Source organism: Malania oleifera, chromosome 2 (genome assembly GCF_029873635.1).
Source record: "Malania oleifera isolate guangnan ecotype guangnan chromosome 2, ASM2987363v1, whole genome shotgun sequence".
Lineage (NCBI taxonomy): Eukaryota > Viridiplantae > Streptophyta > Magnoliopsida > Santalales > Ximeniaceae > Malania > Malania oleifera.
In genome coordinates, this window is record NC_080418.1 from 17,206,380 (window position 1) to 17,278,468 (window position 72,089).

General features: G+C 35.8%; 2 protein-coding genes and 1 long non-coding RNA gene across 3 annotated transcripts; 1 reads left to right on the forward strand and 2 right to left on the reverse strand.

The window, feature by feature from the left end:
• The first annotated feature begins 5,562 nt into the window (after positions 1-5,562).
• On the forward strand, positions 5,563-6,999 carry LOC131149650 (transcription factor MYB59). The gene is made up of 3 exons (XM_058100290.1): positions 5,563-5,736; positions 5,841-5,970; positions 6,190-6,999. Exons 1-3 carry the CDS (start codon positions 5,658-5,660, stop codon positions 6,686-6,688), a joined length of 708 nt encoding a protein of 235 aa, XP_057956273.1. The 5' UTR covers positions 5,563-5,657; the 3' UTR covers positions 6,689-6,999.
• A 7,190-nt stretch (positions 7,000-14,189) lies between these two features.
• On the reverse strand, positions 14,190-41,943 carry LOC131149651 (uncharacterized). Its single transcript, XR_009135278.1, has 3 exons — positions 41,790-41,943; positions 41,547-41,654; positions 14,190-14,502 (listed from the first exon to the last, which is right to left on the reverse strand). It is a non-coding gene; the product is annotated as an uncharacterized LOC131149651 (long non-coding RNA).
• Positions 41,944-45,791: 3,848 nt separating this feature from the next.
• On the reverse strand, positions 45,792-46,998 carry LOC131148979 (ethylene-responsive transcription factor ERF021). The gene has a single exon (XM_058098975.1). The coding sequence runs from the start codon at positions 46,928-46,930 to the stop codon at positions 46,388-46,390; it is 543 nt and encodes a 180-aa protein (XP_057954958.1). The 5' UTR covers positions 46,931-46,998; the 3' UTR covers positions 45,792-46,387.
• Between the last annotated feature and the right edge of the window lie 25,091 nt (positions 46,999-72,089).

Below are 72,089 nucleotides of genomic sequence, written 5' to 3' on the forward strand. Positions count from 1 at the left end.
CACTACCTCAATCCGGCCAAATTGCATCCACTCCTAGGCTCGGGGCTTGCTACTACCTCGTCAAACCGGTCCCCTCCACCCAACGAACTGAGGAGCTACATACTCTCCGAGCACGGTCGACAGTACCCACACACTATCTAAGATATGTGGTTGCACTCTATCTGTATCTAGCAACGATACCGTGCTTTGTATTCTTTATCTGTATCTGTCTGTATTCTTTCCTCAGGGATCTGATACTATATACATATACATATATACTCTTTTACTGTTTTCATCATATTTCCAAAATTACCATAACGCTATTTTTCAGTACTGTAAATACTGTAATTTTTGTATACTGTATCTGTAGCATCTTGATGCTATCTCTGTATATCTGTCTGTATACTCTATCTATATACTCTATCTGTATACTCTGTATGTTATGGTAATAGGAAACATGGCATACTATAAACATTGTATATACTGTTCTTGTATAAAGTTGTAATATATACTGATCAGATACTCAGATCTATATAAAACTATAACATGCTGATCTGAGTAAAATTGTATACATGTATATGTATATATACATATATATATATATATATATATATATATATATATGTTTTATGAAACTATTTGTATAAAAGTTGTATATGCAAACATATCTTTCTGTATAATCTCTGTGAATATATAACTATATCTATATATTTTGTATAACTCCATATACTGGAAAAACTATATAAGTTTTTCATCACATAAATATCTACTCAGGCCACACAAGCATTTAAAACTCATATTCTGTAAAACTGGTAATAAGCTATTATATACATATGTGTGAAATCTCTGATAATATTATAAAAATTCCTAGCATAGCATATTTCTCTTACCTTAACTCTGAAAAGCTCCTACTAAATTCTGGTCCTATACCCGCAGAGTTCTCCACTCAACACCCTGAAAATCAAATCCCCCAAAACAAAACATCAGTATTTTTTCGTGTATTGTATTTCTTATAACTGAGGGAAAGACAAATACTGAATAAAATATCTTACCCTGAGATTGGGACAAAATCAAAACCAACTTCACCAACGATCAGCTCCAGCAAACTTGTAGAGAACTTCGCCAGGAGCGTCGTAGTGGCTTCGGATCGTCGATCTGGCGCAAAACGGGCCCGGAATCGAAGAGAGAATGGGAGGGAGTCGTAGGAGAGAGAAGTTTCTTGCGCCAATTCTCGTTAAAAAACTTTTGGCAATTTATAGCCCTGGGTTCGTCGATGAGACACGTCATCTCGTCGATGAGTCTTTAAGGAATTTCATCGATGAACTTCCTGTCAACGAATTTCAGGCTGCCCCAAAACCTCTCTCGGTATTTTCTCGTCGACAAGACGTGGCTTCGTTGATGAGGTCCCTTATGCGCTTATCGACGAATCCCCTGTATTCGTCGACGAGATCCTGTGCAAAAATCCCAGGTTGTTACAATTGGTCTGTCCAAATGATAAATAAAGACAAGTTAAGTATTTTTTTGTCAAAGAGAATTGCTTATGCTCGGAAGCATTCCTTGTTAAGGATGACTGGCTTTGTGGAAGGAGGGTTCCCTGCTACATACTTGGGTGTTCCTTTGGTATCGAGTCATCTTACGGCCCATATTTTAGAGCCTCTTGTTGCTAAATTGAAGAAAAAGATAGCAAGTTGGAAATTTAAGTTTTTATCTCAAGGGGGGCGCTTAGTTTTAATTAAGCATGTATTATCATCAATGGCGGTTCATCAATTGGCGATAATTGACATTCCTAATATTGTCTTCACAAAGTTAAATTCTATGTTATCGAATTGTTTTTGAAGTGGAGTAAATAATAAAAGAAAAAGGAAATGGTGTTCCTGACCTAATATATGTAAGTCTGTTTGTGAGGGTGGTTTGGGTATTAGGGATTTTGAAGAAGTAAAAAAAACATTACATATGAAGTTTGTGTGGAGATTGTTAACTATGGATAATCTGTGGACTCAATTCTTTAAAGTCAAGTATTTGAATAATAGACACCACTTAAGAGAAATAAAGTCAGATAAAGGAACCAGATTTTTGAAGATCGATTGCTCGTGTGATACCTAAAGTATTAGAGCATGTTCATGTTCAAATTAAAGAAGGGTCAACCTCTTTCTGGTTTGATCGATGGTTAGCCTCCGATCCCCTTTGTGCTAAGGTTTAGGAAATCAGAAACTATAAGCTATGAACACAAGATTTTTGGGATAGAGATGGGTGGAATGTTGATTTATTAGTGGATCTGTTAGGTGAAGAACAAGCTGAGGAAGTAATGAACTCTACTATTTCTTGCAAGGAGGATCCAGATACAGTAATTTGGGAACCTTCAACAAATGGAAAATTTACCACGGCAAGTGCTTGGGAAATTATACAGGAGCGTAAAGAGGAATTCTTAGTTTCAAAATGGATCTGGCATCCTATGTTGCCAAAACGGGTGTCAATTTGTATGTGAAAGTCTTGGTTCGCTTGTCTTCCGGTTGATACTCGTATTTAAGAAGTAGGTGTTTAGATGGCCTCTCGGTGTGATTGTTGTTCAAATGCCAAGATTGAATCTCTAGACCATGTGTTTTGCACTAGATCTTTTGCTCAGGAGGTATGGAAACAAGCAATAGTGGTGTTAGGTGTTAGTTGTATGGCAACGAATACATGGAAAGCCAGAGTTAATTTCTGCTTTTGTTGTACTAGACAGGCCTCACAATTAGGCATTTTGGTAGGTCTCATACCTAGTCTCATCATTTGGAGACTTTGGACTCGTCGATGTAGAGTTAGAATGGAATAAATTCATGATTCGGTGAGAACTGTGTGGCTTGATATTAAATATTAGCTGAGATCCATTTCGGACAAGTTAACTAAATGTGCACCTACTTCTTGCATTGATATTGCAGTCCTTCGTGCTTTAGATATTCAAGTAAAAAATGTGAGGGTTCGTCTTCCTCGTGTAGTCAGATGATGTAAACCTGGGATAGGTTGGGTTAAGTTGAATGTGGATGGAAGCTGTAGAGGCAACTTAGGTAATTATGGTGGTGGAGGCGTGATAAGAGATGAAAGAGAATTATTTAAAACAGCTTTTTCCTCATTACTGGGTTATGGAACCAATAATATAGCTGAATTGAAAGCGATTATTATAGGGATTAATCTGTACAAAGATCTCAGATTTGATCAAATGGAGATTGCCTGTGACTCTACTTTGTTGGTTCAGTGGATTAATTTTGGGAAGTGTTCGGCTTGGAACTTATGGGAATTGTGGGAAGAGCTTGTGTTAACATTGAGAGGCATACATTACAAAGTGAAACATGTTTACAGGGAGGTGAATCAAAGTGCGGATTTCTTTGCCAAGTAGAGTAAATTTGGTATATCTCAATCATATAGTTGTCAAGATGAGCGTCCACAGCAAGTCAAGGGAATGATTCGATTAGATTTGTTAGAATTTCCTTCCTTACGCTTTTGATGTTTTGTGCTGGTGTTTGTGAAGGTTGTAGTGGTTGGTTTATTCCTCGAGATCTTCCGGAATTTTGTTTGTTTTCCACTTATAGTTGTTTAGTTCTTATTTATTTGTTTGGTTATTGGTTATTGGTTTATTGGTTTTTAATAAGTTGGTTAAGTTAGTTTTATATTCTTGGGGTTTAATGTTGTTTTCCCCAAATCTCAAGGTTGGAACCACGGTATTCTTCCGCCATAAGTGAGGGATTTTCTAATAAAGATAGGAGGTGTCGCCCTCTTTTTCTAAAAAAAAATAATAATTTTGCTACCTACAAATATTTTCTATTTTCATAGGTGATATGAAATCTCATGATTTGTTGGAATTAGTAGTTTTTTCACTCTCAGTAAATTCTATCAAATCATGGAATTTTACATCAGACATGAAAACGAATAGAACTCTAAAAATACCATGCTTGCTGAATTTCATTGACAGAATAATAAAAATAATTTGAAAACATTTACATATTAACTTGATACAATGCAGAAGTTTAACTATTTTGGTGATCTTATAAATATAAGATGCAATGTTAAAATAAATAAATAAAGTAAAGGGCAGTCAAATGCATAAAGCTCCCACTTATGCGGAGTCTAGGGAAGGGACGGACCACAATGGATCTATAGTACGCAGCCTTATCTTACATTTTTACAAGAGATAGTTTCCACGCCTCGAACCCGTGACCAATCACACAAGGACAACCTTACCGTTGCGCCTGAACTCCTCTTCAAATGTAACATACAATGTTGCCTCACAAAAATAATAAATAAATATATATATATTATATTTGATAAAAAAATTATCATTGAAGGTTAGAAAAATTAAGAAGCAGTGCAATTTCAAACACGATTCATTTATTTGTAAGAGAGAAACTGACAAGACCGGAAGAGATAAGATAAAATGACCATGATTTCTATAGGGATGAAAGTAATTGGAAGTTTGTTAGTCAGAATTTTTGCTTCATGGTTAAAACAACTCTTGTTAATAGTCAGTTGGTCATAATTTCCAAGCACATCAGTGCCACCAGCTATTCATAAATCAAAGTTCAAAGGCTTAATAAGGAACCTTACAATGAATCAACTTCATAAGAATCATCTATACAATACGTATGGATTATTTTGAATGCAACTAAAATAAAATGTGAACTTATATACTTGATCAACTCATTTATACGCATCTCAAAACAGGCAACTTTCTGGCAGCTACTAATCAAAATAAATCTGCCCTGCAAACTTTATACTTTTGAAATGAGACAAATATAAGAATAGTCCAGCATGATTCACTCAAAAGGGAAGTACCACCATCTATTCAGCTTCCCAAGTAAGGGATTTAGTTTATTTAGTAGCTGAGAATCTTTAAGATTTAAGAATTATGTCTCATTTATCTTTCTCTGCTTTATCATATAGAAGATCACTTGCACCCCAACAAAAAATTCTTTCCCATATTCCCATCTTTTCAGGTTCTTGTCCCCTAGTCCTTTCCCTTTTCCTTTCAGTACACTGCATCTTTGGCCTTTGTCACGGCACACTCATCATTACCTTAATTTGGGTGTAATGAGAATAAGATTTTTTTTAATTATTATTAATTTCGCTAGCCACATATAGCCACTTTAATAAAGGAGTTATACTATGTTTTATACTGGAAAAATAAAATGACATCTTAAAAAATCAAGCATAAGAGCCATGCAGCAAGACAGTATTCGAGATCTCCACAGCCAATTTTCCTTTGATCTGTTCCCAAATTAACAAAAAAAAAAAAAAAAAAGTATCAAAATTACATGTACTCCGGGTTATCAGAAGCCCAATTTGCAGAACATATTTTCCATGAATTACTAAACATTGTATCTTATACTGTTAAAGAGGAGAGCTAATTATATAAGGTACATCAACGTATCAATCTATTGCGTAGATTATTTTGATATAATGGCTTAGATCACATGCACGAGGTGCTTATCACAAAATGAGCACGCCTACACCACGTGCATATTATAATAATATAGAGTTTGTCACACAGTTTCTCAACAGCAAAAGTTGGATTGTATAAATATTAGCATGTACCGAGGCCCTTACAAGCAAGGAGGAAGTCATTTGCTTTTCTGCAGGAATTGGAGACAGAACAGGGAAAAGACGAAGGAAAGAAAAATGGTGCAAGAAGAAATCCGAAAGGGTCCATGGACAGAACAGGAAGACCTTCAACTCGTCTGCTTTGTGGGCTTGTTTGGAGATCGACGATGGGATTTCATCGCAAAGGTATCAGGTTTGAAGGTGGCGGGAGACAGTAATAATAGGTATGCTTACCTCGGACATGATGGGTTTTGGAAGGAACCACTTCTAACCACCTAATTCTGTTGCAGGCTTGAAAAGAACAGGGAAGAGTTGCAGGTTACGGTGGGTTAATTACCTGCACCCTGGTCTCAAACGAGGAAAGATGACACCCCATGAAGAGCGACTCATACTTGAACTTCATGCTAAATGGGGAAATAGGTTTGAAAAATATGTGGAAATCTAGTAGTTCATCATTTCCCCCCTCATCACTCCTAGCCTTCCCCCAATCTATCTCTCTCTCTCTCACACACACACACACACAGACAGGCACAAACACACACATAAATTTCAAAAGGAATAAAATTTGCTTGGATTATTTTCTTTAGTTTTTCGTTCATCTAGTTGTGCCCCCCTAATAAGTTACATGATCAAACGCAGATGGTCAAGAATTGCTCGGAAATTACCTGGAAGAACAGACAATGAAATAAAGAACTATTGGAGAACACATATGAGGAAAAAAGCTCAAGAGAGGAAACGAGCTACATCTCCATCATCATCTTCCAATTGTTGCTCTTCACCACCAAATAATCCAACCAAGGATTCTGTACCCTTCTCTGAGACTGGAGGACCAAGCTTTTACGATACAGGAGGTCTGGAGACATCAGATTTGAATGGAAAAAAGAATGATCAGGAGGAAGAAGGTGAAAAGGGGTCTTCCATGGATGAAATATGGAAAGAAATTGCTTCATTAGGAGATGATCCTATAAAACCATTTTATGAGGGACATAGCTTCTCTTGTCCTCCAATGGCTTCTCCAATGTGGGACTATTGTCCAGACTCATTATGGAGGATGGATGAAGACAGTAAGATGTTTCTTCCCATAAGCGATCAGGTCTTCTCCTGCTATGACCATGACCAAGCATATTTAACAGGCTAATCAGAATTTTCTTCATTCAAAATTTGTTTAATATCTGTAATAATATCTTAAGGAAGCTCCAACCTGTACAGCGTAGGGTTTCCCTACTTAAAACTTCATCTTTATGTCAGTCCTAGCATCCAGACATCATTGTAATATCATTCATGCATAGTTGTAGTCCATGTCTCTGTATTCTGTATACTTCCCGCTCTTGTAAAAGGGAGGAAAAGCTTCCATGAGGATGTTGGCCTGCTCATGGATGTAATGTATGTTACATGTATAAGTTTGGTCATAAATCAAGCTGGTCCTGCATAACATTAAAGATTCTCACTTACCATGTGTGTTCGCACATGCGTGCATGCATGCCTAAACATCACAAGACTTGCAGCAGCAATTCAATTTCAATTAGCTACTCTTAACTCTTCAGATCAACTGCCCCTACGCTTTTATATTTTCAATAATGTTTTACAAGAATGTAAGCGTCCAACCATGAAAAGCTTGCTGCAGTACAAATAATAGTTGATAATATTTTCAAAAACCCCAAGTACTAAGTTGATTCTATCCTTCATAGGGTAAAAACAATCAGTTACTGCAAACAGAGTTTACAATGTATATATGTTGGAGATGGAAAGAGAACATTGCCGTTCGTTTTTGGCTATAGGTAAGGTCAAAGAGGCAGATTTGAATACACTTATCTGTTCAAGATTACTTGTAGCCAAACCCACCTAGTGGGAAGCAAGGCTTGATTTGTTTGTTGTATCTGTTCATGATCACTTAAAAAGATGGCAGGATGGATTAACTTGAGGCAAACATATCTGTCAGTCTCTCTTTATATATGTCTGCCTGTGTGTGATATATTACATATATATTGAGACATGTAGTACTTGTAGTATTTGCGAAAAGACAATACTTTCTCCAACCCATGAACTCCTTCCTCATTTTTCATTTTTTCTTCCCTCTCTCCTCTATCATAAAAAGTCAAGCAGCCGACTCCTACAATGCCCTTGCGTCTTTTTGTCTTGGGGTCTTCTAACACTTCAACTTTTCTCCCTTAATCGTTTTTCCTTTACTATGGAATCAACTACCACTCCAACAATTCATTAGCCAATTCACTCTTTGAAGCTTTTCCTTCTATTTTCCCTCTTTCCCCTTGCCTGCTTGTTTCCCTCTTTCTCTATCTTACTCTCCCGTCTCCCTTATCAAATACCCAATTGCTGACATATGTTAGATTATCACTTTACCTAAAAGCTTAAACTGTTAGGTTGTGGGCTAACAATGTATATCAAGTTTTAACACTCCCCCACACGTGCAGCCCGACAGCATGTGGAGAGAAAAACACACGATAGATAGCACCCATTACAGGGAATACAATATTTTTTTTAAACACGAAACAATAAATGCAGGCAACGGGACTAAAACCCAAAACCTCCTAGTACTAGCTCTGATACCATGTTAAATTACCACTTTACCTAAAAGCTTAAGCTGTTAGGTTGTGGGCCAACAATGCATGTCAAGTTTTGACAACAACAATATATGCAAACACAATTAATATAAAAACATGCATTGCTATTGTTTAATAAGAACAAAGTGTAGGCTTCAGATGAAGTATAAAGAACTGCCCTTCTAGGCTGTCTAAAATGTCGTAATTTATCCTAAAATAAAATAATTTAGTGGTTAGCACTACGCAACCCGATTCCATTTATCATTTTTATTTTGTCATTTTGTCTGACTAATGGTCAATCAAGAATGACTCACAAACTATTTTGAAGGAAAATAGACAGACGTCAGCATAAACTTTTGACATGCAGATCTTCTCAGATTAGCCCATCATCTGCACAAGGCCAGTAATGCCAGTCCTGCCTCACCAAGACCTTTCAATACTTGAGGAAAAAATGTTGCGCTAAGGATATGACACCTCTACAGAATCAGCTCAGAAATCCTACTGTCTATTCCAAATGGCCCTCAGGAACCATAATGGGAGAAGGGATTTTGAATTAACAGTGTTTGATGCCTTGAAAGAGTCGGCCAACAAAGGCATCACCCCAAAACAGACTTGGAGGGTATTTTTTTTGCTCCGTCAGAATTTTCTCTTATGCTTCACATTTTTTTCTCTTTTAAACTAGATCTCAATTGTCACTGAAATTATGCCTGTGGTATCGCCAATAAGATACCAGCATTACAGGAAAGCTCAAGAATAAATCAATGTTTCGAATAAAGCAGATCATATCTAGCGTGACCAGACCCCAAACACTGGCACAGAAAGCTCTTGAATTGTTTTCCTTCACAGGATTAAAGAACATAGTTCTTGCTTTCTCTGCATATCTTCGCTGTATTATAATAACTGACACCAGTCTACCCCTAAATTACCATTTTCCAAACAGTACCTGATATAATACATTGCTTGCCTCAAATTCCAATAACTACCATAGCAATAAACAGGACCTTAAGACATTCACAGTGGAGGAAATAGCATATTGAAGATGTCACTTGCCCACGAATCATGAAAGTAGTTATTTACCAATCAGAAAAAACAAATCTTGAAAATGGTTCACCTGTAATCAAAGATCATAATACACATCAATCCTGAAATGCATAAACTTGTATTCAAAGATCATAATATGCATCAATAGCAAACAATTTGAAATTGATTTAGCATTTAAGAATTGTCCTGTAGAATACACTCATAACAAAGTTAATGCCAAAATGGGCCCAAGATCACCACTGGCGCCAAATCATTTGAGCTTCATGTCCATGCAGACACATCATTGGACCATAGTTCAATTTAAACCAAGTCCATAAAACTCAAATCTTCATTTTACACCCAATATATAACCATCCATCCACTGCAAATGATAAGTGGCACATCTTGTCACCAAGACTCCCAATGGTAGATTGGTCTCACTAGAACAGTTTATCATGTAGGGTACCAGTTGGTCTCATTTAAAAGAGCAAAGCTATCAATTTTACAATCAACAACTTCATTCATCTAGTTATTAGTGGTGCCAGTATCTTAGTTGTCGTAACTCTTACGCTTCAATCATAATCAGATGATGAGATGAAGGAACAGTTTCAGTTACAAATTAAGTATTACAAATGAGACTATTTATCTCTCTTAATGTTTCAAAAGGCTCAATTAAGGCTTGCCTCAAGGCAAGGCAGACCTAAAATGCCTTGAGGCTCAATTCAAAATGCCAAATCCCAAAAAAACTAGCGCATTCCACGCTAAGGCTTACGCATTAGTACAAAAGGCACGCCTTTTGCGCCTTTCTAGTTGAGGCTTATGCAGTTTGGGCATGTAAATCTCAAGTTAGATTTGGTTAGAAAAATTTAACTTTGTGTATATATAAAAGGAATTTCATAATATGAACTGATTTCAAGAACTTTTGAACCTCTACCTTTCCAAAATAACTGAGAGTTGTATCTTACATCTTGAAAATAATTTGAACATTGTAATGTTATAGCTATTTGTTGTCATGATTTATATAATGAAATAAAGTTAGCAATATTTGAATGCCCAACAAGGAGTTTACAAATTATATTTTAATTTTAAAACTTTTTATTTGTGATTTTGTTAATTTTTCTTTATTTGTGAAATATATGTAATTTATTTACATATTTTTATAAAATAAAAAAAAAAAATCTCAAAAGACTTGCGCCCCAACGCCTTAAGGCTTATACCTCGCCTCTTATAGGTTAGAACGCTTCCCCTTATGCCCTCGCCTTTTAAAACATTGATCCCTCTTAATACTAAAAGAAAGCAAAATGAGCACCTGCACAGGAAGAAATCAATCCAGAAGAGTTTTTCTTCTTTCATTAAACAAGACTACTTTTCTGATCAATCCACTTTCCTTTTCATTCAACTGCTCAAACCTACAAACACAACATCAGAATAGAGTTCAGATATAGAATAAGGTCAGTTCTCCAGATACTGAGGTCATCATTTTGTTTTTCTCTAAAGGAACAGATATTGTTGTCATTACTGTGCATAAATACAAATCATGGCCCACTTCTCAACGAATGAATTCTGCTACTTGAAAGAAGAAAAAAATACAACATGCACCCCCCCCCCCCCTCTCCCAACTCTTAGTGCCACCCACAGAAGATTAAGAAAGTAAAAATAATCAGTAAACACACATAGCCTTGTTGAATCAACAACTAAAAGAATTTAGTTTCAAAAAAAGGGAGGGGGGAAGGGGAAGGTTTAGTGCCTCTTTATATATATATATATATTGGTAAAAGAGGGCGGCACCTTCTTTCTTTATTAGAAAACCCCTCACTTATGGCGGAGGAATATCGTGGTTCCAACCTTAAAACTTGTGGAAAACAAAATCAAACCCCAAGAAACTAAAACTGACTTAACCAACTTATTCAAAACCAATAAACCAATTACCAACAACTAAACAAATAAATAAGAACTAAACAACTATAAGTGGAAAACAAACAAAACTCCGGAAGATCTCGAGAAATAAACCATCCACTACAATCTTCACAAACACCAGCACAAAACATCACGAGCGCAAGAAAGGAAATCCCAACAAATCCAATTGAATCATTCCCCTGACTTGTTGTGAAAGATCATCCTGGCAACTATATAATCGAGATATACCAGATTCACCCTGCTTGGCAAAGAAATCCGAACTTTGATTCGCCTCTCTGTAAACATGTTCCACTTTGTAATGTATGCCTCTCAATGCTAACACAAGCTCTTCCCATGATTTCCATAAGTTCCAAGCCGAACACTTCCCAGAATTAATCCACTGAACCAACAAAGTAGAGTCACGGGCAATCTCCACTTGATCACATCCGAGATCTTTGCACAGATTAATCCCTATAATAATCGCTTTCAATTCAGCCATATTATTGGTTCCATAACCCAGTAATGAGGAAAAAGCTACTTTAAATAATCCTCTTTCTTCTCTTATCACGCCTCTACCACCACAATTACCTGGGTTACCTCTACAGCTTCCAACCATATTCAACTTAACCCAACCTATCCCAAGTTTACACCATCTGACTACGCGAGGAAGACGAACCCTCACATTTTTTACTTGAATATCCAAAGCACGAAAGATTGCAATATCCGTGCCAGAAGCAGGTGCACATTTAGTTAACTTGTCCGAAATGGATCTCATCCAATATTTAATATCAAGCCACACAGTTCTCACCGAATCATGAATTGATTCCATCCTGGCTCTACATCAACCAGTCCAAAGTCTCCAAATGATGAGACTAGGTATGAGACTTACCAAAATGCCTAACTGTGAGGCCTGTCTTGCACAACTAAACCAGAAATTAACTCTAGCTTTTCATGTATTCGTTGTCATACAACTAACACCCAATGCCACTGCTGCTTGTCTCCATACCTCTTGAGCAAAAGATCCCGTGCTTGTTTAGTTTTGGAAAACATTTTCCATTTTCCAACTTTTAGCTAGAATTATAAAAGTTTAACTTATTTTTTAATTTTTCAAGATTCATATTGAAAAGGTAGAAAATACAGCCTGTATCAAATTTTCCAAAATTTATAGAAGGTAATATTTAGAATCATAGATTTTAGGGATTGAATATGGACTCCTGTAGATTTAAAAGAAACTTTATACATAATCTGTACAAATTAAAGTCCAAGATCCAAATTCCAAGTGCACATGTGCACAGTAGGAATTGGAAATCTAGAAAAATAATGAAAAAATGTTTTCCAAATTTTCTATATAAAGTTGGAATTGGAAAACAAGGTAGCGTTTTTGTAATTATTTGAAAATTAGAAATGAAAAAGAAAACTATTTCACAAGCAAATAGTGTCATAACTGTTTATTGTTGTTCATTTATTTCATACAAATGTTGTAAAAAAGAAAAATTACCTAACATTTTTGTAATTTTCTAAAAAATGAAAATTATTTTCCACAACTAAACAGACCCTAAATCACTCCCAGGTTGTGTTCCTATTTCATCCAATGCCTTAGGCGCATTTATAATCAAAACAACTAAAATTAACAAAAAAATAGTTTTCCCAGCAACTACTGAAAGAATTTTGTGGGTTAAATCCCAACCAGAACAGATCATCAAAACATTAAAACATAGAGAAAGAGAAACCCTACAGCTCTCCTTTCTTCTGCTCTTTAGTCCTTCCTCTCTTTCTTTTGGGATGAAAGAAGACATTTTAGTAATATCCAAAAAACAGAATACAAGTCTTGGAGGACAAGGATTCCTCCCCATAGATCCAGACATTCAGAGATCATAGAAACAAAAACACAGAAAAAAATACATGTATTTAGTTACGGAGTGCTGGCTTCCAATCTATTTTGAGATCGGACAGCAATAATCCCCAAAAAAAAACTGAGAGATTGCTTCAAAAAGGAGGCAAGGGATATCACTCTATCCCATAATAGCTGTGAACAGGTTGTGCAACCTTTAAAAGTTCTAGCATTACCTTCAATCTACAAGGTCCAAAGAATGGCGAAAACTGACGCACTCCAAAGAGCTCTACCACTTCTGTTTTTAACAAACCCCAAAAGTTAACCAATAATAGCTCTCCCATCTTTCCCAGTTCCACCCACTCTTCCCCCAACATAAGAAAAGAGGGTGTTCCAAAGCTGCATTGCCACAGTGCACAAAGAGATGAGCATTCATTTCATTGCATTCACAACACATGACACACATGTCAAGACTAAGAGCCTTATGGGATCTTCTTCCTTGATGCAGACTGCGTGTTAATCCTTTCCAAAATCATTCATATACACGCCGAATGTATTTACTTTAACCAATGTAAAAAGTAAACGGAACCTAATGAAAATGTAATGTAAAACTCAACATGTAGGTTTGATTTCCAATGGATGTTCAGAAGTGCAAATGTCATAAGCTGAAAGAAAGCCCAACTCTTCATGAAAAATTCGACTGTTCAATAAACCTGATTGGGCAATTCTATCATCCTCTACTTTCACAAATTTTTTATGGTGCCAAAAATGGAATATTATCATCAAATCAATTTTGAAATAGAAAGCCTGGAATTTAAGAACGATCACTGCACATGTTAGTGTATGAAAGGAACTGAGAGATGATAAGTGGAATCATCGGTTATCAGTATCTATTGATATATAATGCTTATGCTCTATAAAATTTCAATTGACTCTTTCATTGCAGCAAATTGGGTTCCTTGATATTTTAAAAAAGATATTTTCATCTCAGTAAAAAGAAATACCATGCTCGCTCAAGCTTAGTAATGAATTTCAATGACAAAATTAAAATAACTTAGAACATGCATATGTACTTTACGCAAGTTAGATATCAACACAAAAGTCCAAACATTTTAGTCTTAGAATACAGTATATGTTATCCCTCAAAAAAAAAAAAAAATATTATAAACTGCATTGATATATAATCCATGGTTTTAAATTGCAGTAGCGGGTAGCATAACGTAACAATAACGGGTGTAACGGGAAGCGGGAGTAGCGGATGTTACATAACGGGAAGCGGATGTAACGGCCGTGAATTTTTTTGAAGCACGCACTGTAACGCCCCAAAATCTCACTTAACATAATAACAATAATACATTTATTCACATATAATAACACAATATCTCTGATACCACAATGGTGACAACTCGAACCCAAAAGGGGGTCCCGGGTACATTCTTTCCATAACATAATTTAAATGCATACAATAGAAGCAAAAAGACCATCCATTCCATATGTACCAAAGTACTACCTCACAACCATTACATCTACCATACTCAAAATTCATATTACCTAATTATAAACAGAACAGTGTCCCACCAACACTCACCCTCAGCGAGATCGTCTAAGTCCCGCTCTGGAGCTCCTAAGCTTGATTTCCTATAAGCCCTGAAAAATTGATATATTTATTGGGGTGAGACACTTCTCAGTAAGGCGGAATAGATTATTATCAATGTGTGGCTAACATGAGTTTCAGACACATTCATTAATTTACTTTATCTGACCAACATGGCATTTGTAAAATATAACTCACACATATACAGTTGAAAATACATATTTTCCTTCACAATATAGTTCGGCCCAGTAAATAACACCATTTACATAAATTCACATATATGCGTAGAAGAACCACCCTTTTAGACTAACAACATCATGATGTATAACCCCCATGATCTGGTTGTGCAATCCGAAGATTGGACTTAGCCTTGGCTGAACAACCACCAAGCTAAGTCAAAATGCCTCGTCTACAAGTCCGATTTGCCTACCGCAACCTGGTCCGGACTCTAAGAGGGTACACAACCCTTCCATGGCCAAATCGACTTTTCATTACCAACACTTCTCAGAACAGTATGGCTACACTAACTCATTTACTAGCTACGGTACCGTGCTCTCATTACATCTGGTCCTCAGGGTTCTTAAACCATATAATGCAATTTAAGTAATAAAAACAGTATCATGATCTCATTTTCTCAACATACATCTCACATTAGTATTTCCAACCATTCACAACCCAGTATAAAACCGTCATTTCACATTTCACCGCTCAGTATAAAACCGTCATTTTACAAGTCCACCGCATTCCCAATATTTCCATAAATCAATATAAAACCACATTCTCATTGTATAATACCATAAAAATCCTCAGATTCAATTATGCAATAAAAATAAATAATTTTCATGCCACACGATTTGAACGTTAATTCGTAATACGATAATTGCCTGGGAAAAATATCTTTTAACTAAAAATTAGGTCTGATCATCTCCATGATTTTATTTAACTCAAAATATATATTCTTTTCGGGAAACAGGGATGATTAACCTACTCACTTTGGTTTTCCCCAAATAAGTATAATAATCAAAACCGTTAATTTCATATTCCTGAATCATTCAGAAAATCATATACAACATTCACAAGTCCATATACTCAAGTTTAACCGATTCAAATTCGAGAAAAAGTTGACATAATCTATTCCCCTTGCCTGTTCCTGAAAAATACGCCTACCATGCTCGCTGGAACGAACCCCAGGTTCCTTGTCGTGACAAGAAGAAGACCATTGGCAAGCCGAGAAAAACGAGAGAGATGATCGGAGGCTGTGCCGGAGCCACGTGAGACCTTAGAAGGGAGTGAGACGCGCAGGGAGAGAGAGAGGTGACCGGGAGAGTGGAACCCTAGCAGAGAGAGACGGTAGGAGAGGAGAGAAATGAAATGAAATGAATTTAAAATGACTTAAGTTCTATTTCTCAGCCCAGGATGAAACCGTCGACGATTTTCCTGAAACCTACCCCTTGGTAGTTTGAAACTATCGACAGTTTTCTTGAGATTTCTAAAACTGTCGACAGTTTGGTCTCAAACCAAACCATTACCGACAAAACTATAGACGATTTGCCTAAGTCATATGAAATCTTCGACAGTTTGGTATTGTACCAAACCGGGTTCTTATATCCTCCCCTACTTATAAAAATTTCGTCCTCAAAATTTGTTAAATTATACTTATCATTGCTCCTGGAATTACTGAATCGATCATCCGACTCTAGGAAAAGCCGGCAGCCACCCACATAGCAGTCCCGTCTCAAATTTATTAATAATTCTCACTTATGGCGGAGGAATACCGTGGTTACAATAACGGTCATTGGGAGATTACAAGTAGTCAAATAAAATTTTCCCAAAACCACTCAAAACACAAAACCTAAAGCATATAGATTTACAATCACTCAAACTTAACTAGACAACCTGCACAAAACAAATTACATTCACAATCAAAGTCTTACCTAAACAGTTTCACTTACCTGATTAGCGTTGGGCCTCGTCGAATAACTGCGGGTACCTCTGACGTATTTCCTCTTCTAATTCCCATGAGGATTCCTCAACCGCATGATTAGACCAGAGTACTTTCACCAACGGTATCTTCTTGGCATGCAATTCTTACTCCTTCCAATCTAGGATCTGAACTGGCACTTCATCATATGATAAGGTGTCACTCACTTCCAGTGACTCATAGCTTATCATATGCGAAGGATTTGGGACGTATTTTCTCAAGATAGACAAGTGAAATACGCCATGGATCTTAGATAGGGCTGGGGGTAACGCTATTCTGTATGCAACTAGACCAATCCTCTCCAGAATCTCGAATGGCCCAATATACCTAGGGCTCAGCTTACCCTTCTTCACCAATCTCATAACCCTTTTCATTAGAGCAATCCTCAGAAAAATCATAGTCCCTACATCAAATTCTAGTTCTCGTCGACGAGTATCAGCATAACTCTTCTGCCAACTCTGAGTTGTTTTAATTCTATCCCGGATAAGCTTGATTTTCTCAGAAGTTTGTCGAATAATTTATAGTCCCAAAATCTGCTGTTCACCAACCTCATCCCAATATAGTGAAGATCGGCACCTTCGACCACACAACGCTTCATACGGTGTCATCCCAATAGCTATTGTTGTAAGCGAATTCAACTAATGGCAAATACTGAATCCAACTACCACCGAAATCCAACACACACATCTGCAACCTATCCTCCAATATCTGGATTGTTCTCTCTGACTGTCCATCAGTTTGAGGGTGAAATGTTGTACTGAAAGTCAGCTGAGATCTCAAGGCTCTCCATAAACTTTTCTAAAATTGGGAGGTGAATCGTGGGTCTCGATCTGATATAATGGACACTGGTACGCCATGAAGTCTAACTATCTCCTGCACATACAGCTCTGTCAACCTATTCATGGAATAGCTCACTTTTATTAAAACAAAATGCACAGTCTTTGTCAAACGATCAATAATTACCCAAATGGTGTTTTGCCCATGCAGTGCTGACGGAAATCCTATTACGAAATCCATGGAGATATGCTCCCACTTCACTCGGGAATGTGGAATGGTTGCAATGGTCCTACCGGTCTCTGGTGTTCGGCTTTCATCTGCTGACATATAAGGCACTACTCCACGAATCGGGCAATTTCCCTCTTCATATTGTTCCACCAGAAAAACTCTCGCAAATCTCGATACATTTTTGTGCTTCCTAGATGTACAGTATAAAGAGAGCAATGAGCCTCCTCCAGAATTGTCCTTTTAATCTCTGTGTCATTCGGTACACATAGTCTAGTGTGAAACCTTAGAACTCCTTTATCTGAGATATTAAAATCTGCTCCCAATCCACTATGTACCTTACCCTCAAATTTTTACCAATTCTACATCTTTCATCTGAGCGGTCTTAATCTTTTCCAGTAAGGTCAGTTGGAATACCAGACTAGCAATGAACGCCTGGTGATTTCCTTCCACAATTTCCACACCAAATCTTTCCAGATCCATCATGATTTAATGTCGAGTGACCACTGCTGAGACTAACGCATTTCCTACCTTCCGACTCAATGCATTAGCTACCATGTTAGCTTTCCTTGGGTGATAGTTGATAGTGCAGTCATAGTCCTTTATCAGTTCAATTCATCTTCTCTGTCTCATATTTAGCTCCTTTTGTGTGAAAAAGTACTTAAGGCTTCTATGATCTGTGAAAACCTCACACCTTTCACCATACTGGTAGTGTCTCCCGATTTTCAACGCGAAAATCAATTCTGCCAATTCCAAATCGTGTGTCGGGTAATTCTTCCCGTATTCCTTGAACTGCCGAGAAGCATATGCAATAACCTTTCCTAGTTGCATTAGTACGCACCCCAATCCTTTTTGAGACGCATCACTATAAATTACAAAACCCCCTTCTCCTGAAGGAATTACAAAACCATTTATGTTCACTTTCCCTTGGTGGATTTTTAAAGCTTTATGTTTGGTGCTAATTGGAAGTTCATAAATTTGCATGAATTCTTATTGATGCTTGAATTTTAAACTTTAAATGTTGATTATAATAGAAGAAAATTATATTATTTGATAATGATTTTAAAATTTTAAATTGAATGCAACAGTTTTGGTTCAATTAATTGGATATTGACCTAAAAACCAGTTAACTGTCTCAAATAGTTCAATCTTGGCTTGCATTTTCTAGCAAACCGAAACTTCGGTTCAATTAGTAGTTCGAGGGCTATGGTTCGATTAACTAAACCTATCATCTATATTAAAATCTCTAGCTCTACGATGCACTTCAATAGTAAATTTATAATCTATATAATTCCTGGGCAAATTTGCACCCAACATTGACACACAAATTGTGGATATGTTGTGCAAAGGACTCATCAGGTTCAGAAATGCGATCATCATGTGGTAAAGGAAGAAAATCAATAGAAGTACAGGGTTTGTATTAAGGGATACCTTGGGCTGACCCTAGAGTAAGGGGATTCCTTAGGTTGCCTAACGAACACATCCATCCCTTCATCTACAAGGTGCTTACCAAAAGTCTCAGGATTTGTGCGATTTGTTCATTGAGTTGCTCAAATTGATGGTCCACAGTGTCTAAACGAAGGTACAAGGTCTGGAGGCCAACTAGTAAGGTCACATGTGAGGTAGAGTCCATAGTTTTGTTGTAGTTCCTCAAAATCTCATGGAAAGTCTCAATTTCTCACAATCCAGTTCAGCCTTATCTTTGGTATTCCTTATTGCAATCCAGAATATCTCAAAGGGCAGCAGTCAACATCTCCTCTTTTCATATAGTAGCTGGGTTGGGCTAGTCGTACTTGCAGCATGACTAGGATTATGATGGTTGGGAAAGGCTATGATGGGGAGAAGGGCTTCAATGATAATTGAATGGCTACAGCAATTATGGTCTTGTGATAGTGGAAAGGATTTCAGATGACATAAGGAGATTTGATGATTTGTCGTTGACAGATTCAATGGTGGTTTTTGACAGCAAGAAGTTCTGGAGGAAGTTCTGGCAGCAAGTCAAAATGGCGTGGGTTGAACATTTTTTTGGCAAAGGTTTGATGAAGTTCCTTTATCCAATGAAGGTGTTAAGATTTGATTAAAATGAATGACCTATCTTGAGGATAGGTCTCTCCCTCTATTTATTACAAAAAATTAAATACATACTAATGACAATAATACCCTTACTAACTCTCACTAGTTAACATACTACCACACTCAATAATAATAATAATACTAAAAGACATAAATAACCTCCAACACTCCCCTTCAATCTAGAGCATAAATGCCATATGCTCCTAGCTTGTTACAAATGAATTTAACGAAAGCGGCCCCCCCCCCCCCAACACTCTGGTAAACAAATCAGCGAGCTGCATGTCCAACTTCACATAAGTGGTTGTAATGAGCTTTTGCACAAGTTTCTCCCATCCAAAGTGGCAATCAACTTCAATATGCTTTATCTGTTCATGAAAGACCGGGTTGAGGCAATATGAAAAGCAGCTTGATTGTCACACATCAACTTCATAGGCTGAGAATGCGAAAAACCCAATTCTTCCAACATGTTCTTCAACCAGACTAGTTCACAAGCAATGTGAGCCATAACTCTATATTATGATTCAGCACTTGACCTTGCCACCACAGTTTGTTTCTTACTCTTCCAAGAAACCAAATTACCGCCAACCCAGATACAGTACCTAATAGTGGATCTCCAATTGAAAAGTGATCCAGCTAATCTACATCTGTATATCCATGGATATAAGTATGATCCTAATCACAATATAAAAGACATCCTAATCACAATATAAAAGACCTCTCCCAAGTGCACCTTTGAAATATCTCAAGATGCGAATTACTGTGTCCAAATGATTTGTCCTCAAAGAATCTAGAAATTGACTCACAACACTTGTTGCAAAAGATATCTAGCTGAGTGACTAGGAGATAATTCAACTTTCCAAAAAGTCTCCAGTATTGTCCAGGATTAGGTAGCAAATCACTTATATCTGGCATTAACTTGCTATTAGGATCCATGGGTGTATCAACTGTTTTAGATCCCAACAAGCCAGTTTCATCCAACATATCAAGAACATACTTTCTCTGTAACACAACAGTTATGATACGAGATTTAGATACTTCTATACCCAAGAAATATTTCAACGGTCCCAAATCTTTGGTCTAAAACTTAATCTACAGCAAAAGTTTGAGACTCTGAATACCTTTATCATCATCGCTTGTATTAACAATATCATCCACATAAACAACAAGAAGGATACTATCCAATGAAGTATGACAATAAAACACGAAATGATCCACAACACACCGTCAAACTCAAGTATTATAGCACTGAAGTGACCAAACCATGCTCTGGGAGACTATTTTAAATCATATAAAGCCTTCTTGAGCCAACACACTAAGCCTGACTCCCCCTAAACAACAAACCCAAGTGGTTGCCCCATATAAACCTCCTCCTCAAGGTCACCATGCAAGAAGGCATTTTTCACATCTAAATGATGCAGAGGCCAGTGACAAGTAGTGGCCAAGGAGATGAATAGACGTACTAATGCAAGTTTTGAAACCGAAGAAAAAGTATAAGAATAATCCAAACCATACACCTGAGTGTATCCCTTAGCAACAAGACAGGCCTTTAGACGAGCCACAAAACCATCAGGTTAACTTTCATAGTGTAAGCCTAGCAACAACACCCCACAGACTTGTCAGGAGGAAGAGGTACCAAGTCCCAAATACCATAGTTATGCAAAGCATTCATCTCTTCAACCATAGCACCCCTCCACACAGAATGGGCTAAGACTTCTGAAACAAATTTAGGAAGGGTAGTAGATGATAGAGTAGTAACAAAACAATAATAGGAGGGTGGTAAGGAGTCCTAAGAAACATAGTTGAAAATGAAGTGTTGAGTACATGTGTCTTTACCTTTCCGAACAGCAATAGGAGGATCAACATCATGAGAAGTACGATCATCAGACGAGGAAACCAAATGCGTGGTAGTAGAAGCTAAAGGGGGCTCTCTTCCTTAGAACCACTATCGTGAATACACCTGCAAATTAAGATGATCAAGATGATGAGGACTCGAACTACTTGGAGACTCAGATGGTTGGTTAGGCAAGGACAGCAACGTAGAATATGGAAGATTAGGCAAAGAAAAAGACTCATTGAGTTCAGAAGCACTCAATGATTGGATGTAGTCATGGTCTTAAATTTCCATGAAATTGTTGAAATTTTCGGTTTTTGCCACCCTCAAAATTGAAATGGCAATCAATTTCCGTCTTGCATAATTTCCGTCGAAATCTCAACAAATCATTCGAAATTTATCGAAATCTTTAAATTTTAGCGAAACTTGTCGAAATTTTAACTATACAATGAAAATTTTTCGAAATTCAAATGAGAGATTTAGGAGTGAAGTAAAATTTCTCTCTAAATTTATTTTATTTATTTTTATCAAAACCAATGATTTGAAAGGCGTAATTGAGGCACGCCTTGAGACGATTTTGGCCTAAAACGCACCAAGGCGTAAGTGAAAAAGCGTGAGTCAACAAAGGCATATGCCTCAAGTGAGAAGGCATACACATCAGGCGAAAAATCTCGCCTTTTTATGCCTCAGATGCAAGGCGTTTTTGGGATTCTTGGTTTAAAGCATATATTTAAAAAGCCAGAACCCAGAACGCACCTGAAACCCTATCCTCCCTCTCTCTCCCGCGAAGCTTCTTCTCCTCTGTTCTCTCAACGAAGCCTCTGCTCCCTTCGAAACCTCTGCTCTCTGTTCGAAGCCTCGACAAAGCCTCTGCTCTATCTTCGAAGCCTCCAATCTTCTCCTCTCTCGACGATTCCTCTCGACGAAGCACTCCCTCAACAATTCCTCTCTCGGTGGAGCTTCTTCTCCCTCTCTGACAACTCAGCGACTGCGTCCAACGATTCGTCCAAGCTTTGTCGAGAGAGCTTGGCTAGCTTCGTTGACTGCCTACTTTTACTAATTCACTATTTATCTATCCAACATATATAAAGCAAATTTAAAAGCAAAAATATTTTAAAAGAATATATAGATATAAGAAATTGAAAAGGATGTGATATTTTGTATTAAAAATTGGAATCAAAATCTAAATTATTTTTTTTACAACTAAAAATCTTGAGGCATGTTGTAGAAAATTATTCTTATTTTAATTTTTAATTTTTTAAAATTATAAAATAATAATTGAATTTATAGTTTTTTAAACCTTTATATAAGAAACATAGCAAATATATGTTTTTAAGGATTTGTTAGATAAATATTTAAAAATTAAAAGAAAATTTTATACTATATATAAATTTTTTTACTTATTAATTATTTTAAAAAATACAGTCCCAAAATGTTTACACCTCACCTTACACCTTCGCCTTTTAAAACACTAATCAAAACAAAAGATGATTACAAGTGCTTTTGAAGTTATATAAAAAAATAAACTTACAACAACATTTTATTTAACCATACATATCTAAATTATCATTATTTGTATAATAAATAATATAAATAATTTATGAATTTCATTTGTATTAACTGAATATGTTTAATATTCATTATGTTACAAATATGTTTGATACATACTATATTATAACTTTTCCATCTTATACACAACATAGATGCATTTAACTTGTAATATAGTAGGCCTAAAACTTACATTATTATGTCTGTTAACCATTTCTAAAGTTTCACAAAGAATTTCATGTTTTACTACTGATTTCCATTATTTTTTCAAATCGAAATCAAAATTTTTGTCAAGATTTCCGTACTTTTGGAGCTTTGAATTTTGAATCGAAATCAAAATTTAAGACCTTGGGTGCAATAAGGTGTAGACTCAAAGAAGGTAACATTGGCAAAATCAAAGAGGTGATGCAGCTCGGGACTATAACAACAATATCCCTTTTGAGTATATGAGTAACCCAGAAAGACACATTTTATAGCACGAGGATCCAACTTATCCACCCCAAGAGTTAGTTAATGAACAAAGCACACACACCCAAATATACGAGGAGGAAGTGAAAATAAAGGTGAACTAGGAAATAAAATGGAGTAGAGAATTTTACCATTAAGAACAGAGGATGGCATTATGTTGATCAAATAACAAACAGTAAGTATAGCATCATTGCAGAACACTTTAGGTACGCGCATTTGATTAAATAAGGTGTGAGTGATTTCAAGAAGACATCTATTTTTCTACTCTGGAACCCCATTTTGTTGAGAAGTGTGAGCACAAGATGATTGATGAACAAGAGCAATCTGAATCATATAAGAAGTGAATTGTGCACTGAAAAACTCTTTAGCATTATGACTTCGAAGTACTCAAACTGGCAAACCAAATTGAGTCATATAAGTAGTGAATTGCGCACTGAAGAACTCCTTAGCATTATCACTTCAAAGTACTCAAACTAGCAAACCAAATTGAGTCTTTATTTCAAAACAAAAGGCACAAAATACATGAAATAACTCATAATGATCTTTTATTAAATATAACCAAGTCATTCTTGAATAATCATCTACAAAGGTTAAAAAGTAATGGAAACCCAACTTGGACACAACCCTACTACGACCCCAAACATCGAAATGAACTAACATAAAAGGGCTTGCGGCCCGTTTATTGACTCAGAAAGTAAAAGAAACACAATGGTGCTTTCCCAACTGACAAGGCTCACAATCAAGACAATACACAAAACTCAAATTAGGAACAAGACATTTTAACTTTTCCAATAAAGGATGACCCAGGTGACAATGAATTTGGAAAGGTGTGGCAGCAACAGTGCAGGTGGTAGAAGGACATAGTAGCTGAAGGTGATAGAGTCTACCAGCTTCACGCCCTCTGCCAATCGTCTTCCTCATCTTCAAATCTTGAATAACCACAAAATCAGGGAAGAAACAAGAAGAATGTCACTGAACAATTCATGGATTTAGTAATTTTGCCAAAGGACATAAGATTGAGAGGAAATTTGGGAATATATAAAATCAAAGGAAGATAAATAGAAGAAGTGGGATTCAGTGTCCCAATTCCTTAACTGCAGTAGTGGATCCATCAGCAAGACTAACACAAGGTAAATTTGCAAGGAATTGAAGAGTGGAGAAAAAGCTAGGTATACCTGTGATATGATCAGTGGCAACGGAGTCTATGACCCAAAGACTATGACGAGAAGTACTAGATGACAAACATACTGTGTGATTACCTATTTGGGAAAGAGATGCAATGGGAAGAGAAGCTTGTTGTGACATTTGATACTGCTCGAACTCGGAATACTATTCCTCTGACACGGATACAGTATGTTGCCCCCCACTCGGACCCAAATGTGAGGAATCAGTGGTGGCTACATTGGCTGCCCCAAAAGGTTTGAAGTCAGTGGTGGCTGCATTGGCAACATGTGAACACCTGCTATAAAGATCCCAACACTGCTCAATAGTATGATTATTCCATCCACAATGAGTGCACTTGCGAGGAGTACCTCTACCTCGTCCATCTCTACCACAACGACCACTCAAACCACCATGATAACTTTTTCGGTTGTTTGGTAGAAAACTAGAATCACCCTGTGTAGCAAAGGTTGTCCTCTCGTAGCCAGATGAAGAGCAGGACAATGCGCGCTAAAGAAAGCACGAAGGACACAAGAATAAACATTGGCAAATGATGGCAGCTCGGCACTACTAAGTATTTGGGACCAAACTACATCAAACTTAGGTCTCAAGCCTACTAGAACACGAAGAACTGTCATCTACTCCCTCTGCTTCTACATCTCAAGAACTTCGGCAGTTATAAGTTGCACGATGTTAAGCTCCTCATGAATACGCTTCATCTCTCCAAAATAATCTACGATACTCCTATCTCGTTGTTGTAACTGAAAGTACTCTTGGGACAAATCATGCATACGTGTAATTTTACTAGAGTATAGAAGTTTGACATAATCCAAAATCTCCTTGCACGTATCTAGATGCATACACATCCATGCAATTTGTGGCTCCGTCAAATTCCATAAAAGGGAAACATTCAAGGCATCTTTCTGAACCCATACGTCTTTTCTCTTCTCATCAAAAGGATTAGATTGGAGCAAGTGGTCAGATTTCCCTAATCCTACTAAATAAATACGAACAGCCTTAGACCATTGAACACAGTTCTTTCCATCCAACTTTTGAGTTGTTATTTGTGGCAGCTATGCAGGAAACAAATTTTTGGGATTCATAGATTCCATCCCAACACTCACAAACAACAACCACACCAAAAAAAAAACAGTCAAAAATAATCGGAACAATCACAAACTACGTGCAGCATCAACACAACCACGGACGAGGTGAACAAATCACCAAAAAATATAGTATTGCCAAAACCTCACAACAGAACATATGAACACTGCCACAGCTCCAAAAAACTCATGAAGAAGCCTTCAGAAACCTCGAACAGAAATTAACAAAATGCAGCCAGTGCATAGTCAAAAAAAGGTTGAATTTTTTAGCAAAAGACTGGTCTGACAGCTTGATAATGCCTAGAGAAGGAATCAGAGCACGGCAGAGGAAAAAAAATGAAAAGAAAAAAGCGGTCAGAACTTCACTCACATGCCGACACGTGAGGTCAGCCCTGCTGGCATTTGGCGGTGTGTGAGGGCCCGTGGAGGGTCCTCCGGCAATGGGGTTTTGGGGGGTGAGTCATCAGGGGGCCCGCGGGGGGAGGGGGGTTCTGCTTATGGGTGTATGGTTGGCTTTGTGAAATAATTTGGGATGGAGCTGGATCTGGGAAGGACAGCCGTGGGAATGGTGTTTTCTGGCGACAGCCGAGCGGAATAGGGTTTAGGTTGGATCATGCTCTGATACCATGTTAAGATTTGATTAAAATGAATGATCTAACTTGAAGATAGGTCTCCTTTTATTTATAATACAAATTAAATACATTCTAATGAAAATAATACCCTAACTAACTCTGACTAATTAACATACTAACACAATAATAATAATACTAAAAGACATAAATAACCTCTAACAGAAGGTTCTAACTGAAGATTTGTTTCTAGTAATGAAACTTCTTACCAAATGTGACTTTGCAGCAGCAGCAGCAGCAACAGCAGGTTTTTTTTTTTCCTGGATTCTTCTTTAAATTTCAAAACTGTCAGCATTTTTTTTCCTTTTTGATTTTCTTGCTGTATCCTGCTTCTTTTTTGGCAGTATGCAATAGCAACATTGTTTTCTACAGATTTAAGGAATTTATTCAAAGGGGGGAAATGTAATGATTTTTTGTTTCCTTACGGTTTTGCTGAAGGGGAAAAGGTTAGGGTTTTGTTTTCTGGGGGTTTTGCTGAAGGAAGAGGGATTAGGATTTTTTTTTTTTTTGAGCACGGAGGGGGAGGAGTTGGAGGAAGGAATGGGGTTTGGTTGCTGAAGGGGCCTTAGAGTTTTTGGATTGAAGGGGCTCTGTATGTGAGACTGTTGGTTGTCTTAAGCATTCAGTAATTGAATGCTACAATCAAGGCGGTTGCAATGATGTTGGTGGAGAATCAAGGATTGTTTCGATGCCAATTGATGTAAGACAGCAACAACCAGAGGAGAGAGAAAAATAAACAGATTAGACAAAGAAAATAGGAAGAGGAGAGAGTAAGCTGAGGAGAGAAGAGCATACAAAAAGAAAACAAGAAAGAAGAAAGGAGGAGGAAGAATATAAGTGAGAAAGAGCGAGAGAAATAGACATGGGAGGGACTAATGTGAAATAGAGAGAAATGTGAAAACTAATATGGAAAATTTTTTAATTTTACAAGCCCATAATTATAGGAAACTAAGAAACCTTGCTGAAGTATTGTGTAAATTGGAAGACTTAATCACAGCCATAGGTCTTCCCCTCCACTTATAATATATGTCAAGAACACCACAATGACCATAATACCCTCACTAACTCCTAGTCACAGACTCACAAACACAGGTAATACTACTAATAATCAATAACCAATAACACTCTTCCGCAAGCTGGGCCATAGATATGAAATCCTCCTAGCTAGTTATAACTTACATATCAATTTAACCCAAGCATCCCACCTCCTATAGCTTTAGTGAAGAAATCAGCAAGTTGATGTTCAGATTTCACATGAATAGTTTCAATGCTTCTACACTAGTTTCTCCCAAAAAAAATGGCAATCAACTTCGATATGCATCGTTCTCTCGTGAAAGAATGGATTGGAGGCAATATGAATAGTTGCCTGATTATTATCACGCATCAACTCCATATGTTGAGACTAGGAAGTAGGAAACCAAGTCGCTCCAAAATGTTCTTCAGCCTAACCAATTCACATGTATTTTGTGCCATGGCAATGTATTCAGATTCAAGTGTTCAACATTTGATCGGGCCACCACAGTTCATTTCTTACTCTTCCACAATGCTCAGTTACCATCAACAAACACCCACTAACTAGATGTGCGTCTCCGGTTATCCAGCCCAAGCTGCATTTATACAACCTTGCATACAAGTATTACCCCAATCCTAAAACAAAAGGCTTTTCCTTGGTGCACAAGACACACAGAGTCTCAGTGGCTTGTTTCTGGAGAATCAAGGAATTGGCTCACAACTCTTATTGCAAAACTGCAAAAGATATGTCTGGTCATGTGACTATGAGGTAATTTAACTTCCCAACAAGCCTCCGATATCATCTAGGGTCAGACAGCAAGTAACTCATGTACTAAGTTGCTGTTAGGATCCATTGGTGTATGTCTAGATCCCGACAGCGAAGATTCGTCTAAGAGACCTAGCTGTGACAAGATAGTGTCCATATGAGATATGGTTACTTCTACATCCAAGAAGCATTTTAGTGGACCCATATCTTTAGTTTACAACTTTGTCTAGAGAATCCACAGACTTCGAATATGTTGATCATCATTACAAATAATCACAATGTCATCCACATACACAATCAGAAAAATTATACTGGCATAGCATGGCGACAGAATAAAGAGTGATCTACAACATGTCACTGAAGGCCAAACTCAAGCACAACTGCACTGAAACCACCAAACCATGCTCTAGAAGTTTGCTTCATACCGAATAAGGAACTTCGTAGACGACACACCAATGTTGGAGTACGGCTAGGGCACTGCTGCAATTGAGGATTCTGGAGCACCCCTCAGCCTGTGCATCATCATTGTGACCCGCCAAAACCTGAGTTTAGGACTGGTCCTTGCCTCCTTGGCTGTTCTTCTGTAGGCTTCATGCTGTTTTTCCAGTACCTCTGCACATACCCTCAATCAAGAAGTGCATCTCGGACTTGAAATCCTCAAGAACAGACATCATGATTGTGATCACCCCTTGGGACATGTGTGAGGCTGAATATTGGTTCTCTTCAACCAAGTGCTACCAGATCAGTGTTGGTTAATCTGCCTAGTGTCAGCAGCAATGGAACAGAATTTGGGTTTTGTCATGCTCCCTTCCTTCAGGCATGGTTTCAGGAACTGCATTTTTAGCATCTATGTCATCACCTATACTACTATTAGTGCCTATCAAAGTGGCGTCAACATTCATACTCTTCCCACTTTCTCTGGTAATAGGCGGTGGCATGGTAGGTCCTACTGGGTATGCCGAAAAGATGTTTGACAATTCTAAACACCTTTTAAATGGGAAGGTAATTGGGTAATTAAATCAAATTTTAGGTGTGGGTGATGTTGGGAATTATGAAAATGATGGGATCTCATGTCTGCCCCCTAGAGGTGTAGGGTAGCTCTCCTATTAAGTACGACAGGGACTCCTCTTGAACATCACCATATATGAAGGCATTCTTCACATCTAACTAGCGCAAAGTCCAACAATAGGTGGTGGCTATGGAGATGGATAAACAAACAGAGGCAAGTTTGGGGACCGAGGAGAATGTGTTAAAATGATCCAAAAAATCCTTTAGCAACAAGATGGACCTTCTTATGAGCTTCAAAATCATCAAGATTGACTTTCACGGTATGCAGTGACAACAAACCACAAACTTACAAGACAAAGAGATACCATTTCCCACGTGTCATTATCCTGTAACGCGTGCACCCTTTCAACCATCACATTGCAGCCCCCCATCCAGAATGGGATAAGGCTTCAAAGACAGATTTGGGAAGGGTGACAAAAGATAACAGTACCAACAATACAGTAACATAGGATGACAAAAAATCAAAACAAACATAAACTAGAGATTTGATGTTGGGTGCAGGGTGTGTTTACCTTTCCAAACAGCAATAGGAAGATCAACATCTCGTTAAATAGGATCATCAAATGAGGAAACTAAAGGCGTACAAGTAGAAGCTGGAGGAGGCTCTCCAAGTAGTTATCATGAATCCACTTACAGATTAAGATGATCAAGACTATGAGAAGGACTCAAACTAGAAGATAATGCAGGAGGATGACTGGGTAGAGATAATAAGCTAGAATCTAGAAGGCTAGGCAGAGGAAGGGACTCATCAAGGTCAGAAGGGCCGAGGAATCGCAATAGCATGTGCAGAATAAAATAAGGTAACATGGTAGAAACCAAAAATCTATACGAGGTAGGACTATAACAGCAATATTTCTTTTGAGTACATAAGTAACCCAAAAAAGTACATATAATAGCATGAGGATCCAACTTATCCACCTTGGAGTTAACTGATGAACAAAGGGCGCACGCAAAGAGGTAAAGAGAATAAAAGAGTATTCAAGAAGAGAATAGAGTAGATTATTTTACCACCAAGAAGAGAGGACGGCATTCCATTTAGAAGGGAGCAGGCAGTGAACACCACATCACTCCAAAGCATTTTATGGAAATTCATCTAATACAATAGAGTACAAATGACTACAAGGATATGTCTATTTTTCTTCTCTACAAGACTACAACTCCATTTTATTGGGGAGTGTGAGCACAAGATGGCTACTGAATCATGCTAGGCTTAGTGATATAGGTGGTAAATTGGTATTGAATAACTCCTTAGCAATATCGCCATGAATTATTCAGACATAGGTAAATAAAATTGAGTCTTTATCTCAAAGCAGAAGGAACAAAAGATGTGAAATAACTCAAAACAATCATTTATTAAATAAAGCCAAGACATCCCTGAGTAGTCATCCAAAAAAAGTTACAAGGTATCTAAAACAAACATAACACAACCTGACTAGGACCCCAAACATGGGAATAGACTAACATGAAAGAGCATACTCCCCTTTAATTGACTCGGGACAAAAATGGAGCACGACGATGCTCTCCCACAATACTCACACTTAAGACTAAACAAGGAGCTCAAAGTAGGAACTGGATGTTTTAACTTTTCTAATGAAAAATGACCAAGGTGGCAACGGATTAGGAGTTGTGTCGTAGTACTAGGCAATAAAAGGAGATAACACAACAACAACAAAAAAACCAAGCCTTAAGTGCCACTAGGTGGGGTCAGCTATATAAATCTTTTTCTACCAATTTATGTGATCATGGACCATTTCTTTTGATAAATTTAGGGCTATTAAATCCTTACTATCTCATTCCAAGTTATTTTGGGCCTATCCCTACCCCTTCTACTGCCCTCCACGGTAACTAACTCACTCTTTCTCACTAACACACTATGTGGCCTATGTTACACGTGTCCAAACCATCTGAATTGTTCCTCCCTTATCTTATCTTCTATAGGAACTACACCTAACTTACCGCGAATATGTTCATTCTTTAATTTATCTTTTAGTGCTATACCACTCATCTATCTAAGCATTCTCATCTCGGCAACTTTTACTTTTTGGATATTCTATTTCTTCATCGCCCAACATTTTGATCCATATGGCATAACTAGTCTTATAGTCGTCCTATAAAACTTCCCTTTCAATTTTAAGGGTATTCTACGATCACAAAGCACACTTGAAGCACTTCTCTATTATACCCAAGTTGCTTTAACTCTATGCATTACATCATCTTCAATCTCTCCTTCAACTTGCATAATAGATCCAAGGTATTGAAATCTACAAGTGCTATTTATTTCTTCATCATCAAGTTTAACTTTGTCACCAATATTTCTCCTATCATTACTGAAATTACATTTCATATATTTTGTCTTATTTCTACTTATCCTAAAGCCTTTAGATTCCAAAGTTTCTCTCCATAATTCTAACTCAGCCTCTACTCCATCCCTAGTTTCATCAATCAATACAATATCATCTGCAAACAACATACACCATGGAACCTCATTTTGAATGCTCTTAGTCAATTGGTCCATCACTAAAGCAAAAAGATAAGGGCTCAAAGCAGATCCTTGATGTACACCTGTGGTGATTGGAAATTCTCTAGTTTCTCCATCTATAGTCCTTACACTAGTCATTACTTCATCGTACCTTAATGACATCAGTATACCTACAACACACCCTTTTTTCCTAAAACCCGCCATAGAACTTCCCTAAGTACCCTATCATATGCTTTCTTTAAGTCAATAAATACCATATGCAAGTCCCTCTTCTTTTCCCTAAACTTTTCCATTAATCTTCTTAAAAGATATATAGCTTATGTGGTAGACCTCCTAGGCATAAAACCAAATTGATTTTCTGAGACCTCCATTTCTAGCCTTAATCTTTGTTCAACTACCTTTTCCCACAGTTTCATCGTATGTCTTAATTTTTGTTCAACTACCCTTTCCCAAAAATTCATTGTATGACTCATAAGTTTAATACCACGATAGTTATTACAATTTTGAGTATCTCCTTTATTTTTGTATATAGGTATTAAAGTGTTTTTCCCCCATTCATCTGGCATTTTCATAGTTTTTATAATTGTGTTAAATAAATTAGTAAATCATATAATTAGTTCTCACCTAAACATTTCCAAACTTCAATTGGGATGTTATCTAGTCCTTTAACTTTTCCATTTTTCATTTTTTTAGTATAAACTTAACTTCGTTAACTCTAATTTTGCGAATAAATCTCATATTTTTAGTCTTTTCCTCATTTGTCAATTCTAAGTTTAAGTCTTCTATTTGGTTTTCATTAAACAACTTAATAAAATAACTTCGCCATCTTTCTTTTATGTCTTCGTCCTTAACCAAGACAATATCATCCTCACTTTTTATACATTTTATATTTCCTAAGTCCTTATTCTTCCTTTCTCTTGCTTTAGTAAGTTTAAATATATCTCTTTCCCCTTATTTTGTATTTAATCTATCTTACAAACTATTAAAAGATCTGTGTTTAGCTACCCTAACAGGCTTTTGTACAAAAATATTCTTCATTTATCGGTTGGGTTCAGCCCGTAATTGAACTAGGAAGTCTCAGCCTCGTAAGTAAGACCGATTCAGTTCAGCTCAAAAATTGAACTGGGGAGTCTCAGTCCTGCAAGTGAGACCAGTTCGATTCAGCCCGAAAATTGAACTGGAGTTTTCCTCGCCCCGTAAGGAGAGGTAAACGGCTTCTGCTCCACCTGTTTAAGTGAGCAAGTTTAGTAGAATCCTTAGGGGGTATGCCCAAGGTGGGGATGTAGGCTGATTTGGCTGAACCTCGATAACAAATCTATGTGTCACTCTCTCTCTATCTTATTTAAATTCCTGCATTTTAATTTCAGTATGTGTATGAATGTTTATTTGATGTCATAATTATTTGCATACATACATTTGATTTAAATAAGATATAATGCATACGTGTCTGTCTTCATTTATCGTTTTATTATTTTACATACACGATTCAATATTGAATGGGATATGAACTATGGTGAATCGGCAACAACAACAACAACAACAAAACCAAGCCTTAGTCCCACTAAGTGGGGTCGGCTATATGAATCATTTTCCTCCAATTTATGCGATCATGGATCATTTCTTTTGATAGATTCAAGGATATTAAATCCTTACTCATTATCTCCTCCCAAGTTATTTTAGGTCTACCCCTACCCCTTCTACTACCCCCCACAGTAATTAAGTCACTCTTCCTCACAGGTGCACTATAAGGCCTACATTGCAAGTGTTCATACCATCTGAGTCGTCTCTCCCTTATCTTATCTTCTATAGGAGCTACACCTAACTTACCACGAATATGTTCATTCCTTAATTTATCTTTCAATGTTATACCACTCATCCATCTAAGCATCCTCATCTCGGCAATTTTTACTTTTTGGATATTATGTTTCTTCACCGCCCAACATTCAGATCCATATAGCATAGCTGGTCTTATAGCTGTCCTATAAAACTTCCCTTTCAATTTTAAGGGTATTCTACGATCACATAGAACACTTGAAGCACTTCTCCATTTTACCCAACCTGATTTAACTCTATGCATTACATTATCTTCAATTTCTCCTTCAGCTTGCATAATAGATCCAAGGTATCGAAATCTACAAGTGCTATTTATTTCTTTATCATCAAGTTTAACTTTGTCTCCAATATTCCTCCTATAATTACTAAAATTACATTTCATATATTCTGTTTTATTTCTACTTATCTTAAAGCCTCTAGATTCTAAAGCTTCTCTCCATAATTCTAACTCAGTCTCTACTCCATCCCTAGTTTCGTCAATTAATACAATATCATCTACAAACAACATACACCATGGAACCTCCTTTTGAATACTCTTAGTCAATTGGTCCATCACCAAAGCAAAATGATAAGGACTCAAAGCAGATCCTTGATGTACACCTATGGTAATTGGAAATTCTCTAGTTTCTCCATCTATAGTCTTTACACTAGTCATTACTCCATCATACATATCCTTAATGACATCGGTATACCTACAACATACACCCTTTTTTTCTAAAACCCACCATAGAACTTCCCTAGGTATCCTATCATATGCTTTCTCAAGGTCAATAAATATCATATGCAAGTCCCTCTTCTTTTTTTTAAACTTTTCCATAAATCTTCTTAAAAGATAAATAGCTTCTGTGGTAGATCTCCCAGGCATAAATCCAAATTGATTTTCTGAGATCTTCGTTTCTAACCTTAATCTTTGTTCAACAAATCTTTCCCATAGTTTCATCGTATGACTCATAAGTTTAATTCCACGATAGTTATTACAATTTTAAATATCTCCTTTATTTTTGTATATAGGTATTAAAGTACTTTTCCTTCATTCATCTGGCATTTTCTTAGTTTTTACAATTGTATTAAATAAATTAGTTAACCATATAATTCCGTTATCACCCAAGCATTTCCAAACTTCAATTGGGATGTTATCTGGTCCCATAACTTTCCCATTTTTCATCTTTTTTAGTGCAAACTTGACTTCGTTAACTCTAATTTTGCGAATAAATCTTATATTTTTAGTCTTTTCTTCATTTGACAATTCTAAATTTAAGCCTTCTATTTGGTTTTTGTTAAACAACTTACTAAAGTAACTTCGCAATCTTTCTTTAATATCTTCGTCCTTAACCAAGACAATATCATCCTCACTTTTTATACATTTTACATTACTAAGTCCTTGTTCTTCCTTTCTCTAACTTTAGCAAGTTTAAATATATCTCTTTCCCCTTCTTTTGTACCTAATCTATCATACAAACTATTAAATGATCTATATTTAGCTTCACTAACGGCCCTTTTTGCATCTTTTCTTGCCTCCTTATATTTTTCAAAGTTATCTCTGTTTCTACATTTTTGCCACGTTTTATACCAAATTCTTTTTGTCTTTATGATCTTTTGTACATCTTTATCCCACCGCCAACTTTCCTTGCTATTTGAGAATCTTCCCCTTGATTCACCTAAAATCTCTTTTGCTATCTTTTTAGTAAAGCTAGCTAATCTATTCCAAAGAGTATTTGAATCTATCCCATCCTCTAAGGTCCAATCCCCATCTTTGATCATTTTATCTTTAAATTTTATTATGTTTTCTCCTTTTAGGTTCCACCATCTAGTTCTCCTACACTGGTTTATTTTATCCTTTTTCTTCCATTTTTTAATGCATATATTTAACACTAAGACTCTATGTTGTGTGGTTAGACTTTCAACTGTGGTGAATCAGCGAAACGTTTAAATTAGCCGAAAAATTTTAAAACCCAATTCACCCCCCTCTTGGGATATCATCAATTCCAACAACAATACCAGAGTATAGGAATGGATCTTGATGAGAGTAGAGGATGGGTAGGCTGGGATTTGAGTCAGTCATTGTTGGAGGATAAGATTGGAATATCTTTCCTCGTCTCTTTATACTTTTCAAAGTTATCCATATTTCTACATTTTTGTCACGTTTATACCAAATTCTTTTTGTCTTTACGGCTTTTTGGACATCTTTATCCCACCACCAACTTTCTTTTCTATTCGAGAATCTTCCCCTTAATTCACCTAAAATCTCTTTTGCTATCTTTTTAATAGAGCTAACTAATCTACTCCAAAGAGTATTTGTACCTATGCCATCCTCTATAGTTCAATCCCCATATTTGATTGTTTTATCTTTAAATTTTATTATATAATCTCCCGTTAGGTTCCACCACCTAGTTCTCTTACACTGGTTTATTTTACCCTTTTTCGTTCATTTTTTAATACAAATATCTAACACTAAGACTCTATGTTGTGTGGTTACACTTTCACCTAGAATAACTTTACAATCCTTGCACGATAAACCATCTACCCTCCTAGTTAAATATATGTATATATATATATATATATATATATTTGACTTCTATTTTGTCCACTTTTAAAGGTTATTAAGTGTTCTTCTCTCTTCTTAAAGCAAGTATTCACTATTATAAAATCATATGAAATAGCGAAGTCTAAGATCATCTCCCCAGACTCATTTTTGTCTCCATATCCATATCCTCTATGTATCCTCGCCTAACCTCTATTATTCCTTCCAACATGTCCATTCAAATCTCCTCCTATGAATATTTTCTCAATCCCTGGTATGCCTTGTATAATATTATCCATATCTTCCCAAAATTGTCTCTTAAGATTTTCTACTAGCCTACTTAAGGAGCATAAGCACTAATGATATTTATTATCTCTTGGTCTAATGTCATCTTGATTTTTATAATTTTATCTCCTACTCTGTTTACATCAACAACGCTTTCTTTTAAGTTTTTGTCTACAATAATTCTTACTCCATTCTTATGTTTTTCTTTTCCAGTGTACCAAAGTTTAAATTCTGGTTTATCAATTTCTCTAGCTTTCTCCCCCACCCACTTAGTTTATTTAAGGAAAACTATATTAATTTTTCTTCTAATCATTGCGTCCACAATTTCCATGTTTTTACCCATAAGAGTCCCTATATTCAAAGTTGCTAATCTAATCCTAATTTCCTGAACTAACTTCTTTACCTACTCACATCCAAAATGATGCAAGAACCCTCGCATATTTGACACCATACCTGGGCGTCGACACCGCACGTCGCTTCGAGGCGATAACCTAGCCCACCCTCGCCCACTTTTCGCTGCACCCGGGTAGCACAAGTGCAACGCATAGCTCATAGAGGATGCCCCCAGCAAATATTCAGTAAGAATTCATATCATAGTGATCTGACAAATTTTACATTAGCTTTCAGCTACCTAACGCCACCCTCCTCCTTTACTAGGCTTGAGACCGGCTGTATGTGAAAAAAAAAAATTAGGACATTAACTCAAAATAGTAAAATCCACTAGCCTATGTCCTACACTAATTTTTTTCCTCATCTTCAAATCCTAAATGAAAATAGAATGAAGAAAGAATGTTGCTATGCAATTCATGGAAATCTTGCTAACAAACATACAATGAAAGGGAAACTTGGGAATATAAAAAACATAAGAAAGAGAGACAAAATAAGTGGGATTTACTGTCCTTATTCCCCTAACAATGGTATCATCAAGAATAACATGAGGTAAACTTTCAAAATACCTAAGGATGGAAAGGAAATTGGTTATACCTATCATATTGTCAATAGCGGTTGAATCTATAACCCAAAGACAAGTGGGAAAATGCTAGATGACATGCAAGACATGCAATGGGAAGAGAAATTTGCAGGGTGTTTGATACTATAGGAACTTTGAATACTCTCCCTCTGAAACAGACATATTACACTACTCCCAAGTTCCCAACTTACTGAACAGAGTAGAATGGAATCTAGGATGGCTGCATTTGCATGTGTGGCAGTTTATCATAAGGATCCCAACACTAAATCATACAACCTCCTCTCCCTCAATGAGTGCACTTGCATATGGCCCCTACCACGTCCATTCCTTCTACCATGACCACCCAAACCGCCACTGGAACTTTTGTAACTACTTGGTTGAAAACTAGAATCATCTTGTGTAACAAAACCAATATTCTGGGAGCTAGAGCGTGAAACACTAACTAGGGGCTGCGGAATGTGTGAAGGAAGAAGCACCAAGGACAAGAAAATAACCATCAGCAAAGGATGGCAACTCTGCACTACCAAGAATTTTGGACTAGATTGCCTCAAACTCGTGTTCCAAACCTGCTAGGACTCAAAGGACTGCCATCCACTCCCTCTGCTTTTGCATCTCACAAACATCAGCTATTATAGGTAGCATAATGTTGAGTTCTTTATTCATACGCTTCATCTATGAAAAGTTCCTATCTCCCTGTTGTAACTAAAAATACACTAGGATAGATGCTACATAAATGAAATGTTGTTGGAATATAAGAGTTTAACATAATCCCAAAGAGCCCTGCAAACATCCACATACATGCACATTTGGGCAATCTAGGGTTTGATGGAGTTCCACAATAGGGAGACAATCAATGCATCTTCTTGAGTCCATACTTCTTTCCTTTTGTCGTTGCTGGGCCAGATTGGACAAGTGTTCAGATTTGCCTAAGCCTGTCAAAGATGTTGGCAGCCTTAACAACTGCACAGAATTCTTTTCATCCATCCTTTTGGTTGTTATCTGCAGAAATGATGAAGGGAACATGCTTTTGGGATACATGGACTCAATCCCAACACTCACAAACAAGACCAGCAAGGAACACGGTTAATGGAACAACCATGAAAAAGGCAAACAGAATAACCACGAACAAGGTGAACAATTGGAACAACTAGAACGAAACACAAACAAACTAGCATACATTGCCATAGCCCCGAGGAACTCAATTACCATTGGCGTACGACTCTAATTGTACCGAACAATCATTAACCAAGTTTTGTGAGTAAAAAACCAAAAAATGTCGGATCTTTGCACAAAGAACATGACCCATAACTTGATATTATGGAGTATAGGATTCAAAGTATATGGGGAGAGATCATAGCAAAAACAGTGCTTAACAAAGCCTCGAAGCGTTAGAGCATAGTGCCACAGCAGTTAGCCTTCAACCGGCATGTGTGGGCACGTGGTTGCCCCTCCTATTGTGAAATTTAAGGAGGTTATAGATCAGCAATGTTTGTGAATTTCTAGGGTTGGCTCTACAAAATCTATAGGTCTTCTTGCAGCTCTAAATTGGGAGTTTTTTTCACAACTATTGTGTTTTGCACCAACTCTTGGATTTGTTCAAGTCTTTGGTGGTGTGGATGACCCTCCTATAATGACAAATATGCATAGGGGTTATGAGGTTAGGGTTTGGTTTGGCAGTGGCTTTGGCACTAAGGGTTTACGTCGAATCATGCTTTGATACCATGTTGAAGTATTGTGTAAACTGGAAGACCTAATCACAACCGTAAGTCTCCCCCCTATTTTACATGTCAAGTACACCACAATGACCATAACACCCTCACTAACTTTTAATTACTAATAAAGATAATACTACTAAATAATCATAACCAATAACAAACCTTAAATATTAAACAATTAAAAATTACTGAATAAGCAAATATCCCTGAACTAATATAAAATCCCTTGTTTGTTACATTTATATCTTCTATAAAATTGTCTAAATAGTGGCAAAAGTGGTCCTCTGTCTCACTTATTCAAGCTAGATTTGTGTGGAGACTTCTTCTCAATGGAAACTCCCATTCAAACAAGAATTATCATGTATATTATTTCAAAATATGTTGCTGCATCTACATCTCTTGTATTGTATATAATACAACATGTCAAAATGGAAATTAATTGAATGTTTCTTGCACAATTCCACTAAAGGGAAACACAAGAATAAGAAAGGATATATATATATATATATATATATATATATATATATATATATATATAATGCTTCAATTGAGTATTGGTGTTTGGGAAATTTGAAATTTAATATTACGGTCTGTGGGTGGATAATAGACACAAATTATATAAAACTTCACTCGAATTTTTGTAAGCTCAAAGCATGTGGAAATGTCCAAAAAATTAAGGAGACGTCAAAATTTTGGTAGCTCTTGTGATCTTGTGGTTAACATACAAAGTTTGACATTTTTTTTTTTTTTTTTGGACAAATGAGACCAAATTAATAAAGCTCTTTGTTACGTAGGGAATTAAGTTTGATGTAAAAGTCCATGCATAGCACATATACTACTAATAATCACAATAATAAAGACAAATAATAAAAATTCATAATAATAATTATAATTATATTATTAATGATTATGGTATTTTTTTTATTATCAATAATTATCATAACAATAATAGTAATAGTAAACAAGAAGGAGCAATTTCATGTAGGAGCAATGAATAGTAGAGATATTTTAGTCCCATAAAGTAGTATTCCCATGAAAATCCAAGATTACCAAAGAGAAAGGTAGGTTTTGGATACCCATGTTGTTGGGGTATCTTGTATTTCTTCTTAGGAAATCCAAGATACCTGCTACATAGGATTCCCATCCATTTCCAAATGTGTCCATCTAATATTCAGTCACATTCCCAATAATCCTTCAAGATAACCTGAGCAAAATACCTCCAATACTAATTAATGCAAATTAATGTGTGGATATTGGATATCACCATTTACATAATCGGCATTTACACAATGGGACGTTATCTTCATTCCCTTTGTTCAAAGGGATGTTATTGCTGGTGAATTCTTTGTTCAACCTTCCCCAAGATAAATTTGAAGGCGGATTCTGTTGAATTTATACGCATGATTATAAATTGTTCTTCACGCACAGATGTAGCTGAAGTAGTATGCACAAAGGCCTCTTGAAATTGGCAGTTTAGTTTCTTGCATTTCTAAATGTCAAACTAATGCTTTTCTACAACTTTGCAAAGCTCTCAACACAGATTTCTACCGTTTCTTTCCCTTTCCTTCTTTAGAAGCAATTCTTGAAGACTGATTTATGTTTTGTCAGAAATCTAAGAACTGAGAACTTGGTGGAGCCAAAAAAGGCAAATCTCATTGCTATGCTTCTATGAATGGCCATGATGTTGAGGCATCTTCAGCCTCCTGTTGCTGGTAGATTGGAGACAGCTGGGAAACACATGATCCTAGAAGGCAAGTATTCGACAAAAGATCTTGGTGGAGACAGCACTGACCAAGATGTTGTTGAAGCTGTAATTGTAATTTGACTTAAGCTAATTATCAGCTCTTGTGAGTCAACTGTCATGCTTGCTAGAAATTTTACGTTACAATTTATTAGGTTTTAGTTTCTTGTTATGCATCATTTGTTAAAAAGTATCCACAGTGATAACAAGGCTACGAGGTTATGGTTTCTTATTGCTCAAAGCCGTGACCAAAGATGATTTGATTTAGTTATTTTCTATTGATTGTTGGTAACTCTTTGCTAGTTTTGCTGGTTAGTAACTCTACTAAATCGACATGTTGATTCCTGGTTGTGGCAAGGGTTTACTAAACCCTTCTTATCACCCAATGCAAAAAATAAAGATTTCTTTTGTGGACAACAATTACAACTCACCCTATGAAGAGGAGCAACAGTTTAAGTAGCCATAGAAGCAACATAGGAGGCTACACTTGAGCAAGGAGTTGGATGGACTCTACTCGTGCATAATATATGTGCGTGCATACGCAAGTATTCAGGACCATGTTTGCAACAACAGCAACAAGAATGGAAGGGCCACAATTGAAGTTCAAATCCGTATAATTATTGATGAGATAAAAATAACAGTAGTGTAGCATCTGAAGGGGGGGAAATTGAATCCTTAAAAAAGAAGTGAACCATTTCAGCGTGATGAAGGAATGACATTATTTCTAAAGAGACAGTAAAGCAGCTTTTGCTAGATCTAATAACATATAAAAACAGATAACTGACACACATAGCTCAATAATAGAAGAAAATAGGATTTGCACATTGATCAACAAATAAAATAAAAGCAATAGGCAAATAATGTTCTCATTCATCAGCATTTGATTTTCAACTCTTAACATTATTGAATTACCTTCGTCATGGAGTAGCCAGAGTTCATGAATTCAAGCCAGTGCGGATCAATTCCAATCACAGAAGCCCTAGAACTCCCCCAGCTTCCTCAACACGAATCTACTCGATCCTGCCTTCAACCATGATTATTAGAACTATTTCCCCAAAATAGAGGGCGGAAAAAAAAAAAACCAATTTTCTTGCTTTTGTGAAGCGAAAACTTTTCCTTTTTCTTTAGAAAACGAGAAGAAAAGTACATTAGTACATTTGAGAGAATGGAGGAGAGCGTGATGCCATTGACGCCGAGAGGGAACAGCGCGAGGATATCAATGGAGCTTTAGGAGTTCCCGGAGGGCTCATTAGGATTTGAGAATTGAAGGAGACTGAAACCCGAAACGTTTGTCCGCGGGAGAATCGATATCGTCATATATTTAATTTTAATGTTAAAATATGAATATTCAAATTTATTACACGAATTTAAATATTTTTCATAATAATAAATACGGATGAAAATATTATGGTTTTTTATGAATAAAATAAAATAAAAATGTATTACAATTAGAAATAGTATAGAGAGAGTGTCTAAAAAATACTCAAAGGATTAGAGAAGCCTCAATTAGATATGAAAAATATACTCTCGTTTTTTTGAATTAAGAACTTATTTATGAAAGGAGAGCTTAGACGTAACAGTAAGGTTATTATTGTGTCACCTGAAGGTTACAGATTTAAGGCGTGGAAAGAGCCTCTTGCAAAAATACAAAGTAAGGTTGTATACTATAAACCTATTATGGTCTGTCCCTTCCCTGGATCCTGTGTACGCGGGAGTTTTGTGCATTAGACTACCATTTTAAGAACTTATTTATGAATTATTGAATGCATCCAAAATATCCAAAGAAAATATAAATATACTTTTAAAAATTTATAATTATTTTATAAGATGATGATGATGCTTTGCGTGCATGTGACACTTCTAATATATGAGAATTAACATTGAACTTTTTTGAATTGGAAGAGATGGAATTTAAATTTTATATACAAGTTTTAAGGTTTTTTTAAGAACATTATTATCAACTTTTTTTTTTCATTATGTCTACCATACTTTTCATTTACAAAATAAATGTTTAATTTATATACTAAAAGTATACAAGGAAGCCTCTGAACAAAATTAATGGTTTATTTTTATATGCATAGCATCACTAGTCAAAAGTTTATGTAAGTTGTTATTTAGTGATTAAAATTTGTATAATTATTACTTTTTACTTAGTTAGTGTTTTTGTGATTTTAAATAAGTTTACTTTTATTATTTAGATAGTACATCTAGACGAAGGGGTTTTTTTTTTTTTGTCAAAATCTTTAAGAAGTTAGGTTATTATTTAATTATCTACTATATTAGGAACTTTATAATAGTTTTAAAAGATGTCTAAAGAATTATCAGCTATACATTATTTTTGGATGAAATTTTTTTTGCATTTTTTATGCTATTGCTTTTATATTATTTTTAACTAAATATTGAATGATTTTTCATAAATTTCTTATATATCGAATAGACAAACAGTATATAATTTCTTTCAATTTCTAATAAATTTGACCTTTATAATTTAAAGAGAATTCTAAGTCTATGGTATATTCCTAATATTTATCCGTCACAAGTCAAGTTATTGCCCATTGTAATGATATTAGACATTTTTACAATAATTTTTAAAGATGCTAAAAGGGTCTATCTATTTTGCATTTTTTTAAAGATTAACCTTCTTTGTTTACCGTTTATAATATTATCACTTATTTAAAACTAAATGGACCTCATTCTTAGGATCAAATGTTACACATTTAAAATAAACTTTTTAAAAGCATTTTAACCTAATTTTAGCTTAATTTAATTATATTTGGAATATTTTCTTTTACTTTTAGAATACAAAAATATTATCCTCCAAAAATAATTTACACCATCGTACTTCCATATGTAGTATATATAGAGGATAAATTAATATCAAGGATCTAGAGGTTAAATTTGGGTCAGGTACAATCTTTAATCTGATTGATGACTTTTCTAGTTTCAATAGCATATTCAGCTAAAGATGCTTTTTTTCAATTCTTTGGAGAAAATTTCCTTCAACCCAGACTATGAAGAGCGATCTTCAGATAATACTTGCAGAGCTAGCAAGAAAGGAGCACGATGAAAAAATCATTAGTACCCTGAGAGATCTCTGAAGAAAGGTGAGATCTATTGACAGATGTATAAGCAAGATGATAGTCCAGATAATCATCATATCTCATGCCAAAATGAGCGGACTACTCAAGAAGGTCATATCAGACACCGGTCCAGAGTAGTGTCATATCTCAGGCCTCGCCGAAATGATGATTCGACTGGTCATATCTTTTGTAATTAGTCAAAAGTAGCTTTTTAAAAGTTGTCGGTAGCTTGTTTTATTATAACGGTGAGTCAACAAAGCATGAATTGTCCCCCCTTTTATCAAAGTAGCTTTTACTTTATGTTTTTTCTTTATGTTTTGTTTGTCAGACATTTGCTTTTGAGAAAACAAGTTGTATTTATCCTTTCGTAGTTGTTTGCCTATATAAGGGAGCTCCAACCCTTGTATTCGGAGAGGGAAAATTAAGAACCATTAATAGAAGTATATTCAGTCCAAAGATATCTCTTTTTCTTTTGAGTTGTTCTTTCCATTTCAAACACTATTGTGTGAAGGTTGAAGTCCTAAGGAAGCCCAAAGAAGCTCGTAAACTTGCAGAGGTTCCAAGAAGGCACCAAGAATAATAGTGGGAAATGAAGAACTACCTGATATAGCTTTGTACAGGGTTGAGAGAAGAAAATCAAGGTAAGGTAATTTTCTTTTATTAATTAATTTTCTTTTCCCCCTTGTCATCCTAATTGGTTTCAATTTTGAGTCCAGAAGGGATTCGCGAGAAATTGGTATAATAACATGTTTGTGGGGGTTAGAGGATGATTAGGATTTGTTGAAGTAAAATTATAGCCCAGTCGGGTTAACTCAAGTGATAAAGGCGACTTGTGACTTTGGTGACCTTAAGATCATAGGTTTGATTCTCCCTTGAAAGTTTATCCCGGTAAATTAGGGATGCGTTAATGGGTGGGCGGCTTTCATCCATCCGGGATTGGTGTCGCACTGTAATCTCTAAAGTGGTGTGATGGTGACTGGAGTCGCTGGATTATCAAAAAACAAAAACCAAAAAAAAAAATTATGGATGTTGATTTTGATGAACATTGTGGAAGGTGGTCGATACTAATTAACCCACCCCTCTAGTTTGAATCACCAATGACAATAATTGTGATGCCTAATAAATTATGGGAGTGGGAGAAAATAAATATAATTGAAAAAAAGTGGATGTTTTAGGTGTAGGTAATGCATGCACATGACTACTATATTTTAATGGCTATAGTTAAATGGTTAGGATTCGAGTCTTAGAAGTAATGACTTTTTATTTAAGATAATATTTTAATATTAAAGTAACTAATGGCAGAGAGGTGCGCCTACTATTTTGATGCATTAGTCGAGTGTTCAAAGAGTATCGGATACGATCATTTAAAAAGGGAAAATAGAGCAGACCTTTAGCTTGAACAAAATACAACTTATATGGTATTAAAAAAATAGGTTCTTATTTTATATTTCCATATACAAACGACAATTTTCTCTACAATAAAGTGATTATATAGAAATATATACATATTTATATATGTTGAATTTAATAATTATATTATTTCAACATAAAAAAAAAAAAAAAAAAAGTACAGCCAGGTGCGCAAAGCTTCAACGTATGCGAGGTCCGAAAAAGGAGCGGACCAACATAGCAATATTTAATTTCATCAACATGTATTATAGAGTTTAATTTGTACTCAACATTTCATACTCAATTTGATCATAGAGTGGCACCATCTACAGAGGAACATTCTATTAGGCTACCAGATACACATTAAACTTTTAATTTCCTGCGTTCTCATGCTGTTGCTTGAGCTGTGTTCCATTCCATTTCTCTGCATATGGCAAATTCTCAAGGGCCGTACTTGGCTTTTAGTTTTATTTTTCATTGACCAACCACATTGGACCCGCAGCCACTCGATGGGTTGACCAGCGTATGATACATATCAGGCAGACCAAAAAAAAAATTAAATAAAGACAATACAGCTGGTAGAAATATTCTATTAACTATTTTTGCCAAAAAAAAATTGGATTCATCCACAAACATACAGCACTCCCAGAAAAAGACATGTGGAAGATTATCGAAATACAAAAATTAAATAATTGACAAATCCAATCATTACATTACCCGGAGAAACAAGGCACATTAGGTTACACAAAACGAAGACACTCCCAAATTAATATACAAATTAAGACTCTCTCTAGTTTCCACATTGCCCTGGAGTACACTGAGCATTAATTTTTCATAAAAAGAATTTGCCCTCCAAATATTCTAAATTTGCCGCATGGCAAATACGAATTGAAGCCTTTCGCAGTTCAAAAATCTTCCGAAACTTTCTCATCGAGCCCCTCCATCAACACACCCTAACTACATACCTTACAAGTATATATTTTGTATACTATTTTACTTAAGAATGAAATGATGAAATCAAATTTAATAAAATTAAATTTACTTTAATTTTCACTTCACTTCCACAATGTTCCATTCCATTCTGTGAAACTTTACTTAAAACACTCACTAATTAAAGCACTGGCAATCTTTTAATCATATAATTAAAAATGCATGTGCAGCTCCTATTTTTTTAAAATTCGCTACACTAAAATATATATATAAATTATAATGTATTTAGTATGGGCATTGTTTGGTCATATTAATTATTAATTAGTATTTGGAATTAATACCATCAATTTTCACCTAACCATTCCAGAGGTAGTCATCTTGCACATCCTCCCACTCGCTCGTCTGATCAAAATCGTTGCTAAAGAACATATGAGACTCCTCCGAGATGAGAGCTCCGCCCAGCTCCGGCCACATGGTCGGCGAGTCCAGCGGCGAGTCGTTAATGGCCTGGATTTGGCTCGGGGACAGTCCGACAGTGATAGGCGGTGGAGCCGAGCTGAACCCAGAACGGCCGCCGCTGCTGCCCGTCTCAGACGTTGAAGACGGCGGCTTGAGTCGTGCAGCAGCCTGGTGCGCGGCGAGGCGGATGTCCTCGGCGCTGGAGCTGGCCGGCCTGGGGAGGGTGTCGGCTAGTTCGGGAAAGTTGAGGCGCGTGCCACGCCCCCTCAGGTGCAGCGCCGCGACGTCGTAGGCCGTGGCGGCCATCTCGGGGGTCTCGAAGCTGCCGAGCCAAATCCGGGTCTTCTTCCCGGGCTCGCGGATCTCGGAGACCCACTTCCCCCACTTCCGCTTGCGAACACCTCTGTAAGTGCTCTTGTAGTTGCTTGATTCTTCCATGTGGGGTTCAGGTAAGAATGGTGACGAAGAAGATACTGATGGAGTGTTATTAATGTTGCAGGAGAAGTTGAAATGGGGAGATGGAGGGAGGAGGGCCATGTTTATATAGAGCTAGGATGGAAGGAATTGAAGCACACAATTTGCAGAAAATTAATATAAGAAATTAGTGATGGTGGAGTGATTGAAACGGGGAGAAGGTGGGGGAGCTTCCGGGCAGCTGCATTGTATGCGAGGGATATGAAGAAGGACAGGAAGCAGGAAGTGGATGGGTACTGCAGACGTCTGCTAGATTTTTTTTTTTTTTTTCTAATAAATAAATAAATTAAGAAATGGAGTGAAATAGGAGCACCTGGGGGGGCACACGTGGATGGATGTAACGCCGTGAATGGAAACTGAGAAAAGAAAGGAAAAGAAAATGTTGGGAAGGGAAAAGTAGGTGCAGAAAGGAGATGGAACAGGAGAAGGACAAATGGACAATGGAGGTGATGGAGAAAGGAATACAGAGATGAGGGAGTTTCCTATTTTGGGACGCGGTTTGATCCTAGGTTTCAGCGTTTGGGTCCCGCGAATCCCTCGCTCCCCCATCATGCGCGTGCTAATTAATTTTCAAAGTTAATTATTTACTTTGCACCCCATTTTTTTATTTTTTTTAAGGCTCCTTTAATATTAGGGTTATTTGTAAAATGAATCATACCACTCTTTGAGTTTTTGAATTTTTTTAATATAATTAGATTCGAATTTTTGTCACTCCTTTGCTGCCGAGGATAACGGGATTTTACGGAGTTCAAGACCCCTCATAGTTTATATTCTTAGTTACTTTTTTTAATAAGAAAGTTTGACTTTGAAGTTATTATTGTGATGCTTGTTGTGCGTAGTAATTAGTTTTCATTACAATTGTTTTTGTGCTACTAGGAAAAAGATAAAAATAAGCTATCTAAAATAATAATGTCACATTTATTTATTTATTTTTATAAGGACTAAAATGATAGGGGTTAGACTATTTGTTTGCCTACTAAAATAGTAAGTAACAAATTTAGATTGACCAAAACATCATTTTGTTGGGCTATTTCCTTCCATGTGGAGGAAAGCCCAAGTGGGCTTTATTAAAAGACCAAAGTCTAGCCCTTTTAGTGTGGAAAATCTAAAGGAAGTTGTAAAAAGAGATGAGAGAAGAGAGGAGTCGTCACTTCTCAAAAGAAAGAGAGAAAAACGTGGTTTTTTCTCATGCTGTCCAGATTTCATTAAGACTCCGATCCCGCTTCGTCTGTGGTCCAATCGAGCTGAAATTTGGAGGAGAGGTTCATGACTCAAGGAGTTACAATCTAAACGGTGGAGATCGGATTTGGAGCTCGGGAGTTGGGGTTTTTGCCCATGAACAGTAACCGCGAATTTGGTATATTCTTTCCAATTCTCTTTGTATTTGCCAAGATTGTAGATATCTTGATGAGAGATTTTTGTATCCTCTAATTACGATTAGAGAAGACTTTATGTACCCATTATTTGATTGATAGTGGAAATTTTAACTAGACTAAGTCCCGTGGTTTTTTTTCCTCACACTGGGGAAGTTTTCCACGTAAAAAACTGCTTGTATTCTTGTGATTTGGTGTGATTGATTATTTCTCTTATTATTTCCAGCACGTATAAAAGTAGAGATACACTATATTTTCTTGCATATAGAGAGAAGAATTATTTCGCTGTGATTGTTTATTGATATCTCTCAACAAAATGGTATCAGAGCCCGGTTTCCAGATTGTCAGGTTGGCAATTTGAGTTATGGAAGCAAATAATAGTAGAATGATTAATCTAAATGGTTTAAATTATCACATATGGAAAGGAAAAATGGAGGATCTTCTTTATGTGAAAGATTATTACCTACCGGTATTTAGTGCTGAAAAACCAGAAAAAAAGTCTGATGTGGAATGGACTTTGTTACATCGACAGGTGTGTGGGTATATCAGGCAATGGGTAGATGATAATGTTTTGAACCATATTAGTGGAGAAACAAATGCACGTTCTCTATGGAATAAGATTGAACAGTTATATGCTTGAAAGACTGGAAATAATAAGTTGTTTTTTATTAAACAAATGATGACTTTAAGGTACCAAGATGGGACTCCTTTATCTGATCACCTGAATACATTCCAAGGAATTATTAATCAGTTGGCTGGAATGGGTATTAAGTTTGATGATGAGATACAAGGGTTATGGTTGCTTGGTTCATTACCGGACTCGTGGGAGACGCTCAGAACTTCATTGTCTAACTCTGCTCCAGAAGGTGTAATCACAATGGATATGGCCAAGAGTTGTTTGCTAAATGAAGAGATGAGAAGAAAAACACAGGGGTCCTCTTCACAGTCAGAGATCTTGGTTACAGAAAAGAGGGGGAGAAGTAAGAGCAGAGGTTCGAAGAACAGAGATAACAGCAGAAGCAAGTCCAACAAGTTTGCAAATGTTGAGTGTCATCATTACGGGAAAAAGGGACACATCAATAAATATTGCAGGCAATTGAAGAGAGAAAACAAGGATGAGAAAGGGAAGGGAATGAAGAATGGAGATGACAAAGATGGTGATGATAAAGTTGCTACTACCACTCCTGCAGAATTCCTCATTGTTTATGATGATGAGATGATAAATGTTGCATATCATGAGACCAGTTGGGTGATTGACAGTGGTGCCTCCATTCATGATACATCTCGAAAGGATTTCTTTACATCCTATAGATCTGATGACTTTGGAACAATAAAGATGGGAAACGATGGCTTGGTTAAAGTCATTGGAATTGGGGATGTGTATCTGAAAACAAATAATGGCACGAGTTTAGTTCTTAGAGATGTGAAGCATATTCCTGACATTCGTTTGAATTTGATTTCTGCAGGTAAACTTGATGACGAAGGGTACTGCAGCACTTTCAGTGATGGTCAGTGGAAGCTCACCAGGGGTGCTATGGTTGTGGCTCGAGGCATGAAGCACTCTGCATTGTACATTCTGCAAGCAAAGATCTCCAACGACATTATTAATGCGATGAAGGATAATGGTATAGCAGAGTTGTGGCACAAGAGACTGGCTCACATGAGTGAGAAAGGATTAGCTCTACTGGGGAAGAAAAGTCTACTATGTGGACTGAAAAGTACACTTCTGAAAAGGTGTACTCATTGTTTGTCAGGGAAGCAGAGCAGAGTTTCCTTCAAGAATTCCCCTCACTCGAGAAAGTCAGAGATATTGGATTTAGTACAATCGGATGTGTGTGGCCCTATGAAGACGAGAACACTTGGTGGCTCCAGATACTTTGTGACCTTCATAGATGATCATTCAAGGAAGTTGTGGGTATATATCTTGAAGTCAAAAGACCAAGTGTTGGCTGAGTTCAAGAAATTTCAAGCCCTAGTTGAGAGACAGACTGGGAAGAAACTGAGGTGCATCCGGATTGACAACGGTGGAGAGTATTCTGGTCCATTTGATGAGTATTGCAGACAACAAGGTATTCGACATCAAAAGACTCCTCCAAAAACTCCTCAATTGAATGGCATAGCAGAAAGGACGAACAGAACACTGCTTGGAGAGTGAGATGTTTACTTTCACAAGCCCGATTGCCAAAATCCTTTTGGGGGGAGGCATTGAGCACTGTAGTTCATGTGTTGAATCTTACACCCTGTGTTCCTCTATAGTTTGATGTGCCAGACCGAGTTTGGATAGGTAAGGATGTTTCCTATAATCATTTACGTGTTTTTGGGTGCAAAGCATTTATGTATATTCCAAAAGATGAAAGGTCCAAACTTGATGAGAAAACGCGACAGTGTATATTCCTTGACTACGGTCAAGATGAGTTTGGATACAAGCTTTATGATCCAGTTGAGAAGAAAATTGTGAGAAGCAGAGATGTCGTGTTTGTAGAAGATAAGACGATTCAGGATATTGAGAAGGCAGAGAAACCTATGTCTCAGCAGGGTGACAGTTTAACTGATGTGGATCCAGTTCCTTTGAAGAATTTTTCTTCTCAAGTTGAGGATGATGTTCAAGATGATCACCAGGGTAGAGGTGATGTGGATGTTCCCTTACAGGTTCAGGGAGATGTTAAGACTGATGAGAAATTGATAGTGTCAGAGACTCCACCAAAGATTCCATCCAAGAGGTCAGCCAGAGACCGACATCCTTCCACTCAGTATTCAACAGAACAATATGTGTTATTGACTGACGGGGGAGAGCCCCAGTGTTTTGCCGAAGCCATGGAAGATGAACACAAGACAGAGTAGGTTGAGGCCATGCAAGATGAGATGCAGTCATTGTATGATAACCAAACCTTTAAGTTAGTGAAGCTGCCTAAAGGAAAAAGAGCTTTGGAGAACAAGTGGATTTACAAGAAGAAGCCAAATGAGTTCTCTTCACGACCACGGTACAAAGCTAGATTGGTTGTAAAAGGGTTCGGTCAGAGAAAAGGTATTGATTTTGATGAGATCTTCTCTCCAATTGTAAAGATGTCATCGATCCATACAGTACTCGGCTTAGCAGCTAGTCTTGACTTGGAAGTTGAGCAGATGGATGTGAAAACTGCCTTCCTTCATGGTGATTTGGAGGAAGAGATTTATATGAAGCAGCTAGAGGGTTTTTGAGTGAAAGGGAAAGAGGATTATGTGTGCAAACTGAAGAAAAGCCTATATAGTTTGAAACAAGCACCGAGACAGTGGTATAAGAAGTTTGAGTCTGTTATGGGGGAGCAAGGCTACAAGAAGACAACTTCAGATCACTGTGTATTTGTTCAGAAATTCTATGATGATGATTTTATTTTCTTACTGCTTTATGTGGATGACATGCTAATTGTTGGCAGGAATGCTTCAAGGATTGACCAGTTGAAGAAGCAATTGAGTAAATCATTTGCTATAAAGGACTTGGGGCCAGCAAAGAAAATTCTTGGCATAAGAATCAGTCGTGACAGGAATGCCAAGAAATTATATTTGTCACAGGAGGAGTACATTGAGAAAGTGTTTCAGAGGTTCAATATGGACAAAGCTAAAGTGGTTAGCTCTCCTCTTGCTACCCACTTCAAACTAAGTACAAAGGAATGTCCTTTTAAAGATGAGGAAAAGGAAGACATGGAAAGAGTTCCTAACGCCTCAGCAGTAGGAAGTTTGATGTATGCAATGGTTTACACAAGACCAGATGTGGCCTATGCAGTTGGTGTAGTTAGCCGATTCTTGTCAAATCCAGGAAGAAAGCATTGGAATGCAATGAAGTGGATCATGAGGTATCTTCGAGGCACTTCCAATTTGAGACTTGGTTTGGGAAATAGACAACCATTGTTAGTTGGCTACACAGATGCAGATATGGCTGGGGATGTGGACACTCATAAGTCTACTTCGGGCTATTTGATAACTTTTGCAAGTGGGGCTATAGCTTGGCAATCGAGACTTCAAAAGTGCATTGCTCTTTCTACGATAGAGGCAGAGTTCATTGTAGCAACGGAAGTGACTAAATAGTTGTTATGGGCAAATAAGTTCTTAAGAGAACTTGGTTTCGAGCAGCAAAGGTATGTGTTGTTTTGTGATAGCCAGAGTGCTATTCATCTTGCTAAGAATTTCAGTTTCCATGCAAGATCGAAGCACATTGATGTACGATACGATTGGATCAAAGATGCGTTGAATGATAAGTTATTGAAACTTGAGAAGGTTCACACTGATGATAATGGTTCTGATATGTTGACAAAGACCCTACCAAGGGAGAAGCTTGAAATTTGTTGTTCGATCGCCGAGATGGCGATTCCCTCCACATAGTCGGAAAAAGGGAGATTTGTTAGGTTATTTCCTTCCATGTGGAGGAAAGCCCAAGTGGGCTTTATTAAAAGACCAAAGTCCAGCTCTTTTAGTGTGGAAAACCTGAAGGAAGTTGTAAAAAGAGAGGGGAGAAGAGAGGAGCCGTCACTTCTCAAAAGAAAGAGAGAAAAACGTGGTTTTTTCTCATACTGCTTAGATTTCATCAAGACTCCGATCCTACTTCGTTTGTGGTCCGATCGAGCTGAAATTTGGAGAAGAGGTTCACGACTCAAGGAGCTACAATCTGAACGGTCGAGATCGGATTTGGAGCTTGAGAGTTGGGGTTTTTGCCCGTGAACTGTAACCGCGAATTTGGTATATTCTTTCCAATTCTCTTTGTATTTGCCAAGATTGTAGATATCTTGATGAGAGATTTTTGTATCCTTTAATTACAATTAGAGAAGATTTTGTGTACCCATTATTTGATTGATAGTGGAAATTTTAACTGGATTAGGTCCTGTGGTTTTTCTTCCTCACACCGGGGAAGTTTTTCATTTAAAAAACTGCTTGTGTTCTTGTGGCTTGGTGTGATTGATTATTTATCTTATTATTTATAGCACGTATAAAAGTAGAGATACACTATATTTGCTTGCATATAAGGAGAAGAATTATTCCGGTGTGATTGTTTATTGATATCTCTCCCAACACATTTATTCCATACCTCAAATACTTTTTAACAAGAATAGTTCATATTTAAAGTAAACCATAGGTTTTGGATTTTGAGTTGTATTGAATTTGGATAAAATATAATGTAAAATTGTACTTAAATTTATCCAAATCCACGTCAAGATATAAAATTCAGGTTCCCAAATGCAACATAGGTGAAAAATAAAATTCAACGTGACATAGTGGACAACCCACAATAAAATTGATATAGGTGTTTTTTCATACACAGAATATCAAAATTGTCTGGTAGACAAATTTGAGACTTTTTAAGTTAGCCATTAGAGTTTGAGTTTTAAAGGCCATTTTTTTTATTAGTTGTCTTTGTTCGAGTCACAAAAATTTAGCTTTTCACTTCAGATGAAAACATTGGTATTTAAGATGAAAATGAGATAGGGGCAGACATGTTCTCTCGGTGCATTAATCGACCATATCTAAATGACTTAACACAACGTCATACTAAAGAAAAAGAAAAAAAAAAAAAAAGAGTTTTATCCACTATAAGTATTGTTTGACAGTAGTGATAGAAAAAAATAGCATTGCTTGACAGTATTTATTTTTCAAAAAAAGGAAAATGTTGAATTGATTTGTCCTCATTAGTCCACCGTCAACTCACCAACTCACAAAAAAAACATAAAAATTAAAAATGGTGGGCGTGCATTTTATTTTTATTTGATGGAACGTACTATCATGACATCACTAACTCAGATCATATGGATATACTTAAGCTGTATACGTAAAAAATATGTAATCCAAAATCAAGAATCATCAGAATAGAATATTTTAAAAGGAACGGAAACCTCCCTTTAGAAGGCAATTTCCCATTGGAGGGCAGCAGCTTTGCATGAATTAATTAATGGAATATTATTACTTAGTGAAAAAAAAAAATTGCATATCCGATATCTATCTGTACAAATATCTTATACCTACGTACTTAAACTACTGTCAATCAAATATTTATACAACAATTAAGTATTGGTTTGTTTGTCGAAAGTAGACATATCCCATGAAAGATGGCCTTTCTTGTGTATAGTTAATGTTAAAATATTTTTACAAAAATCTAAAGAGGTCGGCCAGCCATCAAAATGTCGTTTGGCTGGAGGGAATTGGGGGGACATGCATGTATCTCTACATTCCCCTCTTCATTTTTCTAATAATTATAACTTCATCTTTTTATGGAAGAAGAAGAAAGAAAAAAGACCCTTCTTCATTATTATTATGATTATGATTTTCTTTTTGTATGACAAATTAAAATAGGGATATTTCTTTTCTTGTTCAAATTATTCGTTTTCTAGATCAAATAAATTAAAGGTTCGTCTGGTATTGTTGTCCAAAATTTTTTAACAAAAAAAAATTAGAAATATAAATTAAAAATTAAAAACCAACAACCTGTTTGGTTAGTATTTTAAGAATTAAAACGGATGAAAAACTTGATTAACCAAATGTTCATTTTTGTCCTTGAATTAAATACTAATTGTAAATTATAATTAAAAACAAAGTAATATAAATTAAAATATTATAATAAAATAAAAATTATTACATTTATTTTACTGGATTATTATATTTCAAAATTTACTTTACAAGAGCAATCTTATTGTACATGACAATTGGAATATAGTAAAAATATTTTGGGAATGACTTTTATTATTTTATTTTATTTTTTACTTTTTTGAAAATTTATGGGCTTTTTATATTTTAATTACATTTTTAATTCATATGATTATTTTACGTTCATTTTAGTTAAAAAAGTAGGATAAAATGAATGATTTAATTCAAAAAAAAGTTAATTATAGATACTAAGTGCCCGTTTAGTTGTGGAAAATAATTTTTATTTTTCATTTTAGTTTTTCAAAAAATTACAAAAAAGGTAGCTAAGTTTTCATTTTCAAAATATTTGTATAAGACAAATGAACCACATAAACAATTTTACACTATTTGGTTGTGAAAATAGTTTTATTTTTACTTTTTAATTTTTTATATAATTAAAAAAATGCCCCTTATTTTCTAATTTTTTGAATTTATACACAAAAGTTAGAAAAATACATTTTTATTATTTTTTTTTTAGATTTCTAACTATTAACCTTGTGTATGGGAGCAAAAAATTTGAATCTTGAATTTTAATTTGTATGGATTATATATGAAATTTTCTTCTAAATTAATGGAAGTCCAAATTTAAGTCCAAATTCCATTATCACAAATATTACCTTATATAATTTTTGAAATATCATAAACAAGTTGGTTTTCTTTTTTGGCAATTATTTAGAATGTCACGCCCCGAACCCCGAAATGGGACCCGGAGGTGAGAATGTAACCTAACCTGTCCTTGTATCAAACAAATCATCAAAAGATACAGTACGCTGGATGAAGGTCCGACCTCGTGGGGTTTCCAGGCACCCAAAACACCTCCAATCACAACATATACGCAGCGGAAAAAAGTCATTCTATATCAATATATACAGTACCATACCAGAGTCTATAAATGAGCCAAACACAGCTCTATCAAAACGTACAATCGGGTGCCCAAATACAACCCAAAATGGCAACCCAACAAAACTACAGTCCTAGCACTTATCCAAGTGCTAACGCAGTACATCGGCCACTACGCTCCCTACACCAGGACACCAGTTTCGATTACTTGAAGGACCTGTAAAAATGTACGTACAGCAGGGGTGAGACACCTCTCAGTAAGGAAGAACACATGTTATATCAGTGTGTGGCATTTAAGTGTTATCATAACAAAAACATACATGGAGTTGAATGAAATCCAGTACTAATTTACATAGTGCATACACGCACATATACGACGGCCATTTATACGCAGTCCCGTCACAATACACACACATGATTAGTAACCCGGTGTCGCCACACCCTTCAGCCCAAAGCCGGTTTGCGACAATCCGGTGTTGGCCCGGAGCCAACCCGCGAAGCACGGCGCCACCGGTACATGGCTAGTCCTCGACTCCCATGGCATCGTACCGACGATAAATGGTGGATCCACATCATTCGACCTGATCTGCCGGACAAGGCTCACGCCCTTGGATATAGAGCCGGAACTCTTGCCTACGTGGCAGACGATAAACACACGCCCTCGGATATAGAGTCGAACACTCTCAGTACCTAGACTCATTTTTGGAACTACGATCCCATTAGCCATTCCGCAATTACACACACATGCATGCTCATATAACCAAATAAACCACACTCATTTTGTAATCTAAATCATGGTTTCCCAACAAATACAATTTAAACAAAGTCAAGGCACGACCATCCCAATCACGCAATATAAATCACACATATACTCTGTTTTTAACAAAACCCGGGATTCAGCCTGTCGCCCTTTTTTTCCCAAAACTGCAATAATGAAAAACCCATAGTTTTTCCCCGTTAGATCCCCCCAAATGAGTAGCCAAAACACACACGGGACCGTGGACCACAGTTTCACCGAATCCGATTTAAAAAATAACCAATATAACACAATTTCCCCTTACCTTAACCCCGAATCACAAATCCCGAACTCCAAAGCTCCTAAACAGCGAACTGAGTTTCAAAACCTACAAATCACAGTATAGAATATACTCTCAAGACTGATACCTACAAAACTACCGGATCAGAATTGAAAACCAAGCCTTACCTCGATTTTTTACCAAAACCCGAAAACCTCCAAAACGAGATTCCGATCCGTAGAAGTTGTAGAGAATCCTTCCACGATCCTCGTGATAACTTCTATTTCTCAATTCTATCAACGATCGGCGAAGAAATCTAGAGAGAGAGAGAGAGTAGGGAGAGTTTAGAGAGAGAGAGAGAGAGAGAGAGAGAGAGAGAGAGAGAGAGATGAGATATTAAGTTTGCTTAATGAAGAAAAAATGAAATTTCCCTTTTATAGCCCATGACCCGGCCCAATTTCATTGACGAAATGGAACCTTCATCGACGAATCTTTCACTGATTTCTTCAACAAATCGGTGGCCTTGTCGACGAAGTCTGATATTTCCAAATTCCCAGACCTCTCGGCTTTTCCTCTTCAACGAGGTTCTGAATTTCGTCGACGAGAAAAGCACACACTTCGTCGACGAAGCCTGGTAAATTCCAATTTTGCCCCTCTTTTAATATTTAAATCTAGTTATCACAGTTCGGGTTCTTACATAGAATCCTTATATAAAACTGTTAATTATTTTACACATTTAAACAAACTCTTTATTTTCTATTAATACGTCTTGTTGGCTTTTTGAGTCTGATCCCTGGTTTTGATAATGACATACCGCAAGTTAGTTATGTGTGTATCTAGTGATTAAATATGTTATAATTCAACACACGCATAAGGGGACTGAGAATGGAAGCCAAAGACTAAGCTCATATGATCAGAGGTTTTCCATGAAGATTAAAGAGTAAAGAAGATCAAGAAGAAGACATTTTGATTTTATTTGTATATATATGCATTTAGGTTTTTATATTTTGGTCTATAATATTGCATGCATCTACATGATATGGTTGTTTGCTTAAACAGGACCATAGATTGACCATAGGGAGTCACAGTACCGTAGAGTGACCTTAGGGATCAAATTTTTGGGGTTAACTCTCAATGACCATAGATTGACTTTAGGTCCCTAAACATCACATGAAAAGTCCCCTACAACTTAGAAATTACACTTATGTGAATCGAGGTGACTTCAAATGAAAATCAGGACTTAAATGCACACTTTAAGTGTGTTCGGTTGACCGAATCCAAACCTACATAGAAGCCTCGGTCGACCGAACATACAAGGGTCAATAAGTTAACTATTCGGCGACCATTTTAAAATGATCTTGAACTATATGGTCGATCGAACTGACACGTGGGTGATTCCTAACGCTCTAGTCGACTGAACCCTTAGTTAAAATCTGACTTGGTTGACCAAACATTAGAATATGGTTAACCGAACCTACCCTCGTCGATCGAACCTTGGAGGGTCCAAAATCGCCTAAATATGGTCGACCAAAAGCTCAGTTCAAAAATGTCATGGTTGACCGAACTTAGTGATATGGTCGACCGAACCTCAAATATGGTCAACCGAAACTCTCGAGTTGGAATTTTTTAAAAGCTCTAAAATGTCATTAACTTTTAATTAAACTTTTCCAAAATACCGAGTGTGTCCCCAACAGTCATAATTTTCAAAAAATCTATAAATTCCCCTTCATTACTCCATATTAGCAACTTTGATTAGCCTAAATTTTCTTTCAAACCCCTTGTTAATCAAAGTTCCACCAAATCATTTTTATTGTCAAAATCATTCTTTTGGGGCAAAATCTTTTATACAAATCTCTCCAACTCTCTTTCATGCATTTATTTCAAAATTATTTTTGAGGAGAGTATTTTATTTAGGGCATTTTATTTGCACATACTCTCATTATGCATTTAATCTTTGAAAAATATTTTAAATAGTATTGCTTAGGTTTTCTCTCGGTTATTTATTTGATAAATATTTTTGGTGAGAAAATTATTTACAACACAAATATTTTCTTGAGCTTAAATTCTTAGATTCTCCAAATATTCTTTATTTTCAAAAATATTTATAGGAGAACAACAATACTCATTTTTCATATACATTTTATTTGTGCAAAATTATTTGATAGCACCCTTTCTTTACTGAGTAGTATTTCATATCATTAGAGAATGCATTTATTTGAGCTTAAACGTGTACATCTTAGTTTGTATTTTTAGAAGCATTATTCTGTACAAAAATGATTTCAATGTTTCGGTTGGATTTAGCCCGAAATTGAACTGGGGAGTCTTAGTCTCATAAGTGAGACCAGTTCAATTCAACCCGAAAATTGAACTGGGGAATCTCAGCCCCGTAAATGAGACCGGTTCGGTTCAACCTGAAAATTGAATTGGGGGTTTCCTAGCCCTGTAAGGAGAGGATGTAAACGACTTTTGCTCCTCTTGTTTAAGTGAGCAGAGTTAGTGTAATCCTTGGGGGATATGCCCAAGCCGGGGACGTAGGCTGGTTTGGCCGAACCTCGATAACAAATATCGTGTGTGTGTCTCTCTATTTATCTCATTTAATTTTTGTACTTTAATTTCCATACAGTTATAATTATTTGCATGCACATTTATTTTAAATGAGATACACGTCGATGTGGCTTTCGGTGCAGAGCGTAGATGTCCACCTGGCAGTCCGGACTAGGGTGTGGCGGGCCCATCATGCTTAGAGATATTTTTGACTCGGCAGTAGTCGGCCAACTATTTTCGGGTCCCGCCTTCGAACTGTACAACCCGTCATGAGGGGTAATACATGACATTAGTTAGCTATTCATTTTGGGTATGTTTTCAATATTATCAGCTATAACAGACGTTTTATGAATGATATGATTTATTAGCAAATATGAAAGTATATGATTGTTCAGTATGTTATGATGAATGTTTACAGATATATGAAATGTATTGTATATGTATAATTGCATTAAAGTTCATGTTGCCACACAACTGTATTTAGTTTATTTTCCCTTACTGAGAAGTGTCTCACCCCTCGAATTTAATTAATTTTTCAGGAGACCCTAAGAAACCTGCGGGTCATGGCCGCCATTGAGTTTGTTGAGTTACCCTACTAGGAGGGTAAGATTTTGTATTAGGATCAGGATTATTTATTTGTGGGATCCTAGATGTATTTTTGATACTTTGAGGTTGTATATATAAATTCAGTATTTTGGAGATATAATAGACTCTGGTATTATGAATTATTAGTTGATGAATGTGATTTACATTTACTGCTGCCTAGGTTCCACTGTGTATGATAGGTGTCCCCACTACCCACGGGTTCAGGTTGACTATTCTATTTATTATGTTTCATTTTATATTAAGATAAGCAGGTCATTTAAAAAACACACCCGAGTCCTTTCTGGGATGCGTTGCTATAAATCACATAACTACCATTCCTTGATGGAATGGTCAACATTGGGGTCGTGACTAGACGTTGTTTCAACTCCTGAAAGCTCTACTCACAATCACTGGTCCAGTCAAACCTACTATTCTTTTTCGTAAGTTGTGTCAACGGACCTGATAGCCTAGAAAAGCTGTCAATAAATCGGCGGTAGTACCCTGCCATATCTAAGAAATTTCTGATCTCATGTACGTTCTTCGGTTTCGCCCAGTTTATTACTGCCTCTACTTTGCCCGGGTCTACTGATACTCCTTCTTTGGACACTACATGTCCCAAAAATGTAAGGCGAGACTTGTAGCAAAGGGTTACAATCAACGAACGGGTCTGGACTATGAGGAAACTTTTAGTCCAGTTGTGAAACCAACCACTATCAAGACTATTTTAATAATTGCAGTGACACAAGGGTGGTGCTTGAGACAACTTGATGTTAATAATGCATTCTTGCATGGGAAATTGATTGAGAATGTATACATGGTCCAACCTCCAGGCTTCAAAGATGAGACAAAACCTAACCTTATTTGCAGGCTAAATAAATCGATTTATGGTCTTAAACAGACCCCATGAGCATGGTATTCAGCTTTAAAAGAAGCAATTCTAGATTTTGGTTTCAAAAATTCCAAGGCCAACTCTTCCTTGTTCATTTACAAATTCAACTCTGTTATTTGCAATTTTTTGGTGTATATGGATGATTTGGTTATCACGAAAATGATTCTACCTTTGTTTCATCAATTATTACCCAACTTGGCAATCGATTCTCTTTAAAAGATCTGGGCCAAGTTCATTTCTTCTTGGGTATGGAGGTTATCCCAAAAACAAAAGGGCCCTTCCTATCCCAACACAAATACATTAGAGATTTATTGACAAAGACCAATATGCAAGGTGCAAAAGATGTTACCACCCTGCTATCCACAAGTACTGCACTTACATTACTTGATGGAACATCGTCGGTTGATAGCTTAGAATTTTGAAGTGTCATTGGTGGCCTGCAATATTTATCACTTACACGTCTGGACATTTCATTTTATGTGAATAAGTTGTCTTAATTTATGCATAAACCTACAACAACTCACTGGACAACTGCAAAAAGATTGCTTCGATACTTGAAGCATACTATATTTCATGGGATTCACATCCAGAAGAGCTCATCTCCAAATCTCACCACCTACTCCAATATTGATTGGGCAGGTAACTTTGATGATCGAAAATCAACTTCAGCTTACATAAGCTTCCTTGGTTTTAACCCTATATCTTGGAGTTCCAAAAAATAAAGGGTCGTCGCAAGATCATCAACTAAAGCTGAATATTGAGCACTTGCAAACACTGCCTCTGAAACATTATGGTTCCTCTCTTTATTTTCTGAACTCGGCTTCACTATTCCAACCTCCCCAAAACTGTTATGTGATAATTTAGGAGCAACCCAATTGAGTTTTAATCCTGTCCAACATTCACGGATGAAGCATATTTAGATTGACATACATTTTGTTCGTGATATTGTTCAAAAGGGTACCCTAAATGTCCATCATGTTAATTCTCAAGATCAACTTGTTGATCTCTGAACAAAACCTTTATCAAGGCCACATACATAAATTCTCAGAAACAAGTTTGGAGTAGTCGATGGCACCTCCATCTTGTGGGGGCATATAAAGGAAGATTCATCAAATCCCTGTGAAGATCAAACAAGCAGCAAATCGAACAACAATCATGGGTCTAACAGCAAGCATATCAAAGATTGAATTTTGAATTTTGATTCTATTTTTAAAAGTTGTAACTGATCGGATTTTTAACCTTATTTTTAGCATTTACTTGTAGAACTAGTACTTGTAAATCCGGTATATATTCTACATGCAACTATGTAGTTTTGTGTTTGCTACAATACCATTGTTCTTCTTTGAAAACAAATACCCGGTGCATATTTACTTCTTATCACATATAACCAAATTTCCTAATTAATCAATATTAATTAGGTCCAAATGTTAAAGAAGTAGACTTTTGAATGTTGGAATATAAATATGAAGGTGAGATTTAGGCTACAGTTTATTCCTTTTGGGCAAAACTTTTAGAAATGAATCCACCAAAACTAATTAATTCAGGTTGTTGTATATATTATTTGGTCCCTCAAGAAAAAAGAAATTATTTGAAATAGAAAGTTAATTATAATTGATTGATAAAAAAATTATGTCATACTTGGAATGTTTAAAATGTCTAAAATGGATATATGGACATAAGAAACTTATTTAATGTTTACATAGTTTTGTTATATTTAGAAAATAAATAAATAAAAAGACCTAGGGTGCATATTTTTGGTCACTAAAATTTATAGGATTGAAAAAAGTTGATTAATAATAATAGGTGTCCTATCTCTTGTTTGAATTGTCATTTATAAAAGACAAGTTAATCATTCAAAATATTAAAATATCGTCAATGAAAAGGAAAAAAATAAAACAAAAAAATTTGGAAAAAAAATAAAAACAAAACGAAGCAAAGGACAATCGAGTCCTTTTAGTACTTAGTCATTGATGAATTGTGGGAGGGGACTAGTTGCAGCCGGGCATTGACACAACCATGTCCAAACCTTATATACCTCATAATATACATTGAAGAAGTTAAAAAATATTTGTACTTTATTCCTAACCTCTTAAGATTGGTGTAGAGTGGACAGGGCACTTGATAAGGACAAAGTTAAGATCAAATAGATCTATAGGCTTAGAAAGTTAACGAAACCAGTTACAACATAAAAAGATCTATAGTCTTAGGATCACATAAATCGACGAAAATCATAATAGACCTTTCCTCACAAAATGAATGTCATTAGCTGGAATCAACTAGGGTGTCTTTATAGATAAAAATATGAATATAACTATTATATTATCAACGTACCAAGTCTTAAGTGTTAATTAAACGTCATTTACACTGAATAAATTTAGCAAATAGAGCATTAAGCATAAAGAATTGGGTGACTTTTGACGAAAAAAAGACGAGAACCTTCCATGAGGTCTCAAAAGTGACACAGGCCTGCCCTTGGCATTTTATTTTTGAAACATGTACACCCCTTAAAAGACTTATCTTTTTATAAAATACAATAAGAGATTCGTATCTTCCGAAAAAAAAAAATTGATAAAAGTATATGAAATTCTAAAAATTTCATGAGAGACAAATATTTTCTCTTTACCGAATCTCAAAAGAGATGAATGTCTTTAACCTTAAAAAATTTATCAATTACAAAATTGTTTTACCATCTCAAGTTTAAGAAAATCAAAACAATGCTCTTAGGAACAAATATCACTCACATTATCCTCAATTTTTTTCCCAATTAAATCTCAAAAATAGAAGATTTCCATTTTGATAATGCAAAGATAAATACCCCACTCACTCAGCAATCATGGACGATTTCTTAATGCTATCTCATATGAAGACTGCCTGGGCTAATGGGTGAAGGCAATATATGCATATGGGTCCAATTTTCAACCCATGTACTTAATTAAGTCGCAATCACAAAAAAAATAAATAATACACGGTGATAAGTCTGAAGCAAATGTGGATGGGACGTGGTGCCCCCGTGGCCGGCCACGTCATAATTGTGCTAATGAACTTCCCTCTTGAGCCTCATCTCATCGGACCAAGACCACGTATTGTTTATGGATTTATGGGTTGTTGTATGGGCCCCACCCGGGAGGGTTCCGAAAATAGCTGGATCATACCGAGGCTCCACTTTGCTCTCGTCACCCATGAGCTTTTCACTTTCTGGTGGAATGATTGTCTCGCTGTACTGCGGTCGCGGATCAACCCTATACCCGAATACGATTTCCGCGTCCACGTCCCACTGGGTTCTTGACCCGGTCGCCTCGTATTTCTTCATAAAAAAAATAAAAATAATTGTTGCATTACATAGAGAGTAGAAGATAATAAAATTATAATTATTTAAAAAAAAAATTAAAGTAGAATAATATTTAGTGAATTAATTTTACACCCATGATTTTTAAATATTTTAATTAAAAATAATTTAAAAATTAAGAAAATATTAAGAAGAATGACTGGAAGAGGAAAAATGATTGAAAGTGTATGTATATTTATAGTATTAAAAATAATTCAAAAATTAGTTCTTAAAATGTCTCATAATTAATTATATATATGTGCTGAATAAAAGAGTGCTACAATAAATAAAATTAAAAATTTATTTCTTTTTAACAAAAGATATGAATCATTTCCTAAGATTTGAAAATAAGATACTAACAATCTCTTATGAGATGTCAAGAATTTTACAAATCTCCTTGGACATTTGTTCTTGGGACACTTATACCCCTCAAATGACTTATTTTTATGAAATATAAAGAGAAATTTGTATCCCTTAGAAAATTTTAGGGGAGATGTGAAATTTTTAAAATTTTAGAAAAAGTCCTTAAAATTTTTTAAATCTGAGGGATGGTAAGTTTCTTTTACTTTTTTTTTTTAAAAAACTAAAATATAAAAACTTTGGAGCAGTGGAGTACATAGGAGAAAAATTAAAAGTACAATTTACCTCCAAACCACTTTAAAAATGTGAATATCGAAGCTCTATTTAAATTAAGAATTTTTTAAAAAAATAAAAAAAAATAATTTTTATTATATTTATATCACAAATGCTATTAAGAGTGCAATTTAATCAGACACGAATTATAATTTAAAAAATTAAAATTAATAAAATGGGAAATAAGAATTTGTTCATTGATTTTTCCAAGCCAAAAAAAATTGTCCATTGATATAATTTTATTTCTTTTCCTTTTGTTCTTGATATCCAAACATAGAGAAAAAATAAATTACTTATATCCCCTTTTTATTTTGCAAGTTTTGACCAAAGTCTAAGAATCAATTTGCTCGTAAAAAATACTTTTTATTTTTATTTTCATTTTGCCAAAGGATTTATATAGCCACCCACCTAATTGGACTTAATGCTTAGTTTTGTTGTTGTTGTAGTTTGATAAAGGACTACTAAACCTTATTCTTGTTTTCTAACATTACACGAGGAACTTGAAAAATAATAAAAACATTCTATTCAAGTTTTTCTTACAAGCGTTAAAAAACTAAAAAATTATAAAGTTGCATTTCCACAATTATTTAAATCTTTTAAAAAATAAAAATAAAAATAAAAATATATTTCATAAATAAATTAACGCCAATTATTATTTTATTTAATAATAAGTAAATACAATTCAAAATAAACATAAATTTTCAAAAATTATATTTGGAAGTTTGGATTACTAGATTTAAATTTGAAGTTATGTACATTAATTAAGAATAAACAACGGCAACAAACAATAATACATGAAACCTTAAGTCCCACTAGGTGAGGACACTTACAAGAATTTTTTTCCGCCAATTTATCTAATCACAGACAATTTCCTTCAATAAATTAAGAACTATTAAATCTTTACTCAATATCTCATTTTAAGTTATTTTAGGTCTATTCCTCCCCTTTTTATTATCCCTTAAAGTAATTAATTTACTTTTTCTCATTGAGGTGCTATATATATATATATATTTAACGAAACCCCAATTTTATTGATAGTCCTCGCTTATGATGGAGGAATACTGTGATAACAAGCATGACACATAAGATTTACATATAAACTATAAAAATAATCTCATACATCAAAACCAATAAAAAAAAAATACCAATACAATAATCCAAAAAACCAATCTAAACATGCCTATATGAATCAAAACAAAACAAATCAAACATAAACAAAATTTAGAGGAAAATTGATAGGGATCAACATGTATTACCCATTTCTTTTACCGATTGTTGTGACACATGGACGGTCTATTGATGTCCACTCCTTTGCTGATATGCTAATATGTAGACAGCCTCCCACTATCCACTTTGGTTCATAACTGTTTTATAAGAACCCATAGGATTAATTGAAGATCTTTTGAGTTGAAAACCATTTAACTATTTGGATGGAAGATTTTATTATTATGTTGATTTTTACTTGCTTGGATATTTTGGATTTAATATTTTGCTCGGATATGCCATTTCAAGACTAATTCCCAACATCTTCATTTTTCTACCGCCGAATTGATGTGCAAATTTCTCTATCAAAACCTTCCCATCTTCAAAAAGTTTGAACACAAAAGTTGTGGAAAATTTTGTTAACTTTCTTTTGATTCCAAGATCACTCCATTTGGAGTTCTCTAACAAAATTTATATCCCAAATACTAAAGGGTGTTCGCGACTAAAATTGTCCATCCATCAGCAACTTGCAGGTTTTTCTTAGAGTCTTGACCAGGGCGCGACTAGGACACCATGAGGTGCAACTAGGTCTCTTGCACACTAAAGAATTCCAATAAACTTAAATCAGGAGTGCAGCCAGGGGCTGGAGCCTTAGGGGTGCGATCTAGTCGAAAAATACCGTAATCTAAGCACTAAAATAAGCAAGTTTGAGACCCATGTGAACCTTACAAGCTCTTGTGGATCCCACACGAATTGAGCCTCACTTTGACTTCTGTTTAATGTAAAATAATGCAAGACAATCAAGCTTACTTGCATGTGAGAGTGTTAGAAAATTGAGTTAGCATTTATTGTGTCTAGTAAGTTGGAGTGTTTGTAAGTTGTGTTGTATTTACTTTTCTTATCTCCCATGCTTATGTGGGAATTGTTAGAGTGTTTATTGTCTTGTCCCCCACGCAAGCTTAGCTAGTTAATGACTTGTTTTCCCCTTTCCATTTGCTAAGTCTATATATTTCCTGTATCATTGTAAGAAAGAAGCAAAGTTTTGATATATTGAATATTGAAGGAATTTCCTTTGTTGAGCTTAAAAGCTTGTCCAACCTTTTCGGTTGTGTAGTGTGAGGCTATTTCGTTCTCTCAGGAGATCAGGTGGTGAGAGACCACTATTCTATTCAACGACTTCATCTCCACATATCCCACACTCACCCAAACGACCACCCCATCATACACTTCCATGCAGCCAACACCATCATACACCCACACGACCACTTTATATACACACAGTTCCATTTCTATCATTGCATTCCGAAGCTTGTCCAAGGATTTATATGACGTGATCTGAGTTTGTTGTGAACCATAACAAGTCATCCAACAATTTCATTGGTAAGATTGGTATTTTCCTTAAGCCTTGTCTGATTATGAACTCTTGTTTGAAGCCTATAGTCCGAATTGAAATAGCCTTTGAATTCGTGCAGTTTATCTATATTCTTTCATTTTGCTTAATCTTGTATTGGATAATATCAATTTATCCATCGTATCCATTGGTAAACTCAGTATTAATTTAAACCATTATTTTATATTGTAAGTCATTGCTTGAGAACCTGAAATTCCAGATTTGATAAGCCCTTTAAATTTAGAGATTGTAGTATTATTACTTGCTAGTTTTAAAACCAATTCTGGGAATATTGATGTGCTAAACATAGAACTTTTATTCTTGAAATACTGAAATATCATCTTTTCCGCACTTAACTTGATTCCTTTGTGAAAGAATTCTTGGGACTTATTTTTTGGACAACATCATACACTATTTAAAAACTCAACAACATGTGAACTATAGTATGATTTATTATGTTTATGTTTGGATAACTAAATTCTTAATTTAAAGTGTATTGAGTGTATGTGCTTGTGATGGTTGAACCGTAGGACATAGGCCACCCTTACCCGTCCTACATCAAAAACCAAATGATGTCAATTAAAGAAGAAGACTTGAAATACTCAACTTATCCATATGAATGAGACATCTCATTTTACTAGGCAACACATAACCTATAAAATATCTCCTCATGTTGGCTCCTTCACCTTTACAGCCAAGAAATCTACCACCTGATTACTTTCTTTAAATTGTTGTTTTATATAGAAATGAAAACCTTATACTCCTCCTCTAATAATTCCCAAAAGTCCCATAAGTATTAGGAGGAACAAATTCTAGAAGTGAGCCATCCCACCACTAATTCTGATTGCTTTCAATACAAATATTCTGATATCCCAACTCTTTACAAAGTCAAATACTACTAGTAAGAGTCCTTAACTTCGCTCTATTGTTAGTACTTGACTCAAATTTTTCAGAGAAAGTGGCCTTAATATTACTAGATGAGCCATAGATGATACCACTACCACCATAAGAACCCGGATATCCTCTATAAGAGCCATCAATATTTAATTTCAACTAACTTGTTGAAGGCTTTTCCTAGACTATTTTGTGAGGAGTTCTAAATTTTGGCATTTTCGTTTTAACTTGTAACTCTTCCAATGAATTCTTATCTATAGAAAGCAGATAACCCTTCATGCCTTCTGCAATTTTTGTGAGCCAAAACCTCACAGATACCAAACTGCATCCCCCGACTCATACTTATCTTCCATGCGGGCTTTACATCGTTTGAGCCATAGTCTTCCAAGAAATTATAGTAGGTAACAAACTGATAATGGTACCTTTTTGAGTTGATTTTTTGGCACATCTGAACCATATACTAATTTTCACCCTTCATGGTTCAGCATCAAAATTTAGAATTCCTAAGATAGGCGCTGCTCTCTTCCATACCACACGTGTGATGGATCCCATACTCCGAATATGATTGATAGACTCCCCTTTTTTATTCACGTATCAGTTGCAACATGAGAACATATCAATTCCCAGTTTTCGCACTCTTTCATCTACAAGTAAATATTGGAACATGACTTTCCACATACACAACGATAATTTCTTAGGAAGTAGTTTGTGTCAGACCCACTCTATCCACGAGTACTGCTCCCTTTTGATTCTTATCACTTCGCATGTCGAGGCGGTTGAAAAATTTTTCATTTATGGAAGAATTCTAAATAAATACATTAGACCCTACTTTATGCTTTATAGACAACATCAAAATCTCATCCATTTTAGGGATCCCTGCCATTTCTTTTAGCACATCAGTATCCCAATTCTCAGACTCCCAACAGTCTTGAATCTTTAACTCAGGATGTTGGATCGTGTATAAAGACAAAGCAAAAGGACCACTACTCAATCACTTTTCAAACCAAAATGAAGCTTTCCTTCTATATGGCGTACGTTGTAAGTGCCCAAACCATTTGAATCATCTCTCCTTTATCTTATTCTTTACGGAAATTATGTCTATATTTATTTTTTAAATTATCTTTTAAAATTATGTTCAAATTATTCTAACTAATGTTCAAATTCAAAATCTAAAAAATTGGTATTGCTAAATGCGAGAATATCAAATTTGTATGAACCCCAAAAGTTCCAAGGCATAGACCTTTTTCTGCAAAATTCTTCACAAGGTTGGTGGGATTCAATTGGATTCAACTCGAAGAAAATTTGAGAAGATCTCCTGAGTGTATAAAATAATGAAAAGACCACACTTTTACTATTGCCTATGCTCAAAATTCCAACCCCCTTGATAAGGTGACCTCACAAGCAAACAGATTCAATGGCAGAGCTTACAATTTTATTTTTTTAAAAAATATTGTTCTTCTTTCCGCTCAATTTATGAAGTCGGCTTATGATTTAGTCATACTCTTTAATATTTTTGTGTTATTAACTATATTTATTATGACAATGAAATCAAGCAATAAAAAATTATTCGAAGAAAACTAAGTTATATATAAAAACATATAAAGATTCTAAATAACTGATGCATGCACCTGTCTTTTTTTCTTCCAACATACTTTAAGTTAGGATCTTATGTTTCCAAAATTAGATCAGATCAGTCAATTCGATCAGTTAAAACAAAAAAATAGATCAATTTCTTTCAATCTAATCAAACTTTATAAACTAAAAACCGTTGCGATCAAAATGAATTTTTGAGAACAAGTTAAAATTAGTTCATTTCAACAAGTATGTAAACAAGTTTTACTCGAAAGTATTTTTAAAACTATCGATCATTAATTTTATATTTGAAATACACATATACATGTACAATTTAATTGTCCTTTGTAGTTTGAAAATTCAAATATGTTTTATACAAATATGTCACATGATTATTCATAAAATGTGTTGTATCGTCGTGTTGATGTCATGGCTTAATTTGATTAGCTGGCTTAGTTGACCTAGTTAACTTAAAAAAAATTATTTCCCAAATTAACATGAAGAAATTCCAATCGATGCCCAAACTGCATTAAAAAAAATAATTAAATGGAAAATCTTAATGCTCAGAAACAATTTTCAAAAAAAACAAAAGTAAATTAATAGGAGTAGAAATTTGGGGTGGGAGAGGACTTTCCCCAGTTCAATGGAAAGTTCCAAAATATATTTTTTTTCTTAAAAAAAAGAGAGAGATTAGGATATCATAGATTTATATTTAATTAAATAAATAAATTAATAGGATAATTAAACCAGCTGGATAAGAGAGGAAAACAGCTGCAACACACATGAGAGAGAACAAAAGAAAGTGTATTTACTAATTGGATCTTTAGATTGACTAAAAGCACGCACTGTATAATATAAAATTGTTGGTAAAAAACATTATATTCCTTTTGACTATGGTTCCAAGGCTACCCAGCACAGATTTTTTAGTTTTATTTTTATATAAAAAAGAGACAACAGAAAGACTATGGTTGAATGGCAAATGATGGGTTTCCACGTGTCAGTCCTACAATCTCCAGGATTCTTGTGGGGACAATTGATCTAGGCCCTAGAGAGGGCCGGTGCCGATTTTAATTTCTTGTCTTTGACTTCTCTTTTTAAAGTTGGTAGGGCTGGGCTGGGAGGGAATCCCAATATAACCTTTTTCTCTTTTCTTTTTTTTTTTCTTTCTTTTTGTTGGTTTTCACTATTGGATTGGGTTAGATTAAATTAGGTTGAGAGCCCTCAATCCATATTTGATATAACATACCCATTTTGCCTCTTATTAGTCCAATTTATTAGTCACAGAGTTGGCACGATCCTCGTCTCCCTTATTACGACACCACCCTCTTAAATATTTTTTGTAAATTAATCAGTCCACTGTAGTCTTAGGATGCAATAGTCGACAAAGGTTTTTTGAGCTAACAAATTAATTAGCTCAATTTCTGCAAATGCATGTTGTTGACGATAATTTTAGAGTCTTGGGCCGTCAACTCAAGTAGATCAATTTAGAGAAAAACAAAAATTTTATATAATTTTTAGTTAAAGAGTACTTAGATCTTTTGAATGATTAGACTATTCATAATTGCTTTATTTTGAAACATCGGACAATATAATAGTCAGAGCCAATTCCATCTATTGTAGTGTAACCCTTAACCACCAAACCAAACACATTTGTAAACACTCATGGTGCTTGGATGAGATAATCTATCTCTTATCTTGTGTCCCTTTTTAGTTACTCTTTTTTTTCAAAGTTGAAACTCGAAACTTTCAACATAAAATTAAATATTGTCACCATTGCAAGTGCAACTTATATTAGAATTTATAATTTTAAGTTTATATAAATTCATATTATCACTACACAAAATATATTTGTAATTTGTGTAACCTTAACTAATTAAACAACGTTAGGTATGTGATGAGACACAAAATATCTACAAGATTAAGGATACCTTGTGAAGTAATATAAAACTAGAAAGGAGGGACCAATAAAAGGCCCGTAACTCTTAAATGAAAGGGGTGGGGGTAGGGGTGGGGAGGGGAGGGAATAAAGGCACATGTATTGCAGAGACCTGAAGAATTATAGCAATTAAATAATAAAGGAAAATAAGATAGGGTTTATCAGCAAGGTCTCGTTGATGAACACAGAGCGTTCGTCGACGAATTGTCTTGTTGGGTTCATCAACGTGGACACATGTCACATCGACGAGAAATTGCTGAGAGTTGTTTTCAGGCACT

Excerpts from the sequence above, each read along its gene's own strand:
- LOC131148979 (XM_058098975.1), bottom strand. The coding sequence starts at position 46,930 with ATGGAAGAATCAAGCAACTACAAGAGCACTTACAGAGGTGTTCGCAAG.
- LOC131149650 (XM_058100290.1), top strand. The coding sequence starts at position 5,658 with ATGGACAGAACAGGAAGACCTTCAACTCGTCTGCTTTGTGGGCTTGTT. Across the intron at positions 5,737-5,840 it reads GATGGGATTTCATCGCAAAG|GCTTGAAAAGAACAGGGAAG; the intron begins GTATCAGGTTTG and ends ATTCTGTTGCAG. Across the intron at positions 5,971-6,189 it reads CATGCTAAATGGGGAAATAG|ATGGTCAAGAATTGCTCGGA; the intron begins GTTTGAAAAATA and ends GATCAAACGCAG.